Here is a 71,179-nt window from a genome sequence, read left to right on the forward strand (position 1 = left end):
TACAAATCTAATTAAATATTGACACAAATAAAATATTTAAATAATAAAAATAATAATTTTTATTTTTGTAGAATTAATATTTTTTTAAAAATGATATGTTCATCTTCTTCCCCATTACCACAAAGGGTGAGGTCGGTTTTTGTCAAAACTGAAACGAAACCAAAGTTTCGATTCAGTTTGGTTTGGTTCAATTTTCTTTCGATTTTTTCAGTTTAGTTTTTTTTTTTTTTTGGTTTTATTCGGTTCGATTTTGGTACGGTTTCAATTTTTTTTTATTTTATAAAACTTGATCATTTTTTTAATATAGAATTTAGAAAAGAGGTTTATATTGGTAGACTAATAATATGAAAATGGGGAAAGTGGGAAAGTGGGAAGGTAGTTATACATATACAAGATCATATAAATCAATCATATGCTATCAACAACCTCAATTGCAAAGAAAAATAATCACCATATCCATTCAAAAAATAAACAAATAGAAAAGCTATTACAAGTTCCAAAGCCGTCCAAAACTTTCCTCTATAACCAATGAAATATCCTCCCGAATTGAACGAAGTATGCTTCTTGAAAAAGTCATAGGCTTAATTTCAAACTTGGCAACAAAATTTCACAAAAATGGGCATACATTCATAAAGTGTAAAGGGATTTGATTCAATTCGATTTTTTCTTTTTCGGTTCTTTTTTTTTTTTATTTTCAATTTTTTTGTTTCGGTTCGGTGTTCGATCCTATTTTTTTCGATTTTTGTTTTTTTCTACCCACCCCTAATTACCACATACCAATGTAATTTAATTAAAAGAAAATAAGAGTGAAATTTGAATCCACATTGAACGACATACTCTAGTGCAACATAGCAATGTTCCATTAACCCAACAGCTTTACAATATCATCAAAAGGCTAATTACTCTCCCTTCTTGCCGGCCTTCTCTGGTGCTCAGATTTCAAAAGTATCTTTCAATTGCTGCTCAAATTTCAATATCTTAGTCAATAGAATTTGGTATCTTTTATTCACACGTCTCAGTCAAAATTTTCTATTCTTCTAAATTAATATATAATTTTCAAACTCTTCCTCTTTTCTTAATAATAATAAGTTTTAAAATATATATATAACAGCTTTTTTCTCCAACTATGGTGTCATAAAATTCAGCACATTGTTCCCTATGTTGAAAAGTCTCATGGGCAATGAATGCTCACAGTTTCATTTGTGAAAGTCTTCTGCATAGGCAAAGTTTTCATTGCCCATGCAAAGTGAAAGAGATTGTATAGTCAGACGAAGTTTCATAAATTTCAAGATGCATTAACTGCATCAGTTTGGAGTTGCTCTATAAATAGAGCACTCCGCATGTTTTTAAGTTACAAGGAAAGAAAAAGAAAGAGAAGGAGAGGAGAGGAGAGAATACATAAAGTTATCTTTGTACTCCTATTATTCCAAATTATAATGAAATCATCACTGCTGCCCGAGGACGTACTCCAGTCACACTGACTGTAGAGGAACCTCGTAAATTTTGTGTCTTATTTTATTCCACTGCACACACACCGTCGATTTTACAACACGTTATCAGCACAAAAAGCTCTCATGTCAGTGGAAAGCACAACGCCATAAATCCGATAAAGCACTATCCACCTCTCACCTCCGTCATCTAAAATCTCACAGAATAAAAGGTATGTCCATTTTTCATCTCTCCCACTGCGCCAGAAGCGCCCCACCGAATTCCGGTGAAAATTGAAATTTACGACCTGAAGTCGTCACAAGATGAGAAAACTCGTACTTGACAACTGGTTTCCAGAGATCCAAAAGAATCTCATCAGACTTGGAAACCCAGATCACGTTGTTTACGGATCTTGAGAACTCCCATGAATACTTGGTTGTTTGAGATGGTGATGGCAAGAATGAATCCACACAGGCCTCCCTCTCTTGTGCCTCCGTCAACCCCACTGTCATCTATGTCTCTGTAAGGAGGTTCTTGCTTAACGATGTCATGTTCCTTGGGTCATGCAAGAACAACGCCAGTCTCTGAATTGAATTTGGGCAACCTCCATATCTACCCAGCTGGCCTTGTGTTTCGAGACTGGCAGAGACAGAGAAGGAAGAAAAATAATAGAAAATGGGGATTGATGGAATGGCAAGGCACATGTGAAGAAGAAAAGAAAAAAGAGATGTTGACTGCAACCTAAGAAAAAAAAAAAAAATATATATATATAAAGGATTTGAATGGTGCATGACACCATTTAGTCAAAATAATAAATAGGTTTCTGTTGGTGCATGGCACCATGTTGCAGAAATAAGAAAAGTAACAATAATGAAGTTTGAATAAGTGTTGACAAAAGAAAGAAAAATAATAAATAAAAGGAGGTATGATACTTCTTGTTATTTATGTGAATTTGTGTTGGTTTAAAACCCTTTCACAAGTTTTATTTCCTTTAAAGCAATTTATTTATCATGGACGGTTTTACCGCCAACTGCTTTAAGTTTTGATTTATGTGAATGGTGCTGAATTAAAACCCTTGTCACAAGCTTTATTTACTTAAATGCAATTTATTCATTATGGCTGGAATTACCGCCTATTGCTTTAATTTATTGTATTTCTTTTTTTGTTACGATTAGTACATACTGGACCCAAAGTTCCTTGATCAGATCAGAACTTGCAGTTTCTTAATCCTCATCATATAAAAATAATTGGACCTGAAGTTCCATCAAACAAAAAGATCGGGCATGAAGCCCCTTGATCCTCAAGATCAGGACATGAAGTTTCTTGATGAGTACCTTAAGTTTGAAGTGCCGTAGTGCCTCAACTTAATCGCAATAAAAGCCATAAAAGTCTCAGTCTGCAGACTATTAAATAAGGACCAGAAGTTCCTTATGTCCATACTAAAAAAATGATTTAGCAGAAGCATTTATTAAGCGGATGAAATTGATTACCCGCGTTCTGCTGATGAAAATGAAATTGCCAAATTTTCTACATGGGACATGTCATTTTACATGATGAATTATTGATTTGGTTGAGACCTGTTGACAACCATCAATACTTCTCAGTACAACTCGTGTTTGGGAACCAGCCAAATATTATACATTTATGAGTTTTTAGTTGTGTTATCTATGTGCCTATTGCACTGTCACAACAAACTGAAATGAAGCGTCATTGCGGATTAGGCATTGATGTTGAACATCATCTATCATTCAATATTTAAAACCCTTAACTGGGGATATGTTTACCGCGTGGTTTGCGGACTGTCATTTTGATAAGACAATTTTCCCGCCGTTAGGGGAGAAAATAACTTCGTTCCAGAAGAACGATGAGGAAATATCATTCCAGAAGAATGATGAGAAAAAACCGTTCCAGAAGAACGAAGAAAATTTGTCTTATTTTGATTCATGAAGCAATCAATATACAAATGAAGTGGGAATAATTGAATGATGCAACGAAAATGATGAAATCACATATACTTACTGCAAATGTGCCTACAAGAATTAATGTCCCTGTTGGACAAAATAATATGGCAGCAAATGATTTATCTGTTGCACGCCTGAAGCGTGGCAAACCCTCAAACTCAAAAGGTTTAGTCCTTCAAAAGAAGAAGACTATGGCACTACTAAAACTATTGCATTCCCAAAGCATAAATGTCGCATGCCAGACGCATGACAGTTGCCGCAAGGATACTTGTCCTGAAAAGGTCAATCCGCAGACATGGGAATGTTGATGTCTCATGCATGAAGCATGATAGACATATAGGTTTCAATGACTCAACTCCCGAAGTGGAGATTAAAATCCAAGCTCTATAACGCTCAAAAGGAGGTTATGATCCGCATTCTCTAAATTACGACTATCCTGGAAGAGATAGTGTAATCCCCTTGAAGAGGCAATGGATATCCCAAAAGAAATTAAAAGCTTTTATGCATGCGCATCCACATGAGAATATAGGATCAAAGATTGATGATAACCAATGATAATTTTGGTTTTTACAAGTAGCTAGTAAATTCATCAATGAGCTGTGGTGATATTGAGTCCCATTTTTTTCCATCAACAAAATTATGGGCCAAAATGGAGAAAGGCAATTCCATTACAATTTTGTAAGAACGTGGAAAAATAGACTTATATACTTGGATATCGTACAAATAGCCAAAAGATGTTGAATCTAGAAGGTTACATATGGGCATTTGTAATACCATGAAATACACTCACATGATATGACACAAGATTGTAAAGGAGTTTATATGAATGGAGAATTATATACGAAGGGTTATGAGTCGCCCACATCGTATCTCTATAAGTAAATCCCTCAAATATATATGGAAGCGAATTGCTCTGTATAAATTCTAAAGGAAAATGTGTTATGAAGTGTAGAAAATCCCTGAAGGATTTAAATTGCTTGAAGTAAGCCCCGGAAGGGTAAAGTATAAAATATGTACTCAATACCAATGGATGATATAAATTGCCTTAGTGAATATTTTCATTATGGTATTGTTACAACATACTAAAATCTCTTGCAAGAGTTGATGATATTAAATTGGGATTCCTGAAGAGTCAAGAAAGATTATAAAGTGTTGAGAGAAATATTGTCTCGAACTGCAGAATTGAACAATATGCCAACACGAATCTTATCCATGATGTTTATGATATTAAAAAATCATATGGATTGAAGATTTTGAGTTGAATACTCAAATGATTTATAAACTAAGAATGATCATTTATCTTCGCGAGAGGTAAAGATAAATTGATATTTGGTCTAGAAGTACCACATCTTAGTGAAATATATGCTTTATTGTATTTAACACAATACAATGAATGAAATAAAGCTTATATATTAATATCTTCGAGAAATTACAAACACATGAGTTAAACAAACAAAATGGAACCTTCACAAAGGTTGCTCATGTGAAGCCTCAGTACTCGGAAGCACCCCAGAAGGGGAAGACACCAGAAGTTGATTATTTGGAGTCTCAATACTTGGTGGAACTCCAGACAACTAAGACAATGGATGTCTTTGAAATAAAGACTCGAACCCCCGATTGTCATTTTGAGTCCGACCTTCGGATTCCAGTATCTGGTCGAGCTTTCTTTTCATGCTTGTAGAGTAATTATTTGCAAGCATGTGTAACACTCTATTCTCATGATTGAACCCTCTAATCTCTTGTTTAAGACTTGTCACCTCAGCCATTAATGATTCAACTTAATGAGTTCGAGCAAGTAGGCGCTGACCCATATTGGATACAGAGCCCGCACATTGAATACTGAGAGCCAATGAGTCTTGAACGGCTGCCTCATCAGACCGGTTTGAAAGGATTCTGTTATCCTTTGGAGTGAGAAGATTCCTGGCTACCACTGTAGCGGTTATGTTATTCTTCATCACAGAGTCCCCAACCGTAAGAGGACCATTAGAAGATGAGAAGGACGGGCGCCATATGTTATCTTGACGCTGCTCGTCTGTATCAATCTTGAGACTCAAATCTAAGCAAATGTTAGATGGGCAAACCATTTTCAGAAATGATGAAGGAAGTCAGATAAAATCTCAGAAGTGCAAGAAATGGAATTTTCTGCAGGCAACAATTTTCTGAGTGTTTCTGAACAAAATTGATATCTCTATAAAAGGAGGGGCAACAGGACCACTTATTCAAAAATCGAAGAGACACCGATTTTCGAATTTCAAAAGCCGGATTTCCCTGCATGACGTCTGTCAACATTTCTCAGACGCAATCTCAGCTCTTGGATATCACGTGCAACTTTGTCAAAGATCTCTGATAAAGTTGAAAACGTTTGAATCTTACTGTTCTAATTACACCACAGTTGCTGACAAGAGTAAAGGCACAGCACTACTACCTTCTATTGGGAAATCCATATATATGTCAACCTCTGTCCTCCATGGCAAGGTAGAACTGAAAAATATCTAACTCTTCCTCATCTCCGAGAATGCATCTTTCACAAAGTATCTCGAAATACTCAGTTTTCTTCCTCTCTGAGAATACCTCTACAAACAAGTCACACCAGAGTAAGAGTATCTCATATCATCAGGGATGAGAGCAAGAGTATCTCATATCTTGCAATCTCCATGTCCTTTCCTTTTTCTTTGTTTTTACCTGCCAAGACAAGGACAGAGAAAACAATATGTCAGAACACTCAAACTTTCGCTGCCACCAAGAAGTGATGGTCCATTCAAATACAAGGTTTGCATTCCACTCCTGTATCAGATGACAAATACTATAAGAGAAGATGTCAAACCTGCATAAGGAAAATACCACTTCTGCAAGGGGAACAAGTAAGGCAAGTGAAAATGATACATTGAAGCATGTGGAGACAACCACAACAAATACATGTCAGTTCATCCCCGACAAAGCCTGAGATCACTTGTCACATGAAGCTCCTCATGATCCAATTTCATTCAAGATCAAGTCTAGACGGCCTTTGAAGAAATTACAAGTCCGATTCAAGATCAAGTATCTATCATCCTTGAATCAAATTCAGCTCCAGATAAAATAGGTAAATTCAGACCGTTGGAGGAAGTCTAGCAGAAGGCCCTCTAACCCAGTTCAAGAACAAATATGTGGAAAGTTAACAAGTGAAAGACCTCATTCGGCAACTATCACCCCTAAAAGACTAAAGCAGCAGGATGAATGATCAGCCTAAATAATTTGAAATCAGGAGGAGATACTCATCAAGGGGGAGCATCCAAAAATAGATCAAGATCTTAACGAGGCAACTCAAGTTGATATGCGGGCATCCAAGGGGGAGTGTTGAAAAGTCTCATGGGCAATGAATGCCCACAGTTTCATTTGTGAAAGTCTTTTGCATGGGCAAAGTTTTCAATGCCCATGCAAAGTGAAAGAGATTGTATAGTCAGACGAAATTTCATAAATTTCAAGATGCATTAACTGCATCAGTTTGGAGTTGCTCTATAAATAGAGCACTCCGCATGTTTTTAAGTTACAAGGAAAGAAAAAGAAAGAGAGGAAGAGGAGAGGAGAGAATACATAGAGTTATCTTTATACTCCTATTATTCCAAATTATAATGAAAGCATCACTGCTGCCCGAAGACGTACTCCAGTCACACTGACTGTAGAGGAACCTCGTAAATTTTGTGTCTTATTTTATTCCACTGCACACACACCGTCGATTTTACAACACCCTAGCTATATTAATTGTCAAACAATTGTTCCAACGACAATTTTTTTTCAAGTTAACCATATTTGTTAACTTTTTGTGTATATTTTTATGATTTAGTTTTACAAAAATTTTAACTAAAATGTAGGGGTGGAAAAAAAATACCAAAAATATCAAAGCATACAGAAATCAAACCGAAAAAAAATTGAACCGAAAATCCCAAAAATTTTGGCACTAAAACCGAACCAATCCCAAGTTGTTCAGTATGGGATTCGGTCTCATACACACACACACACATATATATATATGTGTGTGTGTGTGTGTGTGTGTGTGTGTTGGAATATGTGTAATGGGCTATTATATTATTAGAATAATTAAAATGTGGAGATAAGCACGTGATCTATGGTGTCTAAGTTCAATCAAGCATTGGGTACTGCCTAAAGTTTGTGTTGGTTTGTGTGCTAGCTAGAACTCTTTCTTTCTCATTCATGCATCTCGAATTAGCTATGTGTCTGCAACCCAGAAACCACCCAAACCTTCCTTCAACTCTACCCCAATCCAAACCCGAACAAACACATCCTTACTCACTTTCTCTCGTTTCATTTCACCTTTCTCACATCTGGCTTCACTTAGAGTCTCAAACTCTCTCTGTCTCTCCTTCTCGAATTTGAAGCTTACCAACCACCCACCCACCCTCTCACAATCTCACTCCAACGAATTCTATCTACTCTGGCCACCACCACACCTCACGACTTTATCCCTACCTCCGATTCTCTCCAGCAATTCTCTTTGTGTGTGGGGTTTCGAATTAAGATTAAGGTTTCAAATTGGGGTTAGAATTTCGAATTGGGGACTCGGGTCAGGAGGAGCACGTTGGTCTTACTATCTCTTCACCCTATTTCGAGCTCAATCCTTACTGATTCACTGTTACTTCGTCTCTGATTTTCAATTTGGGGTTTTAATGAATGTTCGGATGTTCAATTTCAATCTGGATGATTTGGATTTTGATGCAAGTTCGGTTTCAGGAAATCCAGAAATATTGAAAATATTTCATAATCCCTAAATCAGGAATACCGAAATTTTGGTTCGGGATCAATCGTAGGATTTCCGTCCCGAAAATGATCGGTTTAGGATTCGATATGCTGTTTTCGGTTCGATATCCCATACCAAACATGGGAATGAATTTTTCATAAGCATATAATTACTTTAGTGTTCTCTGCAACAAATAAAAAAAACAAGTAATACAATGATACACCAGTGTGATGTGACCCAAAGGTCGTCTGATGTCTAAGTTAGAATTAATTGTGAAAAAAACAAATCATAAGCTAAGTATCTTGGTTGAGGAACCATTACTTTCCTATGTAGATGTCCATGTCTATATTTAGAGGCATTGATTGAACTTTAAGATGATCCATTAGGGCATGCGTAGCGCTCACTAAGTGGTTGGTTTGAACCACAAGTTATCCCAGTCATTTAGCCAACAATAGTTGACTATATGAAGCTTAATGAGGGGCACCAATTGAAATTTTTGTTTAAGAATGATTCATAATAGCATCGTGGATTGTGGTCTATGTTGAATTTGGTGAATCCTATTCAAGTTTTCGTCAACAAAGAGTTGAAGCTATGCATGCACTTGAAAATCCGAAAGTAATAGTGACACGCCTGACCCTGATATCCATCCTCCAAATACCAAGGTAGGCACATGCTGGGCGACACCCGAAGATGACGAAGCCATATTAGAATACATGAGAACAATAAAGAAATAACTAACATAAATACAACTTATAAATTTAAGTATAATGAATCTATAATTGTGGAACGTGTTCAGAGCATACAACTAATCCAAGACACTAAAAAGGAATAATATAAAATTGAATGAACAAAATGATGGGTCCTACACCGAGAGGACTCGAAGATGTCAATGTGGAAGTACCTTCCTGCCGGGATTGTACGCCTCAATTCGATGTCCTGAGGGAGCGCAAAGCAAAACATGAGTGGACCAAGTTTATATATATAAGTAATACTAAGACAGTTATTCAACAACGTACTATCCCCCAAAGTTTATGAAAACTCAATAGCATAGTATGTAATATATTATATATAATGTGCTAAGTAGTATTATCATAATCGACCGAAGCCACTGCATCACCCGACCGAAGCCAAAAATATATTTCTTCCGACCAAAGCCACTACATCTCCTGACCCAAGCCAAATATAAATATCTTCCGACCGAAGCCATCTACCAACGCCTGGCCGAAGCCATAAATAAATACCTTCCGGCCGAAGCCAATATAAGTATCTTCCGTCCGTAGGCACTACATCTCCCCACCATAGCCATGTAAGTATCATTCGCCCGTAGGCAATCTTATTTGAATAACCACTAAGTAAGCATATAAAGACATTAACATAATATTTCTAATATATATATATATATATATATATATATATATATATATATAACTATCTCAATTCGGAGCTCAGTAACTAAAACATCATATCATAAAACCACGTTCATAAGTAAGTATATAGTCATCAATCATATATACCATAAAGAACGTAAAGTCGAATAAGCATGATAATTCATAAAGCGTGAAACCAATTTACTCATAAACGTTTCATAAAACATAGACATAAAATTATGTTTTTCATGTATGCATTTCTAATAGTAAAATCATGCATTTTAGAAGAGGTTCACTCACAGATACTTTGTCGTCGAAGAGTCGTGTAAACAAGAGAGGACGGAAACGCCATACACAATTGCACCAATTTCAAGACGTGTGGTGGCCAGAGTTGGCTGAAAAATGGCCTGAAAGCCACGGGTTCTTGCTGAAAAACTAGGGAAGTCTCCCCGAGATGGTTTCATGGTAGTTTCGACGTCCAAGACACACAAATACAATCAGAAACTAATTATGAGGACCATAGGGAAATGTTTAAAGTGTTTTCGAGGCTCACTTACTTACCATGGCCTCTGCCACGGTCGAGTTCCTAGGTCCTTGTCCAAGGTTCATGGTGACGAGGCCCAAGTTATGGTGAGTGAAGGGCCTCGTCGAGACTAATGGTTTTCAGATAGGGCTTTCCCTTGGCACTACCTCAGTGCTTGCCAAGAGAGAAGGTAAAGAAGTGAGAGTGAGTTTTGGGAAAGAGGTGAGAGAAATGACCTTAACGGGGAGAAAAGAGAGAAGAGAAGAGAGTGGACCGGAGGGGGGACAACACCAAAAGCAAGTGGGCCCCACAGACATACACATTAAGACCCAAAAAGTAACCCATTTCAAAAATATCTGGCCCACAAGGTGAAAATACCAAAATGCCCTTACGTTCTAAAATCTGTAAAATTATTTGGGACAGGTTGTTACAAATAGTTCTTTAAATTAGTTGATAAATTTCATTACGCAACAAGAAGATAGAAGTGGTTTTAACCTCTTCAATCACAACCTTGATTTTCATCAAGGTTGATCACCCTAATAGAGAGTCTTCTTTCCTCTTTTGCAAGCCCTATCTCCATAACTAAAAATAGGAGGATTTAGAGACCTAGAAATTCTCTAAGCACCAAAGATTTAGTGCCTCTAAGACCACACCTTTTGTTTAAGATAAGTGATGGAGGATGAGAAGGGGTGAGTGGCTAGTACACTCTTGCTCTTGAAAGTGGTGGTGGTGGTGGTGGTGATGTATCTTTCTCTTGTTTCTTTCTTTTGTGAAGTTACCCTCACATGCAATTGATTTCTCTTGGAAGTTCGCTCATATGACATAATGAAAGAGTGTGGTGTAATGGGAGCACATGCTTTACATTATGATTCTCAGAATTCTTGGAAGTTTGAGTTCCTAAACTCAGTTCCATGATCAGAACAAATCCTATCAAGATTGTTATATTAATACATTTGTTCATTCATCTACATAGTGCAAATATCTTGAACTACTTAAATGTCTCACTTTCTCTTTGAGAAATGAAGTAAAACTGAAACACAAATCATGTGCAAGGCACATGATTTATTTTAGATAAGAAGTTTAGGGGGATTACTATGAGATAACAAATCAATAATTTTGGAAAATTTAGATGACAATTCACTTGAAATTTTAGTTCATATGACAAATTAAACATGTATATAATATAATATGTCAATCATCTTGCTCGTATGAAAATTTGAAAATTGTTTTTCCTTGGTTAGTTAAGCACCGAAAATTTAAAGGGTTTTTTATTAGCACTCCACACTTTGTTGAATCCACCCCACATGTCACATCCCGCCCCGGGGGGGGACCACTTCCCCAGCCCGCTCCACCACCGTAGCACGATATTGTCTGCTTTGGGCCCCGACCACGCCCTCACAGTTTTGTTTCTGGGAACTCACACGAGAACTTCCCAATGGGTCACCCATCCTGGGAGTGCTCTCGCGCGCTACTCGCTTAACTTCGGAGTTCCCATGGAACCCGAAACCAGTGAGCTCCCAAAAGGCCTCGTGCTAGGTAAGGATGAGAATATACATATAATGATCACTCTCTTGGGCAATGTGGGATGTCACAGTCCACCCCCCTTAGGGGCCCGACGTTCTCGTCGGCACACCACGACCAGGGTTAGGCTCTGATACCAAATTGTCACATCCCGGCCCGGGGGGGGGACCACTTCCCGGGCCCGCTCCAATACCGTAGCACGGTATTGTCCGCCTTGGGCCCTGACCACGCCCTCACGGTTTTGTTTCTGGGAACTCACACGAGAACTTCCCAATGGGTCACTCATCCTAGGAGTGCTCTCGCGCGCTACCCGCTTAACTTCTGAATTCCCATGGAACCCGAAGCCAGTGAGCTCCCAAAAGGCCTCGTGCTAGGTAGGGATGAGAATATACATATAAGTATCACTCCTCTAGACGATGTGGGATGTCACACCACATATTGTTTTGTTATTAAATAATGGTTTTTTAGCCAAAATAGTCCTTGAGATTTGAAATCAATAGAATTGGTTTTTGAATTTGTCCATCATTAATCATTTTGGTCATTATGTGAAAAATCTCTATTAAATAAGAATAAAATGACCAAAATACCCTTATTTTTTGTCAAATCATTTTGGCTCATTGTTTTTTAAATCGAGGTTATATTTGTTATTTTGGCCCTTATTTAACATAATTTTGCATAGAATGACTAAAATGATTTTGTTATTTCAGGAATCACTTTTATTGATTTCAAATTTCAGGGACCAAAGTGATGTGTTATGCAAATCTTAAGGATCATTTTAGTTGACAAGCCTTAAATAATTTATACACTCTAATATAAAATAACTATTTAGGCCCCGTAAATTTTATAATAGAAATTATTTTACGAATACACCCCAAATCATATTCAATTTGTATACTCTAGTCAATGGCATTGTTGATTCCATGAAAAAGGCAATAGCCAAATCTACCTTTTTATTTTTGAACACATTTTTCCAGACAACAACATGTAGGTGACGTTGGCATGGTTGATTCATCAGTGATCAATTCAATCCTAAACCCCTAATTGGAACCCCAAAATTGATGGACCTAAACCCTAAAATTGACAGAAATCAAAACGTGTAGAAAAATCTAAGAATTATTATTTAGGCTAGTCATTTGATATTAAAAAAAAAAAAAAAAAGGGAGGAAATTTTTGTTTCTCTTGCGGTAGGCTATTTCACATGTTTTCGATTTTAATTACACGTTTATGATTATTCTTCCATATTTGTTTGTATTTATTTGATGATTGATCACATAAATCTCTCACATTTGTGAAATATCAAATGAAATACCTCATGTGTCATGTTTTCTGCATTTGATATCCGTGGGAGTAAACAACATTCATGTTAGATGTTTAATATTCACGATAGAAACCAGTTGTCGTCCTTTGCTTCTTCTTCTTTGATGTGGGGGTGTACGTAAAGGGTGCAAGGTATATGTAGAAAGTGTGAGGTACAAGGGCAATATGAGAATGTAAGTAAGTCGGGTGTATTAAGTTCAATTTTAATTGGAAATGTATAAGTGAAGTGTATTCAATATGTGGAATATATTCAACAATATGTGATGTGTGTATAAAGCAACCCAATTTAAAAAGCAATACAACAAATTCCTCCATCTTCATAGAAATTGATAAATTTGTTAAAATGATAGGTTTCCAAATCCTAACTCCCAATCGGTTCTCAGTATGTTGTCAATATTTAATTTTTATGTTGTTAATATAAATTAATCTGTAGTCAACACTTAATTTTGATCAGTTATACAATTATAATTTAATTTCTAATTATTTTAATCAATTTTCGTAAAAAAATAAAATCTATGGAAAACGGTAATTCCTGATTTTGTTGACAAATTCATTGGAGGGTTTTTTGTCACATCCCGGCCCGAGGTCCACCACATCTCAGGCCCGCTCCACCACCGTAGCACGATATTGTCCGCTTTAGGCCCCGACCATACCTTCACGGTTTTGTTTTTGGAAACTCACACGAGAACTTCCCGATGGGTCACTCATCCTGGGAATGCTCTCGCGCGCTACTCGCTTAACTTTGGAGTTCCTACGGAACTCGAAGCCAGTGAACTCCCAAAAGGCCTCGATTGTGCTCATTCACTACTTTCTTTGGCAACATCATCCATAACATAAAATTTCTACATCACAATCAATTAAAACCCTAGCAAATAGACCAAGAATGTTTAATGTGCCCATGATCCGAAAGATTCTGAGCATCTTGCAGCTCAATGTCTCATCTGTCCACATGTAAAACTTCCACTGCTTTCCCGCCTACACTTAAGGAGGGCAGGGTGTGACATTTTAATCCAAAATAGTCTTTAAGATTGACATAACTCTTTATTTTGATCTTTGAAATTTACTATTAGATTGTCCGCCGTGAATTATTTTTAGTCTTTATGTGAGAAATCTTAGTTAAATTAAGATTAAAACTTTTTACAAAAAAAAATTAAAATGATTGATGGTAGATAATATCAAAACTTTCGATATCAAGAACTAAAATAAGAGTTAAGAAATATCAGTACCCCTCGGCTGATGGCCGTCGTTGCTGACTCCACTCCGCATAAACAGATAAACTCATCTTTCACATTTAAAACGCACAACCACCACCACCACATTCGATTCGATTGTCAAATTGTCAATTTGTCACAGTGACAGTATTGTCCTGTCGCTCCACTCTGAATTTGCTGCAGCTGTTATTATTAAGCACGCACGCGCGTCTTCAAATCTTCTGCGATTATCTTCATATGATAAGATAGTAGAGCAGAAACTTGAAGCTTGAGGGGAGAGGCGGCGATTTTCCAATGGAGTCCACATTGTCCGCAGCGACGCCGACAACGGCAGCTCTCCTCGCCGTCTCCAAATCCCTCAACCGCCGACCGGAAAGGTGGACCTTTCTCAGTCAACGCCTCCCGAGTCGTCTTCTTGCTCGCAGGCACCTCACTTCGGTTCACACCAACTACTACGGCTTTCAGGCCCCTAAACATGATCCTTTCTCTTCCTCGTCTCTGAGGAGTCTCTGCGTCGTTGGCCCGCTCTTACGGCGCCGTTTAGAGTGCGTTGGTAGCGGCGCTGCTTCTTTTGCCTCCGGTGGTGGAAATGGTGGCTTTGGTGGAGAGAGTGGCGGCAGCGGCGGTGACGGCGAGGGAGGCTCCGGCGGCGGCGACGCCAAGTCCAAGGTTGCTGCTGCTGGAGGCGATGAGGTTTCGGCGCTCTCCACTGATATCATTGTTCTCGATGTTGGAGTATGAATACACCATTACTAAAACCCCTCTCTCTTACTCCCTCCCTCTCTCCCTCTTTCTCGCTCCTAGTCAATCTGATTGATTGGTGATTTGCTTGGACAGGGAATGACATGTGGAGGATGTGCAGCCAGTGTGAAGCGAATTCTAGAAAATCAAGTAAGTTTAATTTCATTTTCTACCTCAAATTTACATGTATTTCGTTTGCTATCAAAGTTTCAAGTAAGTTTAATACCACCTATATATATGTGTGTATGTATATATGGCAGCCACAGGTATCGTCTGCGACTGTAAATCTCACAACAGAGACGGCAATTGTGTGTCCTGTGTCCGAAGCGAAGGCTACACCAAACTGGCAAAAGCAGTTAGGAGAGACACTTGCTAACCAATTGACCAGTTGCGGTTTCAAGTCTAACCTTCGTGGTAAGAATTTCACAATTGTTTCGAATTCAGCCTGTTACTTTTATTTATCGGTCTTATTAAACTGTGAATTCCATGGTTCTCAGTTAATGGAAAGTTGTATGTTTGGTTAATCCTTGTAATGGCTGGTCTTTTTTACTTTTCAAGGGCATTGCTTGTTCTTTGCTGTTTTTTCGGGATAACATTTGAAACTTGGCAATCAATGTTCATATTGATTTGGGACCTAAAGTTTGTGGATCATTTTCTTCAAGTGTGTTTTCGGTGTTACTTATACACGTATTAGGAAAAGTGTAATAGAACTGTGTTGCTTTAGAGTCCGTTTAGATTAACATTGCAAGAATCGGTGACAACTTAAACTTTTTTAGTTATTGAAAAACACCGAAGTGCTAATTTTCAATGCGAGACGTTCTTGAAATTCTTGATATATCAACATGATGTTGATTAAGATTAACTTATATTGGCAGACATTCAGTGGTGATTGTTCTGATGTTGGCTTTCTGAATTTTTTTTAGCACATTAGTTGATTGCGTTGTGTATGAGGATATAGGCTGACATCATTAGATTGTTGAGTTGCAAAATTAGGCCAGACAGGAAGTGGAAACTGGATTCATCAGGGGTCCTCTTTTAAGAAATTTTAAATTTTCTGTCTATCCTGAGTTCCAGTCTGCTTAAGTGATTTGGAAATCAAATGGTCCTACCAAGGTTCATATTTTGGCTTGGATCATAGTTCATGGAAGGGAAAATACTTGTGCTTTGGTACAAAGAAAATCACCAATTTGCCCATCTCCTCGTTGGTGTATTTTGTGCAATAAGGAGGAAGTATTTGAAAATCATTTGTTTCCACATTGTCCATATGCATTGAGACTGGTGACGGTTAGTTAGGGTGGGGAAGCAAGAGTCCATTGGGTTATTCCTCATTCACCTTCAAATATTTTTTGTGAAAATTCAAAAGAGTATGTTTTGGTGGTGGAAAAAAGGCAAGCATTTTATGGAGTTGCACTGTGTTGGCTGTCTTTTGGGTAATTTGGTTGGCAAGAAATAGAAAAATCTTTGAGAACTATAGTGGGGATGTAAGGTTCTGAGCATCATTTTTGGCTTCTGTTTCTCCAGCTTTTAGTGATCTATCATTTTCTATAGTTTTATTAGATTGGGTAGCTGCTGTAGGGTAGCTTTTCAAGTTGTAATGCAATGTGAGAGGGTACTTTTCTTTTGTTTTGAGGATTGAATCAGTTTGTTGGTGGACCTGTGGTCCACTATGTTCTTTTATTATGCTTTAGTTCTTTAATGAAATCTTGGTTCTCAAAGAGAGAAGGTTGCAAAAAGAAAAAAACAAAGTCAGACATAAGAACATGAGAAGCATCGATCTTGCTTGAAAGGGTTTCTTTTCTATCGCCGTTTGATTTCAAAGCCACAACACTCTCTCTTTTCTTGGTACTCAAGCATGCTCCTTTTACATCTAAAAATTGTGATGCCATGGAATTTACTATATCCTCTTGAGAAGTTGAGGATCAAAGTTCTTCGCAAACTTTGGGTTATTATTATAATTGCTTTTGAAGGTTGAAATCGTTTCAGCTGCCATCCATCCACAAAACAAGTTGGACAAAAACTAAGTGGGGTAGGTTTTGTGATGCTTGAGAAATGATAATAGCACTCAGCAGTTTACTGGTTCAGCTGAATACAACAGACAATTATCTATTTTCTCCTTCGAGCGTTGTTTCTTTACTTCTGGTTGTCCAATTAGAACCCCATAACTTTAAAATAAGAGCATGTATATATATATTCGCCTGCTTGGGGTTTCCAAATGATTTATGTGAAGCTTTCTGGGTTCAGTGGCAGGTCAGGGAGCTACGGAAGGAGATATATCACCATAGAAGTGCGAAAGATTTCTTGTCAGGCTGAACCATAATAGTTTATGGTAACTGTTGGATTTAATTTCAGTGGCGTGTATAAGCGCATAATGTCTTACATCTCTCCGTTTTATCAGATGTAACAAAAGAGGATTGAAAATCATTACTGATTCACAACTACTTGCTCCCTTAGTCTCAACCAGCAGCTCATTGTGGTGGATAAGTTTGCGGAGCATTTCTGTTGTGGAGCACTCATTTGTTTTTGAGATTTTTATATATGCTTTGATGTAAGCATTCTTCCAAACCAAGAAATAAATTACTCCCTATTTGATTTGGCCTTGTATTTCTTATGCCTTGTTTCCGTGTTTTGTTTTACTAGGTCGGAGTGAATTCAGATCTTATTTTCTTATCTATTCTAATTGTCCTACTAAAACTATTAACGGTTATATGACAATTAAATTTCACGGGTAATACCCATAACTATAAACACCCGTTTAAATTTTACGGGCGGTTAAATACCCATAACCGTTTATTTTGTCTAAACGGTTACCTGTATTTTAAATGGACGGATAATTGCGGTTACTCATACCCGGCACACTTTGACATCGTAATTACGGCACACTTTCCAGATGCATAACCGCAAATAAGTAACAAAACTTCGGCCATCTCAAACGAGCGGTGGACCAAAATGGCCAGCAATCGAATTCCAGAAGCTCGTGGCCACGAACTGCAGCAACGAACAAGTCTTCGAACTGCAGCAACGAACAAGTCCTAAGCCGCATGAAGAACCACTCATAACACCAGCTGCCGGTCTCACCTCCAGTGTAAAGGTTAAAATTGGCCTTATTTTGGTAGCAAAATCGGCCTTCATACCATGTATGTCATCCCAACCTGCATTAGATGCGAATGGGGCACACTCAAATTCGCAGTGCCCCTCCTGCAGTTCTTCCTCAAGAAAGCATAAAAATAATTGATGATTAACTTCTTGATAAACCATGAATCTTTCCTGGCCCTAATATCCCCATGACCAAGAAGATAAACAACCCCTGATTCTTTGGCCTTTCGTATAAATGATAGTTCCCTATCCATACTCTGCTCAGAATCAAAAACCGTTGGATCTTCTGGAAGCACTGGCTTCACCTCTGATGTGCTTGCTTCTGATACAGGCTGCCTGCTCGTCTCCTTGTACTCAGCAAGAAAAGGAACACCAAGTGAGTAAACACTTCCATTGGGGGCTATAAGAACCCTCGAGACAGAGCTCTCATCTTCTGAGTCTGTATCACCATCATCCCCATCACTCTCCAGTGACCGCTGCTGAGCTTCCCTACGTATGAATTTCTCAAGGCTCTCAATTAGTAGCTGTTCAAATGTTTGGTGATTTTCTTTACGAACATCCTTATAGCCATACCTGTTGAAGTCATAACGGCAGATACAGAAGGTAACTAGACATGAAGGAATGTAAAAGAAAACAAAGGAAAAAACACATCAACTGCGAACATGAGTGATTTCCGCTTCATTTGTTGTCAGGCCTACGGCAAAATAATACATCTTACTAAGCATAAATATATCCTATGACGGGTTTCACCATTTGGCATCCATGAAATACATTATGGATCTAAACTTTGCACTAGATTATACAAAGAAATCACTCTACTCTACCAAATCAGAAGTGTTAAGCATGTTACCTGGCAATACAACGAAATATGTGGTAGTTTTTTGGACAGACGCGCCGAAAAAGGAACCTTTCACTTTGAGGCACTACAGGAACTGGAACATACTTTATACAAACAAATATGATCATTGAATGGATTGCAGGAAGTGTGGTCAGAAAATGGCCAAAGATTGCTGGTATTCCCTTCACCAGCTCATTGTAAAGCAAGCCAATGCCTGGAGCTCTGATTGTCCCAAGATTGCAACCCAATTCTCGCATCAGATCCATTGAAAGTTTTTGCTTGACTTCGGTTTCATACTTAAGCTTGCTTCCATAGTTCCAGATAAACATTATAAAAAACATAATTATGGCAAAGACCACAATAATCCAACTTCCATCTCCCACACTACACAAAACCGATGAGAAAAAGGTCAACTCCAACCCCAGGAAAATGATTAAGAAACTCAGCACAATGATTATGTTTATCTGCCATATAAGAAGCATAACAATTGTTACTAAAATGGTCGTCATCATCATCACTCCTAGCTCAGCAATGCCTGTAGTAAAAGAGGATAGTTATAAAAAAAAATAAAAAAACCGCATATAAATTGATTTATGTAAAACTAAAGTTCATCCACGGAGATACAAGAAGATGTAACTGATGGTAACTGTTGAAATAATTCATGACAGTGCCTGCATGTTATTTTTCAAGTGGGTAATGCCAGATCAGTGGTTGATTTTGAGTTCGAACCAAAGAGATATTTGGAATGTCCTGTCAGGTAGATCTAACCTAAGAAAAATAAGCATTGTAATGAACTCAAGAACCTATTCACCACATACAAGCATGTTTGAGAATTGCTTTTAAATGACTGTAACCGCTTTTAGAGAATATGTTTTTGGGTTCCAAAGGCACTTGAAGTGCTTCCTGCAAGAAGCACCAGACCAGCTATGTGCTACAAAGAGAAATCATTCAACAACAAAGACTCCAAATATCTATTATGATCCTTAATCTTAGAGAACTTTAACCACAAAATTTTTATTACAATGCCAATTTGTATATCTTTATATTTTTTTATTTGTTATAAATTATAATTTTATTAATAAAAAGTGTGAACTAAGGAACTTGATAGATTTTGGAATACCTGTCTATGTTCTTGAACTTTAAAAATAAAGAAATTGTAACTGGAAAGAGGTTAGCTTTGGTGGCGATGGCTATAACAAAAACACATAGCAGAAAAAATAGGATAACTATCTTATAAAAATACAACAACAAAGTCCTTTCCCACTAAGTGGGGTCGGCTATATGAATCCTAGAACACCATTGCACTCGGTTCCGTGTCACATCTTCTGTTAGATCCAAGTACTCTAGGTCTTTTTTTAGAGTCTCTTCCAAAGTCTTCCTAGATCTTCCTGTACCCCTTCGGCCTTGAACCTTTGTCCCATAATCACATCTTCTAACCGGAGCGTCAGTAGGCCTTCGTTTCACATGTCCAAACCACCGTAATCGATTTTCTCTCATCTTTCCTTCAATTTCGGCTACTCCTACTTTACCTCGAATATCCTCATTCCTAATCTTATCCTTTCTCGTGTGCCCACACATCCAACAAGCATTCTCATCTTCCTTACACCCATTTTATGTATGTCTTGATGCATTCTGTGCCATAAAGCGTTGTCGGCCTTATTGCCAGCCTATAAAATTTTCCCTTGAGCTTCAGCGGTATACAACGGTCACACAACAAACCGGATGCACTCTTCCACTTCATCCATCCAACTTGTATTCTGTGGTTGAGGTCTCCAGCCAACTCTTCGTTCTTTTGCAAAATAGATCCTAGGTAGCGAAAAAGCGGTTGCTGTTTGGTACTTTATGATCTCCAATCCTCACCCCTAACTCATTTGAGTCTCCGTTTGCAATGAACTTGCACTCCATATACTTTGTCTTTGACCGACTTATTCGAAAACCTTTAGATTCCAACACTTCTCTCCAATTGTTAAGTTTCGCATTTACTCACCCTTAACTCATTTGAGTCTTTGTTTGCAATGAACTTGCACTCCATATACTTTGTCTTTGACTGACTTAGGCGAAAACCTTTAAATTCCAACACTTCTCTCCAAAGGTTAAGTTTCGCATTTACTCCTTCCTGAGTTTCATCTATCAACACTATATCATCTGCGAAAAGCATAATATGTCTCGTTACCTCATCCATTACCAATGCAAAAAAGTAAGGACTTAAAGATGAGCCTTGATGTAACCCTACAGTTATGGGGAAGCTTTCGGTTTGTCCTTCATGAGTTCTTACGGCAGTCCTTGCTCCATCATACATATCCTTTATAGCTTGGATATATGCTACTCATACTCCTTTCTTCTCTAAAATCCTCTAAAGAATGTCTCTTGGGACCCTATTATACGCTTTTTCCAACCATGTGCAAATCCTTTTTCAGATCTCTATATCTTTCATAACTATCTTATAAAAATAAAAAAAGATAAAAAAAAAGAGAGAGGAAACTATATAGTGTTGACATAAAATGAATAAAAAGGGAGAAAAATTAAATTCTTTAAAATAACATAATTCCAACAAGGCATTTTGGTGCAACAGATGTTTTACAGAAACCAAAAGACAATTGATTGATGAAGTTGTCTGGTAAACTGAACATTTGGTGAGTACTATTAGGGGAGGGGATCCCAAATTTTTTTACAGAGTTTGGTGAAAAGAAACCTGAACAGTTGTTTTTACGGAAAAGCTTACTCAGTATAGCTACAGGAAACCCAACTATAAAACCTAGAGTTTGTTAACAAACAAATAATAAAAACTGAACAGATAACGAGACCATATACTTTGAAACATGATGAGAATTACCATATGCATTTCCAATCTCATCAATGTTTGAAATAGTGCAGATAGCCACTAGGGAAAACACCAGCAGAAACCAATTTACGACAGGGATATAAATTTGCCCCATGAACTTCCGGGAGGTATGTATGATTTTAAGGCGAGGGAAACAACCAAGTGCCATTGATTGTTTTATGCATGAAAAAGTGGCCGTTGTCATTGCACGACTAGCAATCAATGCAGCAACATTAGCAATGAACAACACAGGCCAGAAAACACCACCTGCAGACAATGAGAGTGATTTCTCCGTAATTAAATTTCCACCTATAACATATGCTTGCAAATTGCAAAGGGACTTAAAACGAATTAACAATATATCATATATCTAAGAATTAGTGAAATAAGTATGACTATTGACACATTCGTAGAAAATCCTAACTGAATAATTTGCTTGAAAATCAATAAATGCACCAGTGAAGCTTACTTGGGATTGAAGAAAAGAAAGCTTGCTCAGCCCCATCTTGGTTCTCCATAAGGTAGGCGGCTTGACCCAAATAACCCAACATAAGGCAGGGCAAAACAAGAAAAACGAATGTAAGCTGAAAAGAACAAATACCCAGTAAATTACAGTTCCAGTAATCAGAAGGTAAACACCACACATTCTGACACTTCGATGTATCATATAAACAAAATGAATATTGTATAAAGACCAATTATTCTTCATTCTTTACCTGGACTGATCGTACAGAAAAATAGCAAAGATCCGCAAACATTGCCTCAGAACCTGATACATACAAGTACATCAGTAAAGAAAAGGAAAATATGTAGGTGATAACCAATAATATAGGTTCCCAGTTCATATAATATCAAACAAAATTGAACCCCATTTACATAAACATTAAACAGTTCTATCAATATTTCACCTCTTGTAAGTGACTGTTAGCATCCCATTTGTAATGGAATAATTCATGATTTAACATTTTCCAATAATACAATACCTAAATTATGCAACCTCAGGTACACTCTAATCATGGTTTTTTTTTTTTTTTTTTTTTTTTTTTTTTTTTTTTTCTGTTTCTTTTTTTTTTTAGAAGAAAACAGAAAATGCAAGCTAGGGATTAGTTAGCAGTTTCTTTCCATTTTAAAATCTTTTGTAAGCACACATTATTTCAATACGAAGGAACAGGACAATACAGAGGACAAGCCTAGCTAGAAGATGCTAGCTAAACAATTGAACAAAGACGGGAAAATACAAATATCCATGGCAGCAGACCAAAAAAAACACTAGTGTCCAGAAGAATTCAAGTCGTACAGTATAGTTCCATAGGAACCATCCCTAGATTCTGAAGATACCTATACCCAAGGATAGCATAACCTCACACAAAAATAGTCTTCTCCACAAGGTCAAAGCAATGGGACAAGGGTGCCCTTATTTCCAAAGTTGGCAGGAACTAAACTGCGGATTTCTTTGACTAAAAATGGCATGTGAAAACCATTGTTTCAGAAGATATACTACCTAATTATCAGCTTTACTAAATAAATCCAAAGACTTTCTAAGTTCTTCAAGCCTAACTCCAATACATGTCTAGCTTCAATTGTGAGGGGAGCAACCTAACCAGCCATATAAACCATGCTGCCACTAATTCCATAAATCCTTTTTTCTATAAACTGAATCCCTTATAGCTGAGCCTTTATACCTAGGCAATAGTTCAACCCCTTGTACATATTTCTGCATAAACTTGTCTTAAAGGACCTTTTTTACCGACTGGATTACATTGCCAGGGAATCAGACATTAAGATATTTTGTATACTTTTTGGAAGAAAAAATTTAATATTATAGAAATTCATTCCAGATGAAATCCAAGCACAAGCTAAAAGATGACAATACAATTCAATAAGAAAATGAAAAGTTAATTACAGAAAAGAGTGGAGCCAATTTAAAAATGGAATCAAGGTTGCAAAAATTTACAAAAAAGTAATGATAGCAACTCCATGCACCCCCAAGGTCTTAAGTTTTTTTCCAGACTGATTACCTGTTGCGCATAAAAGACAACCCCCAAGAGAATACCAAGCCTTAGTTGAGTTTCTCTCGAAGAAATAATAGATGTGAACAGGATTGAATGCCTTTAAGACACTGCTGTCATATTTAACAAGGTTGTAAATCCCAATCCCACCAAGGGAACAAAACCATATGAATAAGGCAGGGCCTACAGCCAGTCCAACTTTACTTGTCCCAAATTTCTGTACACTGAATAAAATAACAAGAAAGGCAACCGAAATCATCACCACTTCATCTGCATACAAATAGAAAAGGGAGGTAAATTAAAGTACGCTTTAATTGAAACAGCATAACCAACTATCTTATTTAGAACAAAGAAATCAAACGCAGATGCAAATGGGTCTTAGTTCACTGTCATGATTTTGGTTAGAGGAGATGGCTTGCAGAGTGTGGTGTTGTAGCATAGAACTTTAAATTTTGCAAATCTTCTAGTTCTTAATAAAATTAAAATTGATGTTAGTAGAATTAACTTTTTAGTATGATGCACTCCAACAGAATCATGACAGCTAAGACCCATTTTTGATATGTGGTCCACAGGATAAACAATACCTTGCTCAATTGCCTCGACTCCAACCTTTAGACCACCAACAGCTGATACTACTGCATTAAGAAAATAAAAAGCAATCACAAAGTAAACAAAACATAAAAAACTTTAGGCACACCCACTCTTCACGATTTAAAACAAGAACACTACATCTAAAACAGCTATGCAGCGTTACCACATTTCATCACATCAATAATGGGTTGATAGTTGCAACTTGCAACAAGATAAAACAGAATAAGAATAGATGATGCAAATACCTGACATTGCTGGTGTAACAACCCCATCAGCTATCACCATAGCAGTACCAGCAAGCACTAACATCAGAAGAAGCTTTTTCAGAGTCAGTGAAGCCTCAAGCCTTTCCTTGATTTTTAAAGATCTTTCAAGTTCAGGAGATGGCACCTTTAGCCTGAAGCTCGACATCCGGGCATCTGACGGAAGCTGATTGGGAAGAAGACTGACCTTAGCATGTCGACAGATCAATGAATACAAAGCAAATGTACCACCTGGAAAAGTTAAATTACCATGAAATAGAAAATATGCATTCAACTAAACATTGATGTTGTACTGCAATAACTGCATACATAATAGCTTTGCTTGTACTGTGTGTGTGTGTGTGTGTGAGAGAGAGAGAGAGAGAGAGAGAGAGAGAGAGAGAGAGAATACGACTTGCTTTACCGAATCCAGCATACCTTCACCATCATCATTAGCCCAAAGAACCACCAGCACATACTTAAGCAACGGGATCAAGATTAACGTGTATAGGACTAGCGACATTGCTCCAATAACATCCTCATTTCCATTAATAGGTGCTTTGCTAAACATGACACTGAACGTATATAATGGACTTGTTCCAACATCACCAAAGACAACCCCAAGGGTCTGAAAAGCAATTATTATTTTCCTTCCAATACTGAAATCCTGCAATAAAATATACATTATTAAGGAAACTTGGTTCAGGTCAATAAATAACTTCATATTTCCCGTAGGTTAATCAAAACAATTTTACTCTTAAATTAAGGTCAATAAAACAATCTTCCTCGCAACCAAGGTCAACACCCGTTCCTCTATATCTCTTTATTGACCTCTCCTTAAAAAACAAAAATATTGATTGGCTCAATCCAAATGTTATAAGTATTTTTTTTTGTCACCTAAAACAAATTACTCCTACATTATTATTAGAAATTCTAATCACAATACGCGTGCACATCAGCATGATTCAACAGTTGAGCAAAAATAAAATTTCTAAATTATAAAAGAAAAAAATAAAGAAACACAGGCAAAGAAGTTTCAAATTTCATTTCGATGAACCGTACCTATGTATAAATTCAAATTAGAAAACCTGGATACTTTCCTTATGAACCATATGGCAGACAATGAACTAAGGCAGACGATATACTTTAAGGAAAACTAATCTATTAATCCATATTAGAGAAAAATGCCACTTTCTCCCGTGGCCAAAGATAAGGCAAGTTAACTACTTTTGTGAAGCAAACTTTGGAGTTACCATGAGTTGCCTAGGTAATAGTTCATTGTGAAAGTTCAACATACTCATTGGGTTATGATTACAACTTAAGTTTCTGAATATTAATACCAAGTTGCTAAAAACCTAAAACTCAATGTTCTTCATATATGCACAAAGTAACAGATGATTTAAAAAGTAAATTAAACATAAGAACATAACTAAGGTTTCTTCTTGAAAATCACAGAGTAAAAATTTCCTCCTGTCTCTAGTTGCTGCTATTGTAGGTCTTTTCCAATTCTAACTACTCTACTCCAAATAAATAATGGTCCAAAGGGATTAGAAACATAAAAAGTGAGAAAGGCAATCTATATTCAGCACTACATAAAAAATCTGCACATTATTTCCCAGAAGAAAAAATGAAGCACACTACCAGCCTTCCAGTATTGAGAATATAAGAAATTGAGACTTTATTAAGTGAAAGCTCAATGAGTTACAGAAAGAATAGCATAAGAAATGCCCAGTGGTGGAAAAGAGGTTCACCACCAAGAAAAACCTATTCCAACAAAAAAAAAAAAAACAAAAAACAAAAAACTTCGAAAACAAATATACAACTCAGCCCCATCTCTGCTTGTGCCACAGTCCAAGAGCTACTGGGCAATAAAGAAATAATATAATCAACATTTTCTAATCCATTGTTGCACATAGAAAACTAATCTGGTCTCTTACACTAGAAATACCAAAATTTAATGACCCCATCCACGTATACATCTGTACTTTCCTAGGTAACTCAGCCATCCAAAGCAATTGAGATGGTTCAATAAAAGGTTCCGTTTTTGGAGAAGAGTGGATTGAGCATGATTATATTGTCATAATTGCTTATCATTTGAAATTTGGAGTTGATGATTTATGACTTGTACTTCCTAATGGTGTATGTGATTCATGAATGAGCGTTCTGTTTTATAAAAAAAAAAAAGTCACCAATCATCACAAATTCCAAACTTAGAAAGGTAAACAAGTATGCAATTTATCACAATGTAACTTATGTTCACTAAAAGCTGCCATTTTACATTAATGAATTTCCATACTCCTCTCTATAGTCTATACCCACCCACAACATCATGTAACTGCTCTGAAGTTCTGCTTAAAGATTCAAAATAATCCAACCTTAATGTTTACCACAATTACAACATCCGCTACTAATTTACCTTTACAAAGCCACTCATACCATGGTCATGAGCTCTTAGATAACATTCAGAATTTTCTTAATGAAACGGAAAGATCACATAATCCTAAAATTTATATGAAGCGGAAAAAAACACATAATCCTAAAATGTATATGGCATAGATGCTTAGGCAGTTTATTTTATTAGCACCATATTCTACCAGAAATCAAGCTAGCCAAAGAGCACAAAGTAAAAATTAAACTCCACGCTCTGAAAAGTGACAATTTCTTAACTTGGGTAGGATGCTAAACATGCCTCCTTAGAGCCTAAGCATCAACATTGCAAGACATTCATTAGAACTAACATAATTATCAAAAACAGGGTTAATAAAAATAGCAAATCCAGCTTCACGTGTACAGTCAATCGCGATTGTAACACGTCTATATACGCACCCGATAATTGTCCAATAAGTGAATCTCCCAAAACGTAAACTAACTACAAAGCTACACAGGATGTATCATGTATGTATAATGAACGTATGCAGCACAACATGATAGGAAAGTAAAGTGGCTACAAGCATTGATCTACATCACACTAAGCAATGCTGAACGAGCGAGGCTACTCGACCGAATCCAGAAATGCAAGTCTTAAGCTCACGACAAAGTAAATAGTAAAAGTGAGAGATTGGGAGTTTGAAGCACCTCATATTCGTTTCTGTGAGCGCCAGGGACCTCGAGCGCTTCGACGTCAAAGGAATCCACGCGAGGGCCAGTGCGAATCAAGCGCTGCTCAACATTATCGTCCTCCTCTTCATCATCCTCCGAATCGAGAACCGTCCGACGCATCGCATCTTCCTCCGTATCCGCATCCTCGTCGTCGTCTTCGGAGTCGTCCTCGTCCTGAAAGACCCACCGCGACTCGATGGAGTCCATGGACGCCAGTCCGCCATTGATCTCGCCCCTGTCGGGACCTTCCTCCTCCTCCATCGATCAATGACAACAACTGTAGAGTGTGCGTAATTGTGAAGAGGGGCTAGGATTGGGGAATGGTGGAGTGGAATTTTGTGGGGGAGGGTGATTGGATGGGAGGAAAGTGATGGAAAATTGTAGGGTTTGGCATATGTGGAAAATTGGGGAAAATTGGAATGAAATTATTTTTTTGGTGAATTTTAAGGAAATTGTTGGGGGAGTTTGGTTCTTTTTGGCTAAATATGGGGTTCAGCTTCAACATCTCAGTTTCTCACGCTACAAGCTTAAACTGGAGAATGTTAAATTGTGTATTAGCTGGCGATAGACCATCTTTCTTTTAACTGCTTGCCAGTTGCTGTATGCATGTCCGGTCCAGATTCCAATGTATCCGGCCGGTTCAAACTGGTTTAGATTTGGGCTGCGTCAGGCCGGTCCAAGGAGCCACGTCCAAACAGGTAACTTTAATCATGAAACTTTTATAAATAACTAATTTCTTTTATAAATGTTCAAATTTTCATATTATTTAGTTCATGTTTCTCGCTTGATAACTAGTGAACTTTTAAAAAACGTAAATTGACTTTTGGCACTTCTTTAAAATCCACCATCATTATAGGCTGGTTTGGTATTATTGTACTTAAAAAAAAAAAAAACTATTTTTGCTGTGCTGTGAAAATAAGCTTATTCTTACTGCTTCACATTTTCAGCTTTTTTTTCATCCAAAATTGTGAAAATAAATTGTTTTTAAGTGTTTACTAAATATCTTTTTAAACTCTAGCGCTTTTTATACTCACTTTTTATAAAAGCACATCAATACCAAACCAGTATTTAATTATTTTATTTTTCCTCCGAGTGATGCAAGTTTGATTCATCGACCGCTCTATAACATTGACTCATCTAAGTGCTCAAAGTGATGTTTTCACCTTCTTGAGTGGATCACATGGCAAGGATGAACAAACTTTGGATGTCTGTATTGAGTATTAGAACAATTAGGAATTAATTGGCTATTTATACATGTTTAGGAGGGTAATTGGCTGAATAACAGTTAAAGGGGTGAAAATTAGCAATGCCCTGTAATGATAAACTTTACAACTTTCGTGAAGAGTTTAACTTTGAAATTCGCTATTATAATCATATAAATCATAGATCAAAATTTAAACGTTGATTGTTGTTTATATTTACGCTTCAATTTTCTCATTAAATTTTGTTTTTTTTTTTTCGGATTTTCTTTTCTGAAAACATGATCTATTAGAGGATGCAGGAAGATGAACGATTTGGATCGTTGATATTATGTTCAGAGTTTTACAGTTAGTGAAAATATTGCTTGATGTTTATAAAGTTTCTACAAACTATATGATATCAACTCATATTTCAGTTAACCGCAAATATCGAAACGTGATATCAAAGATCTAAACTATTCATCTTCTTACATTCGCCAGATGATCATGTTTTCAAAAAATAAAATTTAAAAAATAAAATTCAGTAAGAAGAATAAAGCGTAAATGACAATCGACGGTTAAATATAAATTTAAGGTTTATGGATTAAAGTGTTGGATTTTGAAGCTGACTTCTTCATGAAAGTTGTAAAGTTTGTCACTATGAGTGATTGTATATTCTTTTTTTACATGTTTTACACTTCTACAATAATTATTATTAATTTTGCTCTCAAATAATTATATGAATAAATATATAATATAATATTAATAATATTGGTAGGTACGGTATATCACCGTTACTGGTTTTGGATACCAGTACCATACCGAAACAGTATGGTATGATACAAATACCGTACCATTACCAATTGATACAAATTTTTGGTAATAATTTGATATGGTATGGTTGGTAGGACGGTTGGTATGGTAATTTGGTAAAAATTTCCCCTTCCAGCGGCACCAGTTAGACAGGATTATCACTGTTTCATTTTTAATGGGCCGAGCCATACAGCCCACAGATGTGCTGATCCTAAATCCTCCTAATCTGCTCGTTCTCTCTGTGTCTCTCTGAGTGAGTCGAAATGGTAGCATTAGCAGGTTTCTCAGCCCCTCCGAGGCTGAGCTTTTCATTGGGTTCTTGCCGCCGTAGTAACTCAACATCTCTTCCTTCATTGCCTCTCAGTCTCAGTCTCAGTCTCAGGTACGAACAAATGCAGAGGATTATCTTTCAATTTTTAATTTTTTTTAATTTTTACAGTTTTCATTTTATATGATGATATATTTGTTTGTTGTTTGTTCATGTTTTGTGGTGGTGGTGCAGAAATTCGACGCCAAAGTCCACAGTCTCTGCCTTGCACACTCCGTACGGCGATTCTTTAGCAACTAGTGGTAATTTCTCTTTACTAATTACATTATTTCCATAGAGTAAGAGACCCAATTGTTCAATGTTTGAGCTTAATACGTGATTTCGGTCATTTATTCGATAATTACTTGCATTTGGCTATTTATTTGGAGTTTATATTCAGTTTTGCAGACTAGATTAAATTCTAAACGTATTGCTGTTTCCAGGATTATCAAGTAGAACTTGTGGGTCACCTCTAAAGCTTGACGGCAACGATTTTGGTGATACTAGTACAAGGTCTATAACTCGTGCCCTTTTGCATAATTGATAGAATTTTCTTTTCGATTTTATTTAAAGTGCGTTTTCAGACTATATTTCTATTGATTTTCACATGATATTGTATTCATAACGGGGTAGTTTTATCTTGGGAGATGATTTTTGCCTGCACACACTCTGTGTTTTTGTTCCTTTATGAATCAAAATAGATTGAAATGGCTTTTTGTTTTTACACCCATCAGGTCACAAGTTATGCAAAGTCTCTTGGAAACGAATGCGTATATTTATTCAATGATATTGATAACTGAGGATGAATTGATGAAAATAGGTTACGGCCAAAAATCTTTTTTAACTGGGTCATGATATGTTTTTTAAACTCGTTAGAATTTCAATGGAAAATAATTCTATCAATCTCTGTCCTTCAAGGCTTTTGAATTCTACTCATGCGTGTATGTTGAATGATGTCTTCTATTATCTTTAGATAGGATTAAAAGTTTGTGAATTTTTTTAGTTATGGTGCAATAGAAGCCAAAAAAGGGAATCCACCCATACTCCCAGCTGTGATGACCCCAGGTGGACCATTGGATCTCTCTTCTGTATTATTCAGGAACCGTATAATCTTCATTGGGCAGCCAGTCACTTCAGCGGTGGCTCAACGAGTGATATCCCAGCTTGTGACTTTGGCTACTATTGATGAGAATTCAGATATACTGGTGTGTACTTACACTTTCTCCCCTTCTCCCCTCTGCCCCCCTTTCAATTGATTCAGCATGGCTAAAGTTTTAACATGTCAAAGTCGGTTTCTTTCAGAGATTGTGACTTTATCCTGTATCATTTCAGGTGTATTTGAACTGCCCTGGTGGGAGTACATACTCTGTTTTGGCAATTTATGACTGCATGTCTTGGGTAATGTCATGAAGCTTCGTCATCTTTCTTTTTTTTCCTTCCAAATTTTTATCACATTTCTTTGCACTTTGTTGTGGATAAAGAAAATTGTATTGCAACAGAGACAATAAAACAACATAGAAAAAGGAGTGTTAAAGTACCCCAGTATAAGAAATAAGAGAAATGAAAGAGGGAATCAAACCCCTTCTAAAATGTTTTTGATACAACACTGTGGACTTCCAATGCCAGCTGACAGTAGAGAAAATAAGTCTAAATTAATTAGAAACAGAAGACATGAGAGCGGACCAAAAAAGAACATTTGCTCTCTGCTTTATTGCATTTTCATTCATTCCTATTTGTTACATCATCAATTTGTCATCAAACTCCTATATTGAAATTACGGTTTAGATTGTTGTTGCAGTAGCCCTGAGGAGGTGATTAGGCTCAAGTAGCATTTGAACTAACTTTAACATTCGCCATTCTGATTAAGTTTGCATTGTCTTTAACAAGATAAACCTAACCAAATAATAATCAGGCAAACAAACACACAAAGAAAAACCAAGACAAAATTATAACCAAAGCTCGATTGCACCAAACAAGAAATAGTTTTATTTATCAATTATGTTCTGTTTGCATTAAATGATTTTTTATGTTATCAGATCAAACCTAAGGTAGGAACAGTATGTTTCGGAGTAGCTGCAAGCCAAGGAGCACTTCTTCTTGCTGGGGGAGAAAAAGGAATGCGCTATGCGATGCCAAATGCACGAATCATGATACACCAACCACAGAGTGGTTGTGGGGTATGAATCAACTTTTTTTGGACACCTTGCCTATTTTGTTATTAAGAAGATGCTTATAAGAGGGTAGGAGGATGTGAATTAATGGGCTATATGACAAGAAGTAAAAGTAAATTGTATTTCGATGGTCTATTCTTTTAGGTGTCTTTCCTATCTTGTGCTGTTATCAGTTTTGGGTATGGAGGGAAGACCTAACTTCTTTTTGTACCATGTGTTAATTAATTATGTAGTATCATTTAAAAATCAAAGTTTGGTAATGAATATAATGATATAGAAATCTCAAATCTCATCAAGCAGTTACACGAGAGGGATTTGGAATGCTCATGTGGTATTTTTCTAATCCCTCCTAAACATTTTATGATCCATCCTTACCAGCTTCGTCTCGATCCCTTGGGACTTGGAAATCCCCACCCAAACATAGCCTAAATATTTTTTTCAATCCTTGCATTTGCATCATTCCACTAATATTGCAAGGGCATAGACGCTGGCACTTGGTTATTCTAACCTGGCTAGGCAGGTTGGATTTTAGGATTATAGATTACATGTAAAACATTTTTAACATTTCCACCATTCCATAATGTAGACATTTCATGTAAAACATTTTTCTGTAGGTTGATTCTAGGATTCAAGGATTCTAGGTTACATTTACACTTTTTACATTTTCATGATTCCACAACGCATGCATTTAAGAATAAATTGGAACGGCTATGTTAGGTTGGATCCTAGGATTCTATATTGCATTTCCATCATTCCACTAATTTTTAGCAAGGACATGCCAGAAAATGGAACTTGATTACATTTCTTTTCATTTTATTTGTACTGATCAGGAAAAAGAGTGAATATATATTTGTTTTGACTTTTAAATCGAAGTTCGAGTAAAATGTTTTCATATTGTAAAATCCCTTAGAATTGTATATGCATTGTGGCCTAAGGATTCCATTTTTCTTATTTTCCAATTCTGATTGATATTATTAACCATGAAGCATGTTATTTCTTAGTCCTAGAACTAATACCTTTGAAAATTCTTAAATGTTCTTTTTGATCCTTGCATTTGCTTGAGATGATAGAATATTTGGTGGCTTCAGTAGGCCCTTAGATGATGATGGAAATGCTGAATTTGGTATTCTCTCATTATTGGTTCTACCAAGTGTTTGATTAAGTATGATGGTCTCAATACTAAAGGTGTGTTGTGAGTTTGACCAAAAATTATCGTACTACCTAAACGTCAATGTATTTTTTGGAAGTGTGAAGGTCTACAACAACAACAAAGCCTTTTCCCACTAAGTGGGGTCGGCTATATGAATCCTAGAACGCCATTGCGCTCGGTTCTGTGTCATGTCCACTGTTAGTTTTTGTATTTGATCTTTTTAAATACCTCTGTACTATGTTACATCCTTGAACCGTCGAAGGTCTCAGAGTTGACTTTCTGTTGTAAATGACCTAATAATCTCATAACCGATATGTTACTTAATCTAGTTTTTATAGTCGTTTTTGTTTCTTGCCCTATTTTCTCCTGTGCTCATAACTGCATGAACTTTTATAGTAATGCATTAGTTCATGTCTTTGTGGTCGATTTTTCCATGTATACTGCAACAAATTGATCTTGTCTGAGACATTAACGCTATTAGTTTCAAATTCTCAGATTCTTAGTTAATTATTTTTCGTAAAATTAAAATAATTTCTTATATACGAATTACTATGTGATCCGATTTGTTTTATATCTGTGAATTGATTTGGAATTGTCTTATTGTAGGGCCACGTGGAAGATGTGAGGCGCCAAGTGAACGAAGCAGTTCAAACTCGCCATGTCAGTCTCTTCTCCCTTAGTTGTATTCTTGAAAATCTTTCTGGTGATCATATATTAGTGTTGCAGCCTAATTGATTTAAATCAAACTGAGCAGAATAATCAATTTTGTTATTTAATTTTTCTGATCAAGTCAAAGTTGAAAGCTTATAGACTTTTACAAATTGAAGGCGTGTTGAGACCTGCTGCCGCACAGGGCTACTAGGGAAACTGGAATTAGATTCAACCCTATTTGGGACTGGGTTGTTGTAAATAATTCACTGCATTAGTTGCAACTTCATTTAATGACAGACAAACCTTGGTGTCCAAGGAAGTCTCTTTTTGATGTGGTATTTTGAGTATTACCATTTGAATGCGGGTGTTGAGAGCTGTTGCCTCACAGTACTACCAGGACAACTTAAATTTAGGTTAAGCCCTGTTCGAGGTTGGGTTGTTACATATAAATTCACTGTGCCATTAGTTTAGTCTTCATTTAGTGACAGAGAAACCTTGGTTATCTGGGGCAGTTAGTGGTAGATAATACAGCCGTAACCACCATTTTGAAGTAGCGTGGTTCTATTGTGAGGAGAAGCACATACAATGAAGGAACGTCTCTAACAACAGTTACTGCTCCAAAAACTCAAAAAGCATTCTCTGGACCTTTGAGAAAATACGTACTACTCATACCGTGCATGGGCGGGATCCTCATCCACTGGGCATCTCCTTTTAATGTTTGAAAGACTTTGCATCTGTGATTATTGCTTTTCGAGTTGCAGGAATTCGAGATTTAGGGTTCTGTCAATACTGTGTCTAACATGTACTTAGTTTCCCTTAGAGCTATTTCTTTGTGCTTTATTCATCAAATTTATGAGTGCCATCGGCTCCACATTAAGTCTTTTAATTTGGTCTTGTGTCCTGATGTATTTGATGCAGAAAGTTGACAAAATGTATGTTGCGTTTACTGGGCAATCTCTAGAGAAAGTGCAACAGTACACTGAGAGGGATCGTTTCTTATCTGTTTCCGAGGTAATGTTGTTAATTCTGCGACCCCAGTACAATTACAGAACTACGATAAACTTCTTTTAACCAAATTAATTTTTCAATTTCCAGCAGCTAGTAATACTCCAGCACTACATATCTATCTATCCAGCTAATTAACCTGCCCTTTATTTTATTTTATTTTTTCAAATTGCAGGCTATGGAATTCGGGCTTATTGATGGCGTGCTGGAAACCGAATATTGATTCCAAATTTGTGCCGTTCGTTTTGTCTTAAAATTTCAATATTTTACAAATTATGATCGGTCATCGGTTATCCAGTTTATTTGATTCCAGTGTTGCTGCTTCACTTCACCTTGTGATGAATGCCATATTCGATCATTTTGGCTTTCAAGATTTAACAATGCGCGGTGCAGGTTATGACATTGGAATTTAGATGCCGCGTCATTCTTCAGAGAAGCAGATTGAGCATACACGAGGAGGTTATGGAGGGCAACTCGACTAGACTGGTCGGAGCAGCCCTCGATTTTTTGGTTTTTCCGTTCTATATATTGTTTTCAGGGACGAGAGAATCTGTACAATGGAAGAGGGGTCTAAGCAAGCAGCTGCAGGAGGCATCCATAATGGACTGAATCATCATTTTGTTAGGTGCACATCATGATAGTTATTCTCCCACTATTCTTCTATCTTGATACGTATGAAGCTGAGGTTTTACCATAATATCAATAAACAATATAGATACTACAATGCCTCTTCGCATGTGGCAAATTTTCTACCTTGACACTTGAAAAACAAAAAATTGGGTACTTAGAGCACGTATGACCATTAGGCTTCACAAATAAAATTAATTTGCAATATAAAGAGTATAACAACTCCTTATAAAGCATATATAAAGTCTCTTGGTTTTCATTTTCTAGGCTCAAAGGTTTTAAACTCCCTTTATGTTAACCATATTCATTTAGGCAATCTGATTCCATGATCAAGATTCAGAAGGACCATCTGATGTAACCTGAAGGCTTTTGAACCTAAATAAAAGAGTGGGTATGATAGCGGGATTCATACTCTCTGTTGGACCCAAAAATTGCACGGAAAGGCCCAAACATATTAAACGTCCATTGCCCTTACGGTTTTATTGCCTCATGTGAATCTCGATTGTATCATACAAATTTAGTGGCAAAACTAATAGTTTAGCAAGCATTTAAGTAACTTAAATTCTCATGTCAGGCCGAATAGTAAAATATAAAACACCATGCTGAACACATTCCTTTAAACCCAACACCTATCAAGCTCACATCACCCAAGACATATGGTTTCAAGGGCTTGTTAAAGGGGTTGAGGTGTGGAAGGTTATGGACGTCCATAAGGTCCGTAGAAACTCTTCGATAATGGAGACTTTTGTCTACTTGGGAGCACCAAAGTCCATGACTATTATTTGGAGTGGTCTCACATTGGGAAAGCAAATGAGATAGTTTCCAACACCTTATTTTAGTCAATGCACTATCCATAACAATAACTTAACTCTACAACAACCCATCCACAGAAGACATATATCTTCTCTTTTCCCGGACCAAGACATATGTTTCTCGTGAACCTATTCATGGTGCAACCTATCTCACCCTTCTATCCATATGTTACTAAGAAGGTACCATTCCACCATTTTAGCTGTTGGAAAAAAAGCTACTTTCAGTGCCTCTTGTTATGCATAGGATGCAAGGAGGTTCCAACCCATCCCTTTACCGTATGGAAACAAGTAGTTTCCAGCACATTCTTCTATTCAACAGAAAATAGGGATAACCATCACTCATTGTAAATTGGAAGCCAAGATCAGAGTAAAATGAAGGAGGGGGAAGTGGAAAGCTTACTAGTACCAAACCTTCTCCATCATGCCCTTTCAACCTCATGCTTAAGGAAGAACATCTTCTCCTTGCTGTAGGAAATCTCTCTCCCTGGTGCAGCAAACCCTTCTTGACTGCTACAAGATTTCCAAAAGCTCAACCACTGATCTTCTACCTTAGAAACCTCAACCACCCACCATGACCAAAAGCTCAACCACTATCAATATCTCTTACAAATTCTTCGCCTAAATCTTAACGTAACTGCACCAAAATGAAGCTCATGCACTGTTATTTGCTAAACTTGTGGATCTCTAGCTCCCACACTTCAAGCTCTCATGCCAAACCCTTTTTAATATTAACTCACCACCTCAACAGGCATAGAAAAACTTCGACAACTGCTAGAAGCATTTCAACGTAACACCAAACCAAGCACCCAAGAGCCGCTGGAAGAACAACAAAGCATTTCCCAGGACTTGTTTTTCCTTCAAATGCTTTGGGCCTAATTCTCGCTAACTCAAAAATGGGGGACGTGAAGGTTTTGTTTGCCTCTTTACAACACAAAAAGCCCAACAAAGCCTTCAACACAAAAAATCCCCAAACACTCGCAATCTAACAAATTTTGTATCAAGTAACATGGTTAACTCATAAATGGGGGATGTGAAGATTTTGTTCACTCTTTACAACACAAAAAGCCCAGCAAAGCCTTCGACACAAAAAGCCTCCAAACACTCTCAAATTCAATCTAAAGAAAATTTTTCTTTTTGAACAAACAATATCATCTACCCTAAGACGGTGGGGAAGTAGGATAAGCCTCATAATAAACTAGTAATAATGTGGTTCAAATTTACCCTTGGCGAGAATCAAACTTATGATCTCTCATTTATAAGTGAAAAAAAAAAAATTGAAGTTTATTAGTGTTGTGTAGATTGTTTATGAAATAAAAATTAATTTAAAGATAAGAAGAAAAATAAAACTAAGAGATTGTTTTATACATGTATTTTTTCATAAAAAATAAAGTGACTCCACCGCTTAGCACCACTACCACCAATCGTACGGCTACCACCGTCAAAGTATTATGCAGAAATCATGGATAGGGCATCCTGAGGCTAGTGTTCTGTAGGAGAAAGACAGTTCATCGTAAGAAACAGAGCCACATCCAGGACACATCTACGACTAGGAAAATGTGTGGATAGGGCAGTTCGCAACTTAATTATTTGAATTGAATTAAACAAATATTACAAATGAAAAAGTCATGGCCACCGTGTATAACGTATGTATCCGTATTTCGTGCCGACGAAAAGTCTCTAGACGTGAAAAATATCTGACACAGGATGTACTACCGGGTTGGGGGTACAAGCTTGTCTGACGAAAAGAAAAAGTAGAAGAGAAGGGAGGACACCTGTGAACTCTCTCTGTATGAAGCAAACTTGGCACTCTTTGTAGGCCGCCCTATCTAATCTGATATCCCTAAAAATCCCTAGCTTGCTCTACCGTAGGCCGCCCTTCTCCCTTCTCCCTTCTCCTGGATCAGTAGCAGTCCGTGATGGATGCCACAAACAACTCGAGCAGCCCAAAGAAAACAGCGAGGAAGAAGAAGAAGCGAGGTGGGAGCGGGAGCAAGAAGAAGATGACCGCCGAGCAGACTTTAGCTTTCAAGTCTGTGAGTGAATGGGTTTTCTTGGAACAGCACCAAGCTTCTTCCGCTGCAGCGTCGGATGATTTTGGGGTTTCGTTGGTGCAAAGGAGCATTCCAAACAAGCTACTCTTTGAATTGCATTCCCATTCAAATTGCAGTGATGGGTTTCTTTCGCCTTCCAAGCTGGTCGAGAGGGCTCACGAAAATGGGGTGAGTTAAATTCTGAACGAAAATCTTTCGTTTCGTGGTTGTCGGTTCTTTAACTTGTTATAGTTTGCTTATTTTCTATCATGTAATTTCTTTGTCAATCTTTTTAGATTACATGTTAACTTCTTTAACCGCTTGTGGGTGTCGAATTCAATCTTCTCACACATTCTGGCTTTCTAGTAGTAGGAGTAGGAGACAGACCCTGTATTGGTTAAAATGCAGCATCGTTAACCTGTTTAGGGTCTTTTTTTCTGGCCTGAAATATAAGCAGATTAAGCATACACGCTGTAATGAAGGATGGGACTTGGGTTCAACCTTGTGCGGGCGAAGGATGTTAGTTACAATGAAGACTTAATTGGCTTTCAATAGACTCGGGGACTATGAAGGCATCACAAAAAATTAACCTTCTATTTGCTGTATGCATAGGGTAGGGGAGAACAATTTGTTTTCACCTTAATCGTAGAAAGAAGAGGGTTTATTTGGACTTTAAAAGGCTGCGAACACAGGAAAGGCAATGAGCTCCGCAGTAGTTAATCTAATTGCTTTTGTATCAGTTTGAGTCAGCCATTACTATTTCCCAGTTTGTGGGGGAGTGTTGGCAATATAGCTCTTTACAGCCCGTTCTAGTCTTTGTTATTGTCTTGCTCAATTCTCGTTAAGTTTTTTTCCAAAAGCTGTTGAATTTGTATTGTACTATATTTTCCGAAAGCTGGGGAATGTTGATATCCATGCTCTAGTTTGAGAAGTGTAGTTGATGGAGACGATGAACAGCTTTATGTTTAGGGATGACTGAGCAAATTTAGTGTGCTGGTTTGGGCTAGCTAAAGTAGTGATTCAGTTGAAAGGGTTGAGGTTTATGTATGATTTTTAAGGGTTATTTATACGTATTCCATTCAATTTTATGTATGGAGGTTATTTAAGGCTATGTCATAATCAAATCTGTTGATGCACAAAATCGGGTTGACTTTGAAACAACATAAAGTGTCACAAAGTGACCTTCGAAGATAGTAGATTGAGAGATAAAGGGAAGAGAAATAGACACAAGGTATACGTGGTTCACCCTAAGTTGGGCTACATCCACGAGGGTAGAGGAGTTCTCATTAACAATGTAGTGTTTACATAATACAAGGGATTGCACATAATTGTCGTTAGCAAGATCTAAGTTGGGCTACAGCCTGTTGCTGTCCCCTGTCGATGTGAGACTCTAGATACTTTATACTGGTGTTGACACATGGCGTGTGGTGATTGGTCTCCTAGTTGGAGAGAAACTCATGTGCTTTGGCAAGTGTGCCTCACCATGAACTCTTCAGCAAGTCTCCGAAGGTATATAGTTGCCCGTGCTTGGTAGTTTCGGGCTTGGTGAAATATGGTACAAACAGAATCCATGACTCTTCCAACAATTTCTTGATTTTCTACTCAACATCTTTTCTCATGGGTGTAACTGATGTCGGAAAAGACCCAAAATATCGTATGTACTGACATTAGAAGTTCTTTGGCCAGTTGACTAAGGTTCCTACATTTTAAATACATGAATACATGCTGAGATGTAGTGATCTTTAATTAATATATGTGCTCATAACAGGTGAAAGTTCTTGCTCTGACAGATCATGACACAATGTCTGGCATCCCCGAGGCCCTAGAAGCAGCTCGGAGACATCGCATTAAGATAATTCCAGGTGTTGAAATAAGTACGAAATTCTACTCAAGGTAACTTTGGAAGAAGTATGCCTTCTGGATGCTTTTAAATAAGTACAACATTGGGCTGTTGTAAACTGCATTTATTACATAAGAAACTAGAAAGGATATACTTAAACAAATTTTGAACTTTGCTCCTGCATCATTCACATTTGGTTGCAGAAAACTTGACCTTGAGTTTGTCATGTTGAGGTAGTAAGATCTTAAGCTGGTACCAAGTTCCCATCCTTGCCAAAACCGTAGGATCTTCCACCTTGTAAGAACATAGTGGAGGGACTTACAATCTAATCCAAAATTGACATACGAGAATGGGAAAGACCAAGCCTAGTGAAAAGAAATTTTGGTTTTGGTTATTTGTGTGTTTGGTAAATCTTCTGCATTCGGTCGTGGTCTGCTGAACACATAGACTATTATGGTTTTGTGAAAAAACTAAAAAGTTGGTCGTTACACTTTTTGAGAATTCATAGCATTTTTGGCACTAAAATATGATGAAGTTATTATAAGAAATGATACAAGTTGTATTAAGATTTTTGGTGGGAGGGGATGAGTGATGAATGTTTTGGGTTTATGGGTAGATTGCCATTCAAATTCTTCTTTCCTGATATTTTTCCTTTCTTAAACCAACTATGTTGCTTATTGTCATTTTACTCAAGGGTAATTTGGAAGTTTATTATTCATTAAAAAGGTTATAGTTGAAACTTGAGTTCAAATCGAGGCACCCTTAAACTAAATGAGAAATAAGGTTATTTTAGCAATGGAAAGGAAATATCCCATATCGGTAGTTCTTGAACACCTCTGATGATGTTTCACAATGGTTTCAGAGGAGAGTCTGCACCAGAGGAGCCAGTTCACATCCTTGCATACTACAGCAGCTGTGGACCAACAAGTTTCGAAGATCTGGAAAAGTTCTTGTCAAATATAAGGGATGGTCGTTATCTTCGTGCAAAAAATATGGTCTTGAAATTGAACAAGCTCAAGTTCCCTCTTAAATGGGAGCATGTCGCAAAGATTGCAGGCAAGGGAGTTGCTCCTGGGAGAGTGCATGTGGCCCGTGCGATGGTTGAAGCCGGCTATGTGGAAAATTTGAAACAAGCTTTTGCCCGCTATCTTTACGATGGTGGACCAGCATACTCTACGTAATATTTTGAGCTTACTGTTTTCAGATTACTAATGATGTGTATATATGACTAAGAAACAATTATAAAGAAATATTTTCTTTGTATGAGTTCAGGGGAAGCGAACCTCTGGCAGAAGAAGCAATAAAACTGATATGTGACACGGGAGGTGTAGCTGTGCTAGCTCATCCTTGGTCATTGAAAAATCCAGTTGCCATCGTCAAAAGTTTGAAAGAAGCTGGTCTTCATGGGATCGAAGTTTACAGAAGTGATGGAAAACTAGCTGGTATGCTACACGAGATGCAACTATCTGTTCCTTTCTGTATAATGTGTTTTACACGGTTGATGCAGAAATTTTGCTTGTACATTGTCATCTTAGAAAGAGAATGGATATCAATGTTTTTTCTTCGAATAGATTTACATGTCATGCGTCTCTTTCTAAGAATATAAAACGACTGAGGGGTTGACTTCAACTTTGGGTAAATTCATGCTAAGTGTTACAGGTCATATTCCTGGTAGAAAAGGAAAGTGTCTTATTAAGATGGTGGGAAAGTTGTATGTTTTACCATAAGGAGGAGCAAGCTGGAATTGCTCCCAACTCACCCATGCTATACGTTGGAGTCATAGGATCTAGGTGTCAGTTTACTGTTTGTCGTCTAACAAGCGTGTAGGTCAAATGCAATTCAGTGACTCTCTACTGCACAATTATTTCAGTAAGACACAATGTTTTTCATCATGATAATGCAATATACTCGGTGAACTTCTGGTTGGAACTGTGTCCAACCGGCATGAATAGAAGTGTAGATCACGTGCCTGTTGGGTAATGCCTTTAAATGTCTTAACTTCTTGTGGCATAAGCGTGGAATCCTGGTTTTCATTTGGTAGATGTTGTCCTTGGAAACAATGGAAGTTTTTTCTTATGTCCTTAGTTCTGTACTCATCTCTGTCCGCTGATGTTGTCGACAGTGTACAGTGATCTTGCTGATACTTATGATCTGCTGAAGCTTGGAGGGTCAGATTACCATGGGAGAGGCGGGCATGGCGAGTCCGAGCTGGGTAGTGTGAATCTTCCAGTATTGGTTTTGCGTGACTTTCTTAAAGTAGCTCGACCAATTTGGTGCTGTTCCATTCGGCGCATTTTAGAAAATTATGCCGAGGAGCCTTCGGATTTGAATCTAGCTAGGGTTACGAGGTTTGAGAAAGGAGGTTCCCGCTTAAGCTGCGGCAAGGACCTGATTGATCGTTGCTTCAATTTGTGGTTGACAAGTGAAGAGAGGCAGAATGCAGTTTTTGAGGCCATTAGATTGAAGCTTTCCCATGTTTCAATTAACAAGGGAGGTATCCAGGTTCTTATAGAGAGTGCATAAAATCCTCATGGATTGATATGTTTTCATGTACCAATGAGGTGATATCTAATTTATTGTTCCAACTCTTTTAGTTTTTGTCTTATTTTTTCGGGAACTTTTGCCTTCACTGTCACATTATCAAGTGAGTGGAAGAGATGAATTTTCTTCAATTTTTCTCAACATGTAAAACAGGAATTTTTTTATTCTTATTTTATAGAAATATCTATTATTCAAGTTTTCGTCAAAAGGGGAAAAATATGATTTTTGGACATCTCTTTTCTTTAAATCCACACTTGTTTATTTTTGGGTAGCGTAATTCACGCACTCACACACCCCTCTCAATTTTCGGCTATCATATCGAATGAATTGAAGAAGATCAATGACAAAACTTAGCAAGGGTGCATAGAGATTAAAAAATGAAAACTAAAGAAAATGGTTTTAAAATTTTGAATTTTAATCAAAAGTTATTCAATAATCTTATTTAATGATAAGGACTAAAGAAAGAAAGAAAAAAACCTAGCCAAAAGCGAGTGTAAGGTGCACACCAACCTGCACTCAGATTTAAAAATAGTACTCGTATTCAATTTCAGAAATAATTAGTTTAAGAAATAGTGTAGTACCAGTGTTCAGTTTCAGAAATATTCAATTTTACAAATAGTGTTCAGTTTTAAAAAATATTGATAGTACTAGTGTTAAGTTTATGAAATAATGATAGTACCCGTGTTCATTTCTCAGAAGTAGTTAGTATTTAGTTTTAAGAAATAGAGTAGTACCCGTGTTCATTTTCAGAAATAGTAGTTTAAGAACTAGTCAGTATTCAATTTAAGAACTAGTCAGTTTTGTATTTTTTTTTTTTTTTTTCAGAGATGAAAAATCATATGAAGCAAGTCATATTGTACAACAAAACTTTTAGGATAAATTACACAAAACTACCTCAATTATGGGTCAAATCACAATCTCATACCTCATGTTTTAAAAACTACAATGTCATATCTCATCTTACGATTTTGTTGCAATGTCAAGTCCTCTGTCAAAATTTCTTTTAATTTTTCTGTTAAATGCTGACGTGGCTTGAAGCTGAGCCCATTCCCTAACCCAACTGGATTGAAAACTAATTAAATATTCAAAAATTAAAAATAAAACTATTTAATTTTTTTATAAAAAAATGTGGGCCCCACCCCTTAAAAACCCATCACACCCATCTTCCCCACCCGTCTCCCCCAATCTTCCATCACCACCCCCCCTCTCTCTCTCTCTCTCTCTCTCTCTCTCTCAAAATGATAGAACAAGAAGCTCCTACGACCATTTCTTCCTCATCCCCTTCTCTTTAAAATCCACCTCTGCAACCTGCAATCTGCCATGTCTTCCCGAAACCCTACTCCTTCATTGACGACAACCACTTTGATCGCCTCCCCGACTCCTTCCTCCTTCATATCTTCAACAAGATTGGCGACATCAAGGCTCTTTCCGTTAAGGTCTCATTCGTAGATGACCCAGATTCCTCTGCCGTCGACAGCAACATCCTCGACCAAACTGGCGTAACCCACCACTCGCCGACCCAAGTCTTGAAGAAGTTCAACGAGATTCGATTCTTCCAGATTGAGCTTCCCAACAGCAAGCTAGGCATCAATGATGAAATTATGCTAAGGTGGAGGGCCGACAGATATGGAGTGTTGTACATGAACAAGGACTAGCTCGGGAAGCTGTGGGTGAAGCCATTGTCGGCCATTTTGGCATTGAATAGGGTGATTGGCGGGTGAGGGCAGCGGTGGGGAAGAGGATGATTGGCGAGTGGGGCGACAGCGGGGAAGTAGGTTCTGGTTTCGGTGGTGAAGGAAGGTTGGGGGAGACGGGTGGGGAAGTAGTATGAGGGTGATGTGTTTGTAGGGGTTGGGCCCCACATTTATTTATAAAAATATTTAAATTTTATTATTTAATTATTTTTTAATCTAGTTGAGCTAGATAGTGGCCCCTTCTCAAGCCACGTCAACATTTAACAAAGAAATTAACAGAAAAAGAATTAACAGAAAAACTGACGGAGGTATGACATTGCAACAAATTCGTAAGATGAGGTATGACATTGTGATTTTCAAAACATGAGGTATGAGATTGTAGTTCGACCCATAGTTGAGGTAGTTTTGTGTAATTTACCCAAACTTTTAACTAAATCAAGATGCCAAAAAAATTGGTAAAGAAGCCTAGGTCCTAATCATCCATCATAGTTTTTGGAGTCGATTACTTAGTCAATGACGAAGCTTGAGGCTTCTGAAACTCGTGAAAACTTCTTGTGTTGTGTGTTGAGGAAAGCCACAAACTTTTATTTTTTATTATATTAAACTTTTGTCAATTTTTTTTTTGCTAGAAAAAGAACTTCATTAAAGAGAAGAACCTCTAGTACAACCTGCTCCAGAAGCATCAAACAATAGAGCATTCAAAAATTTGACCAGAATACAAGCATCCCAAACTTGAAGATTAACAGACTTGATACCAATAGAACTAAAGCATCTGCCACAAATTTGGTTTCCTTAAAGATATTACACCACCTAACTTCTTGAAAAGCGATGGCACACCACTTGACATCCTTAACCACCTAACTTCTTGAAAAGCGATGGCACACCACTTGACATCCTCAAGGATGGATCTCAAGTTCCAAGGCATCTCGCACTTCCCTTGAACAACATCAATGATTAGCATTGAGTCATCCTTAATGACAATATGGGAGAAATTCTTCCTTTTTGCCCATCAGATAGCTTCCCAGAATGCTAAAGCCTCAGCCACATTAATGGTATTATGACCTAAGTTTAAAGCTCCAGCAATCTGAGGGTTCCCTATCATAGTCCTAACCACAAAACCTCCAGCTACAACTGAGTTAATGACCGACCCATCAAAAGTAATTTTAACAAAGAGAGGAGACGGCTTACACCACTTATAATGTCACTTAAACTCGTGTTTCCTACTCGAACATTGCAACTGACATTTTCCTTAAAGAACTCATTCTCAACCGACATTGCCCTAATGTAAGTTCGAGTACAGATAGAATTCTCGCTACTGAAAATTATACCATTTCTGTCATTCCAGATTTGCCAGCAGATCATTACAGCTTTACCAAAAGTACTTAGCTCCCTCCCATCCTTATGAGGGAGGGTATTCAACTAGTCCACCACATTGTTACTAGCTGGAGCATATCTCAGTAAATCTACATTAGCCAAGTTCCATACTTGCCTAGCAAAATTGCCCTGTAGAAAGATATGCTTCTCTGTTATTTTTACAAAACGGAAAAATCGTATCAATCTTACTAATAAACCTACTCAGACGTGCTCTAGTTTGGAGCTTACCTTTAATGAGACACCACCCGAAGATTTTAACTTTAAGGGGAAGAGTTCCCTTCCAAAGAACGTTGATAAGATTCTACACATGAGACAAGGCATGGTTATCCATTTGCAACCAAGTAGCCCTCTTAACTGAAAACTTACCATTAGTAGAGGGGTCCCAAATCAACTTATCTTCAGTCTGTTGTAAAGGAAAAGGGATATGCAAATCTTAGTGAGAATATAGTTATCAACAAGTTACACTAACTTCTCTTTATCCCATCTACAATTATCAATAAATTCTTCCACTTTAAGATCCCATTGGACTTGGTTACGATGATTTTCTGGAATGAGATGGTAGAGAGGGCGAGAAAAAGCCCAATTATGGGTCCAGAACAAGATATTCTAACCATCATCCACATACCATCTCAAACCACTCTTAAGCACATCTCTAGGACCCAGAATGCCTTTCCAAGCCATCAAATGGTTTTGTTTGGGATTGGTGCTCAAGAACTCATCATTTCGTAAATGCTTCATTCTGACAATATTCACCCACCAGTTGTTATCATCGCATCGAACTTTCCACCTCAGCTTCGCAAGACAAGCATTATTAAAGTGATCAAGGCTACAAACACCAAACCCACTTGTACTTTTAGGTTTTCAAATGGCTTTCAGGTTTTCAAATGGCTTTCTAGCTCACAGGGTTGCAATTCATCTGCCTACCCCAAAAGAAATCTATGCATTCCTTATTCAACCTGCTTGTGAGCTTATTAGGACATTTAAAACAAGACATGATATGATTAGGCGTACCTATAAAATTTGAGTTAACAAGGGTGAGCCTTTTAGCCTTCGAAAGCGCACTAGCTTTCCAACCTGTTAATTTCTGCTTGACCTTTTTGAGCAGTTCATTACCATTCATAGGGTTTTTCTAGAAAACTACATTATGGATCCCCAAGTATTTTCCTATAATAGTTTTATGCTGAATTTGAATAATATTAACAATCTCATTTCTAGTCTGACTTGTAGAATTATTAGAGAGATACAGAGATGACTTATGAAAGTTGATCTTTTAACCTGAAGCATTTGCAAAGTTGTTTAGTATTTTAAGAGCATTCCTAGCACCCCTAGGGGTAGCTTTAGCAAAAATAAGACAGTCATCAACAAACACTAAGTTGGAAACTTTATATCCAAGTGGACCAACTTAGACTTAGGTTTACAAGCCAGATCATTAAGGCTTCTAATGAGCGGTTCCATACATAAAATGAAAATATATAGAGAAAGAGGGTCCCTATGTCTAATACCCCTACTTGGGAAGAAATAACTGTGGGAATCACCATTAATGTTGATCGAAAATGACGTGGATGAGATACATTCCATGACCAAGTTTGTAACAACCCATTTTAAAACTTACATTTAAATTTACGAAAATACCCCCAATGACAGAACGGTTGATTTTTTTTGTTAACTTTCATGCATTGGTGTGTAGGACCCACCCCTGTGTTGGGTTTATAACCCGGCCCATAATTTTCTTCCCCCACCTGTGGCATTTCTTTCACTTTAGAACACTCTTTTCCTCTTCTTCCCCTAGCTCGACACCTCTCTCAGCATTCCCTTTCTTCTCTTAAACTGATCTCTGGCAATCGAGCCTCAAAAGGTCAACTTCACCGTAGATCATCACTTCAATTTCATCCTTTTCTTCCTTGTCAACCGTGCATGCACAGTGGAATAACCGTGTTCTTTGGTGACTCAACTTGGAATCCGACGAAATCGAGGTGAGTTCGATGTGTTTAAGTTGTTTGGGTGATTTTTGAGTTGAAAATCGAAGGCTTTAACCTTATCCTTGCATGTTCTTCCTTTCCCCAGTTTTCCAGTGAAAACCTGACGACTTGCAAGCCAAATTTCAGCCAACTCCGACCATGGCTGACTCAGAGAAATGTGTAATTCTAATCTACACTTGTTTATCTTCATTTTGGTATGTAGAACGTGGGAAGGAGTTGAGATTTGACCCCAAATCGGAGCTGGGGAAGTTTCTGGGCCCAAAATACCTAGAGTTTCGATTTTCTCTTTCGTTGGGTCCAGTAACCCGCGAGCCCAATCGGGTCGACCCGACTTGTAACCCAAAACCAAGCCCAAATCCAATCTGATATCCTGCCCAAATCCATGACCCAAAATCCAACCCATTAACCTAAGCCCAATCCATTAACCCTAACCCAAGCCTAACTCTATAACTTGGCCCAACCCAGCAACCCAAGCCCAGATTCGACCGGAGTCTGAAACCCAGTTTCCACGGTTAGCGAGTGGGCGCTGCCATGGCCGACGCGTGGAGTACACAAGCCTCCACTGTCGTCCATGATGACGACCACGGCGGTGCCAACAACTTTTTTTAGCGATCTATCTCGGCGCGTGGCGATGCGTAGGGAAACCTGGGGTCTCTTTCTAAGTTTTTCGACATGCTAAATCCAAATCCGCTATCCGTTTTCCTAAATTGTATCATTTTAGTAGCGTTTTATTAAATGGTCTTTATTTGTGTTTAGGTGCATCAGTTGGAAGTGATCCAGTCCTTCCTAATCCGAGCAACTCCCTAGGAGCGAATATTTATGAGTGGACCCCTTCTCAAATTACATGTTTTATAAATCTTAGGATTGCATGCATATCATATTTCATGAACTGAGCATGTTTATAGTATGTTTTACAGATTTCCATATTTTTGGTTTACCAAGAATTTATGATTTTATCTAAATTGCTTTTACGAAATATTTATGATTTATCGAAATTACATTCTACTAAAGGTTTTGAATTATTGGATTGTTACGTATGAAATTCCGTGGATTTACGAATATGAACTATCATGGTTTATGAATTGATGCTTTGAGCCTTTGAGCTCCGGAGATTTGTTATGAGATTTTGAGATATGTTTTTCTGTGTTTATCTAGTGGGTTATCATGCAACACATACGCACAACACAAGTATGTAGACGTCTATGGCCATAGGACACAGTTGATGATATTTATGACATACTCCTAGCTTCATTGGGAAAACCAGTGTTGGACAGCTTCACTAGCCACGACTAGTGTCGGTGTGTTATGTATATATGTATATATTTCTTCTCTAGCGTAACCCAAAGTCGTACAGCTTCACCTTCAGGTGATGGATAGGTTATGCCTTCGGGCAACTATGATACCCCTGGTTGAGTATACCATTGATTTGAGTTATGAGATTATTTGAGTTTTGCAGTCAAGCGTTTCTAATACCACTTTTAGATACAGTTTTATAACCTATGAATGTTTTCAGGGCATGGTAGAGTTTTAGCAAAACCTATATGTAGTATTATATACGTTTTCAACACAAGGGGTTAGTATGTTCAGAAAGAGAATGGTTTTCTTATTATTTAGTATTAATATAAATTATGGTGCACTCATCTTTTGTTTTTGCATCCGCTTTGGACATAGTGACGAGGAATACAACCCGAGCATTGAGGCAGTTCCCTTCCAATGATTTAGCATTCTTCTACTTGCGTATGGCTTTTCTTTATGATAATTGTAACTTGATGTCCTATCTTTCATTCGTACTTATGTTTAGGTTTATGCTTTGGACATATTTGTGCTTCTTTTATTTTGGATTTGTGACCGTTGGAGGTTCTATTGCACTCAGGTTCAATTCAGAATATTATTATTGTCTCCTAGTGTATGTATACTCCGTATCATCGTTGTTCGTTATATGACTTTTGGATTATAGGTTCTTTTATATTCTTGCTTGTTCATATATTTATGGCTTTCGTCACTCTCGAGTGTCAGCCAGCATATGCCATCCAGGTGTCATTTGGATATCTGGGTTAAGGCGTGTCAAAGTTAATCCACCAAACTCTAAAACCAAAATTTGTTAGAACACACCTTATATTATCCCAATTCAGAAAATCGTAAGCTCTTGGTGTCGCTTTAGCACCATAAATCCCGTTCTTCCTTTTTTCCTGAAAATAATTCATAAGCAATTAAGATATTATCTTGGATTGATCTACACGGCACAAAGGCACCTTGATTAGGCGAAATGCAAGCATTAAGAAGTGGCTTTAGCCTTGTAATAATGATTTTCGTAATAATTTTGTAGCTCACATTGCAAAGACTAATGTGTCTATAGTTACTCACTGTCTAAGGATTATCAACTTTAGGAATTTAGGCAATGTTAGTGTGATTAATGAGTCTGAGGCTAGAATTATTAGCAAAGAAATCCTTCACCATATTACAAATTGATGTCCCCACCATCTCCCAACAATTTTGATAAAAGCTAGCATGAACACCATATGGACCTGGAACTTTCAACGCTCCAATATTATTAACATTTCCCCAAATTTTTGCCTCCGAGGGGATAAAGATCAGACTGTTATTTTGGTCATCAGAAATGCATAGCCCAATCATCTTCAAAACCAAGGCCAACTTCTGGGGAAAGGAGCCTCAGAACAAGTAAAACGGAGCCTGAAGTCATTCACAAAAACTTGTTCAAGGCCATCACCCTGACTCCACCAAAAGCCAGTAGCATCCCTTACCTTGTTAATTTCATTCCGCTTCCTTCTCACCATTGCATTTCCCTATAGTTCCAAACTATGCACTTCATTAATCCAGCTTGTTAAGGTAAGAACTCAGTCTCGCTTTTGCAGCATCCTCTTCACAGACCCATTTCCTTGGACTCAACATCCCTATAACTGGTCTAGCACTCACAAAGGCAACCTCAGCAGCATAACAAGCCGCAACCAGGCTCCCAAACTTATCCTTATTATCACCCTCTTCACTTCTTATACTTGACATCACAACATCCTGATGATGAGTAAATTCATGCATAGCATCAAAGAAGTTAATTTGCAATCTACCTCAGAGATAACACTTATTTCATCACAAATCAAAGTGAAGTAAGCATTATCCGCAAAAATATCATCATACAAAATACCCCTAGCAAATTCAACTGAAATAGTATCCAATAAATTCATGTTTGCATTCAAAAACACATTATTAAGAATAATAGGCAAATTAAATTGTGAAGATCTTACCCCCTGATCGTGATCCCCACATTTCTCTACCCTTCTTCAATCCTGAACCGCATCAACCCTAGCCACCCACTTAGTCTTACGGCTAGAAACCACCTCCCTATAAGACCTTTCATCATTTGAACTCTCACCTACCCTTCTTTTCTCAGCTCTCCTTCTCCATTTTGCAGTAATAGTAGTCTAATCATGGTGAAGACCAAAGGCACTGCCAAAACCTGTATAAATAGCCAAACTTTGGGGGAATCCAACCATCAAAACACACTAGCAGAATAAAAATCATCATTACCAAACTATCCAAACAAGGCAGATAAGAGATAATAATTGTAAAACTCACACAATTAATGGCCCTAGATCTAGCCCCTAAAATAAAAGCTAATAAAAAGCTAGCATGCGTGCACAGAAACCGCCTAGATAAAATGACCAACACTAACTCAACCGTCTTCAAACAGAGTAACAAAAGCAATTACCACACCAGAACTAGATCAGCAACGACGTCATGTAATAATTACAAGGCGCGCCGAAACCCTGAACGTCACAAATTTGAGTCCTAAATCTAGGGTAGCTAAATCATCCCAGCAACAGAGAACTATATAATTAAAAGCAAAATCAATCAAGTCCAAATTCACCCAATCAGCAAACCATAAACAAGCAAGCCACAAACTAGCCAATAAACTTCTTTGAAAACCATGAAACGTGTGAAAAACATGAAACCATCTTACACAACGTAGTGAAGAGGATGCAGAAACTTAAGAACTTTCCTAAGAAGCACTAACCACTTATACGAACTCCAACTACTATTTTTCCCCAAAAGATCTAACCCCTTAATTATCTCAACCTTAGTTAACTAAACCCTAATTATCCTTTCAAGACTCAACATAATCCTCTCAATAAGCAAACAGCAATAACCCTAACCGAATCAACCTAAATCTTCTCACAAACCTTGATTGAATCAGTAAATTTTGATTCTCGCATACGTTAATAGCGCAACGCGTAGAGAAACCTTAGAGCCTTCATTTTCCTCTAGTGTGTTTTTTTACTTTTGTAATTTTCCTTAAAACTTAAGTTCTTTTCGTTAAAATTGAAGTCTTTTCTTGACATGCCCGACCCTGATATCCTCCAAATACTAAGGTAGGCACGTGCTGACCGACACCCAAAGATGACAAAGCCATATTAGAATGCATGAGAACTAGAAAGAAATAACTAACATAAATAAAACTTGTAAATTTAACTATAATGAATATGCAATTTTTGAACGTGTTCAGAGCATACAACTAATCCAAGACACTAAAAAGGAATAATATAAAATTGAATGCACAAAGGGGTGGGTCCTACATCGAGAAGACTTGAAGATGCGGATGCGGAAGCGCCTTGACGCCGGGATTGTACGCCTCTATTCTAAGTCCCAAGGGGGTGCAAAACAAAACATGAGTGGACCAAATTGATATATAGTAATACTAAAGCAGTTAATTTTAACGTACTAACCTCTAGGTTTAGAAAACTCGTATAGCATAATATGTAATAGGTTTTCTAAAAACCTAGCATGCCATAAAACTTCATAAAACATATATCATATATAGTGTGCTTAGTAGTAGTAGCACAAAGGTATATATATAAATCTTCATTCGCCCGAATGCACTACATCTTCAGCTCGTAGGCAATATATAAATATCTTTCGGTTGAAGCCACAAACCTACACCTGGCCGAAGCCATATATAAGTATCTTCCAGCCGAAGCCACTAACCTACACCCGGCCGAAGCCATTATAAATATCTTCTGCCCATAGGCACTACATCTCCCGGCCGAAGCCAATATACAAGTATCATTCGTCCGTAGACAGATCGTATGAATAACTACTAAATAAGCACATAAACATAAACATAATATTTCTAACATGTATATATATATATATATATATATATCTATCTCAATCGGAGCCCAATGGCTAAAACGTCATATCGTAAAACCATGTTCATAAGTATGTATATAATCATAAATATTCCAAAGAACGTAAATCTGATAAAGTACAATAGCTAATTCACCCATAAACGTTTCATAAAACGTAGTCATAAAATCATGCTTTTCATGTATGCATTTCTAATAGTAAAACATGCATTTTGGAAGGGGTCCACTCACAGATATTTTACCATCGAAAGCCGTGTAAACAAGAGAAGACTGAAACGCCACAAACAAATGCACCTAAGCACATAAAGGTACCAATTAATAACACTATACTAAAATGATTGAATTTAGGAAAACAGATATTGGAAACGGATTTAGGACGTTAAAAAACCTAAAGGGGAACATCAGATACCTCCACGCGCCGCCGCATGTGCCCTCATGTGCCGCCATAGGGCGGCGGCGTAGACGACTGTGCTATGCCGCACGCGCCGATTGGGGTCGCCATAAAGTTGGCCGAAAAAGTCACTGGTGCTGCCTTCAGTACCTCCGGTGGAAGCGCGTGTGCTTCACGTGCTTGCCAAGACAGGCACCTACGTGCAGGGCCACGCACTGGCCAAGGTCTAGGATGAGCTGATTACTAGGCCAAAGGGTTTCAAGTTTGGGCTGATGGTTCTCGTTTTTAAGGTTATTAGGTTGGGCTTGCCAAATGGGCCGGGTTCCATGGCCCAACGAGTTGGGCTGGTCTAACGTTTCTAGATCGGGTTTGACCCATTTCTAGGCCAGGTTGGCTGTTTTGAGGAAGTAGAAAGTCGTAGCCTTTACAGCTCCGTTCAACCCTAAAACCTACTTAAAACCTATCATGCAATATACCAAAATGAAGCCAAGGAACAAGGAAGAGATTCGTACTAATGAGAGGTCGAGAGGTGGCCGTAGTTGGCCGGAAAACGGTATGAAACCCATGGGTTCTTGCCGAAATCTGGGAAAAGCTCATCTGAAGTGTTTTCTGTCACAAAAGTCCACAAAACCAACCTATAGTCTTTAAAACCTACCAGGACATTGAAACGGAAGAAGAGTAAATGGTTTTTAAAGCCTTACCTAGTCAAAAAAGGTAAGACTCGCCGGAGTTTGCCATTGCACCCTTTTGGTGCTTTCTGTGGAAGAAAAAAGAGAATAAGAGGTACGGAGTGAGGGAGAGGAGGTTATGGTAGTGCTCGTGGCTAGCCAACGTTGATGGTGGTGGTTGTGCTCGCCACTTCGGCGAAGGTGGTGGTAATGTTTGCTAGCTTTGGCTTCTAGAGAATGAGAGACGAGAACGAGAGTGAGAAGAAGAGAGAGGTGAGAGAAGGAGAAAGAGTGGTTCGTGTAAGATCCTACATTGCCCATGAGAGTGATCCTTATATATATATTCTCATCCCTACCTAGCATGAGGCCTTTTGGGAGCTCACTGGCTTTGGGCTCCATGAGAACTCCGAAGTTAAGCAAGTAGAGCATGAGAGCAACCCCATGATAGGTGACCCACTGGAAGTTCTCGTATGATTTCCCAGAAACAAAACTGTGAGGGTGTGGTTAGGGCCCAAAACAGACAATATCGTGCTACGGTGGAGTCGAGCCAAGGGATGTGGTGGAGGCTCGGGTCGGGATGTGACAATTTGGTATCAGAGCCTAACCCTGGCCGTGGTGTGCCGATGAGGACGTCGGGCCCCTAAGGGGGGTGGATTGTGAGATCCCACATCGCCTAGGGGAGTGATCCTTATATGTATATTCTCATCCCTACCTAGCACGAGGCCTTTTGGGAGCTCACTGGCTTCGGGTTCTATGGGAACTACGAAGTTAAGCGAGTAATGCGCGAGAGCAATCCTATGATGGGTGACCCATTGGGAAGTTCTCGTGTGAGTTCCCAGAAACAAAACTGTAAGGGCGTGGTTGGAGCCCAAAGCGGACAATATTGTGCTACAGTGGAGTCGAGCCCGGGATGTGATGGGGGCTCGGGCCTGGATGTGATAGTTTGAGAGTTGTCACGGAGAGTAGGGAAGCGAAAAGATGAACTGCTTGGGCCGGGGGACAAAAACCAAGGGTGGGCCCCACATGGCTCACCAATTAAGACCAAAAGCAACCTATTCAAAATATCTAGCCCAATCCCAGAACAAAACTGTAAGGGCGTGGTTGGAGCCCAACGCAGACAATATTGTGCTACAGTGGAGTCGAGCCCGGGATGTGATGGGGGCTCGGGCCGGGATGTGATAGTTCGAGAGTTGTCACGGAGAGTAGGGAAGCGAAAGGATGAACTGCTTGGGCCGGGGGACAAAAACCAAGGGTGGGCCCCACATGGCTCACCAATTAAGACCAAAAGCAACCTATTCAAAATATCTAGCCCAATCCCAATGAAATTACTAAAATACCCTTTCGTTCCTAAATCCGTAATATTAATCAGGACGAGTTGTTACGTTTTTTTTATGGATCCAGGGTATCCCCAGCACATAGGCGAGGACTAATCCCTCGAGTTGGGTCGGACCCCATTCAAGGGGCAAGCTCTCCCAATGTTGGCTTCTCAATTCACAAGGCTCGAACTCGACACCTTGCTTAAGGGGAACAAGCTCCTTACCAGTTGAACCACCAAGCATTGGTAGTTAAATAAAGTTATAGGATGGTTTTTGGTTAAAATAAATTTAGCTCAAACCCTTTTCATTAAAGCTACAATTAAAAATGGGTGCAAGTTTAAACCACATTATTGCTAGTCCATTGCGAGGCTAAGCCTATATGAATACAATGAATGAATTCGATCTTCAATTTAAAATATTTACACAAGTGGATACCACAAAATCTTATGTTATAATTAATGAAAGTATAAATAAACTCTAAGTGTTAGTCAATCTATCATTTTGTTGGGATACGAATTCTCCAAAACTAATTTCAACGATCCAAACCGTTAAACTTGTTTGTATATGCTTGGAGATCACATCAACAAAAAATCACAAAAACCAAACATTTAGAGATCAAGTAACGGGACAAAGCTTTTCGACGGTTATAAACGAAAAATCACGATTTAACGGTTATTTTAACTCCGATTTTGATGATTTTTTACAGGTACACTCCTTGACCCTATATGAATACAATGAATGAATTCGATCTTCAATTTAAAATATTTACACAAGTGGATACCACAAAATCTTATGTTATACTTAATGAAAGTACAAATAAACTCTAAGTGTTAGTCAATCTATCGTTTTGTTGGGATACGAATTCTCCAAAACTAATTTCAGCGATCCAAACCGTCAAATATGTTTGTATACGAAAAATCACATCAACAAAAAATCACAAAAAACAAACATTCAGAGATCAAGTAATGGAACAAAGCTTTTCGACGGTTATATACGAAAAATCACGATTTAATGGTTATTTTAATATATTTTTATATGGTATAGCATTATTATTTTATTTCTTTTCATAATTATTTTGGTAAACTTCTCATAATTTGAATGATTTTTAATGTTTGGTTTTTCTATACTTAGTTTATTTGGAAGAGAGTTCTGACGTAGAAAACCTTACTGAAAACATCTTCAACATAATTCTTCAAGGCAATAGATCAAGCCAAAGTTTCAATACAATTTCATGATGATCGATGTAAATTGAAGATTTTGTAGATAAAGGTGTAAACTTTTGAGAAAGACTTACAATCTTGAAAACAAATACTCTTTCATTTTGCATGTCCTTGCACATTTAATATTTGGAATAGATTATAGTGTATGTATTATTTTTTTATTAGGCTCTTATTTTCGAATGTAGATATAGTACTTAAACGACAAATGTTTTAATGTTTTGAAGTAATATTTATGTGGCAATGTGTGGTATGTGCAAATTTAAAAAAAAAAAAAAAAAATTCTTAACGGGTCATAACGGGTTGGGTCACTTTACCCGTTGGGTAAAGTGACCCGACCTGTTAAGGACCCGTTAAGATAACGGGTGTGACACGACACGACCCGTTAAGATAACAGGTGTTATACGAAAACAACACGAACACGACAGACACGACCCGTTTGCCAGGCCTAATTTTAACCAACGATCTCAATGGGACACCATCTGGGTTTTGTAGCCCACATCCCCGTGAGTAAAACCTGACTAGCATCACCATCATTGGATCTTCGACCACGACTCGATAAGCCTCGAAAGTTTTGGGAATCGCTACTTTTTCGAAGGTTTTGACTATTATTCGGCCACTTCTAGCTGTCGCATCAGGTACAAAAATTCTTCCCCTTGGGTTTCCATTCTTAAGACCACGGAGTGTAGCGGCACGTGGATCACTCAGGTGATTTGGTTTTGGACAGCAAGACGTTCTCGATACCTTAAGCTCATATCCAAGGTCCGTTTGTCGATATTTGGTCGTTTGATCATAAAACCAAATTGGAGCGCCACTCGATTTTGTAAATGGCAGATATGCGACATATGGATTGTTTTTATTTTGTTATAGGTTGTAGTTGGAGTATTGTGTGGCTCATAGGTACTTGTGGAACGAAAGTCAAAGATTCAGATCTTTTGTATTGGAGAATCTAGGGTTGTGACCTTAGATGGAGCTGCTTTGACCAAGGGTTGACCATTTTTTACATTGAAGTTCCTAAAATCATTGTAGTGTGTCGCCGTGTGTGACTCAAATTTGATACCCATTGGAAGTGAATCCTATGTTTGACCCTTGCTTGGTCATAGGGTCATTTTGGTCCTTTTGCACAAGTAAATTCTCGAAACTCGTGCAATGATCCTTATTATGACTAGAGTTAGGTATCTACGGATTGATGAAGCTTGATTGACTCATCATAGACATGTGACGTCCCAATGACATGTGCGTCGTTTTATGTGCGCCTTAGTTTGCATGATGCTTCAATTGTGTTGATTGTGGAATGCATAGGATTACTAGCGAGTGACTTTAATATTATGTGATAAACTATTTTTCATATGAAAACTCTCACACGTACTTTGTTTTAATTTCACGGGTCAACCATGAAAACTCTCACACGTACTTTGTGTGTTTTAATTTCACAGGTAAACCATTGTTGCATGTACGAACCATTAGTGCCGGGGTAGGGTGTTTATAGGGGTAGTTTAGTTTTAATCCCACAGGTTGACCATTGTTGTCCGCACTAAGTATTGGTGTTGGGGGTAGGCATTTATGGGCCATTATCAATAGAGGGTAGGGTTTAATTTTAATCTCAAGGGTTAGCCATGGTTGGCTGGACGAAGCATTGTCGTCGGGAGTGGGGCATTTGTAAGCCGTTATCAATCCTGATACACTAAACATTCGAGTGCGCCGGGTGTTGAATGAGTCGAACTCATGGTGTTATTTTACGGCCCATTACTATTCACACATACCTAAACACTAAACCTCATGAGCCTCCACAGCTTCTGCTACGCCTTAGGCCTTTTCGAAAGCATGCGTACGAGCTGGGGCTATCACCTGAGCTCGCTTGGCTTGGGCTCGAGCTGCATCTCCTTACGCCTAAACCATCAATTTAATCAATTTTATTTTTTTTTTGTTAAATTTTTCTTTTTTCCCTTACCATAACATCAAACTATTATCTTCATGTTCTGCAGTTAGCATCATACCGGTCCCCACATTTTCAATTTTTTTTTCTTTTTAGCTTTTTTTGTTAATTTTTCTTTTATTTCTATTACCGTAACAATAAACTATCATATTCATGTTCTTCAAAATATATTTTTCTGCTTATAAATTTTTTTTTCTATGCAAAATCTATTATTATTCATATTTGAACACTTGTAATCAACTATATAAGACCTCAATTTAAAGATATTTGAAGTAAATAATTTGGAATAGGGAAAGATCGGCACCACGCTACCAATACTCCCCTAATCGTACTTAAATCATCGTTTAATCTATTTATTTTCACCTTCGTCTCACCATGAAGTTTTGAAAATTAAGGTAAGACTTTCTGTTGAGATTGTTGAAGGTAGAACTCTATTTGACAATGTTTTATGCCTCACTACACTTTGTTTTTTTTTTTTAAGTATTCTACTAAATATACATTTGTTACTTAATAAATCGTAAATCTGTTTCTAAATGCCTTATAAGGTTTTCCTTAGCTCACAGATAATACTTCGCGAAAACAAAAAAAATTGCATTTTTGACAAAAAAGTGGGTTAACACTCACAGTTTTTAATCGGTTTTACAAATTCGTACATCGTTTGATCTATTTATTTCACCTTCGCCTCACCGTGAAGTTTTGAAAATTAATGTAAGACTTTCCGTTGGTATTCTTGAGAGTGGAACACATTTGCGACAATGTTTTGGCCTCACTACTATATTTTTCACTTACTTTTTTAGTTTTCGACTTAAATATTCTACTAAATACACATTTGTTGCTCAATAAATCATAAAACTGCTTCCAAATGCCTTATAATGTTTTCCTTAATATTCACGGAAAATATTTCGCAAAAACATGGGTTAACTCTGATTGTTTTTAGTCGGTTTTACTTAAACCATCATTCAATCTATTATTTCCACCTTTGCCTCATTGTGAAGTTTTGAAAATTAATGTAAGACTTTCCATTGATATTCTTGAGGGTGGAATCTCATTTTGACTTTGTTTTGGGCCTCACTACTATATTGCTTACTTATTTTTTTAGTTTTTAGCTGAAATATTGTATTAAATATACATTTATTGCTAAATAACCGTAAAATCACTTGCAAATGCCTTATAATGTTTTCCTTATATTTCGAGAAAATAAAAAATTTACATTTTTCACAAAAAATGTGGATTAACATGGATTTATATATATATATATATATATATATATATATATATGTTTACAACCTAGTCGTCGATTTGCTTTTATGAAAAGTTCTATCTATGTATATTTGAAATGTTTGCGAACTAAGGTTATGCGCTATTATATTTGCACCTGTAGCAGTGTGGTGTAACTAGTATGGGTTAGCGCACTCAAGAGGAGATTTTGTTACCCTTTATTGCTAATTTGTATTCCGATGATGCTCTGATGTTTTACGTATGAGTTCCAATAGACTCTGTATTTTGTACCGCTACGTCATTTTGCCACATCAATTCGTGGCGTATCTCGTAATCAAGGCGTGACACAAATTACCCTCACACACCACTCCACATACATTTTCATTTTGTTGAAATATAGTACATTACCCATTAATTAATACTTTGGTGCATTTATCTGTTAGGAAGCCTGAACGAGCTTTGTGGTTACATGCATGAAATCACTTTGCATAACCAGTAAGTTCACTTACAAAAAGAAAAACTGAACCAAATGAATTTAACATTACACATTACTATTTAGTTTCACATATTTGCTAATAATCTGTGATCACTACGACACTCGAGAGAGTAGAGAGTAATTCGATGACCATCTACTTGTAATCGATGTCTCCCAGAAAGCGAGGATATTAGAGCAGCATATACCCAACTGCCGGATTCACCCAAATTTTCCAGCTTCCATCTTCCTAATTGCTCTTTGACCGTAATATATAAACGAATCTACAAGTCCTGCAACGGTAAATATACCTAGAAGAAAGTCGAGGTTTTTATCACTCGTTAGAAGTCTTTAAGTAAAATCATAACCACAAAAAAGATAGAACAGTGTGTTCATTCAGAAATGCTTATATTTGAAGTTTGAATCAAATGGTTATAACACTTGCAGAAAGATTTTGAGGACTTATCATATACTGTGTTAGTTTCTTCGACATACATCAATGCATGTAAGAATGGGCTAGATTACCTCCAACTATGGCACAAATATGGGTCACGAAGTGTAAAAACGGAACATGTTCTTCTTTGAATGTGACCTGCAACGACAATAAAACGTAAAGACGGTTTGCTATACAGGGCAGCTCATACTAGTGTTCATCTCAATAACATGATTATGAGCTACTTTATTAACTGAAGTTATAAACCTGACAATTTTTCACATATTGTTCAGACTTACACTAGAAACAAGAAGGCTTCTTTCCCCCGTATTTGGGGAATAGTTCAAATACACTAGAAATGGAGCATACATAAGGTTCCACATCTCTAAAAATCCTACTGGTTTTTGAGTGTGGCATGACAGTCAGTTTTATATTGCATCACTATTCTGAGTCATGCGATGTGCTCTCATGTCAATTTCCAGTCTGAATCTTATCCTTAACAAGAAAAAGAAAAACCAACAGATCTATTTTCAGTTAAGAAAAAAAATTATAATCAGATAAAGGGAAGAGCATTCTGAGGATAAAAGTATATTTTCTGCTGGGGTTCATCAGTCAGCCCATAGTTTTTTACCCCACATTCGTAGATTCTCCATCTAACACGTTAGTCCCAGGTACGAGCTTCAACTCTTCAATTAAGTCACAACCTCTACTAATATTAATAGATGTTGGGCTAATTGTCCCGATTCTTATTAAACGGTTATTAGGAGTTCCGTAAATAAGACACCCCTCAAACAAACTAGAGAACATACAATTTCCTTCTTGTTCTCGCTCTCCACGTCTCCAATACTATCATCAATATTCGTCTCCTATTTTTGTGTTCTATTCTGTGGGTAATCGATCAAGACTTGGGTTCTCATTTGTCATTGATGTGCACAACGAACCAGAAATTCTGTGAGGCTTTGTATTGCATCTCAAAGTTGTATGCACTGCCATAACTTGCACATAAGGAGGCAAATAAATAATACTCCAATATATTTAACACCTTCACATTTATGAACCCATTCAATATTGCCTCTCCCTAAAACAATGAAATTCATCATTTCTCAATAAAACAAGGTGAAAGGACAAAGTTAACTCGCACGTGAGGTGCATGTGCATCCTTTTGGACGAATAATCGATGAAATTTTAAATTTTGGGCTAAATTTCTAACATGCTTCACCGCAAATGTTTAGTGTCAACTGTTTTACCATGAGCCATCTTGAAATTTGACACCACAAGGAAGGTTTATGAGATTTATAAGGCTCACTTGTCTTACTGAAATAATAGTGGTGCGAAGACAAAGTTAACCTCACACATGAGGCTTGTGTGCATCCTTCAGATGAAGAATCCACAAAAATTTCAATTTTGGGCTAAATTGTTATCAGGCTTCATCACAAGGGTTTGAATGCTTTGAGACTAGTCTCTAATAACAGGGATGATTTATGCAATTTGGCCTTTTTGTTTTCATTAGTTTCCCCAACTTGCTTCCACAAACATAGAATGTTTTCACCGTGGAAAGTCTAAACTTTTATCTTTTTTACGTAATTACCAGAGAAGGAAAGCACAAATAAGCAAATTAAGAAAAATGGGCACACCACCATAATTATCAAAGACACTACATCCGATTTAGAATACCACGTTACATGTGGACCAGGAAACACACCTTAATTGGAGAAAGATCATAATAGAAGAAAACTCCTGGTGGCAATTGAGAGTGTCCCAGCTCTGAACTCTTATAATGCTCTGTCACAGAGTACTACACCATACAAATTTGACTACATATCAAGGCAGATGTGATGGCAAACACAAACCAAACAAATTCAACAAGCTTAAAAGTACCTGATTTGAGTGAATTGTACGGCCTCTAATATTGGTGTATAGCGTAGGGACCACCTGCAAAGTATAAATTAAGTGTCAAAATATCCTCACTGATTAATAACTACTCTTAAAGAAACAGTACAAATGCAAATAAGAACTTGCTCGCAATCCTGTGTGGTCATTATTCCGAGAAAGCAATGAAATTCCAGAAATCATTCAACAGAGTTCCTGGAAAGGATAACCATATAGCAAAACCCAAATTAATTTACTGATAATACCAACCTTGATGAAATACTGGTACATACCACCTGGTCTTTCCTGCATCCATTGTACACTGAAAATGCAGTAAAATAACATAAAAGATTCAAATTGCAACCATATGATATTGTATTTGACAACATATCAACAATATCTATTAAACTACCACCTAAAACATCCATATTTTGAAGTTGATGCCACTAACATTTCTTCAATTTATAAATAGCTAGGGATGGGTAGAAAGAAACAATTACCCATCAAGGGGATTTTGCATGCCAGGAAAGTGGTCACCAAAAGCTAATCTGTTTATCTTGTGACTTATCTGTATCACGAAATATGAAACTGAAATCGTTGGCACATGCTTTTTACTAGAAAACAAAAAAAAGAAAATTACAACCAAAAATGATGGCAAAACTTATATTATACTTCATGATTATATTATTTTCTTTGCTACCAAAGAAAATAAAATGTTCCTTACATTGTAACTATCCGTCTGGAAAGCCAGCAAATCATGGACATGAAAGTTAGACTGGTGAAAACTTTTTCCAGGCATAAAATGAAAATTTCCCGCGACTTTGTTAACTGCAAGGGATCCTTCAATATTACATCCTTCACCATCTTCATCTTTTATCTTTTGAATAAAACCTTCCCGTTCACACTGCAAACAAAAAGCACATTGATGATTAATATCAACATAATGCCACACAAACGTCAAAAACTGTCCAAACTTAGGAGTAAAGGTGTTCAACAGATGGCTGTCAAGACCAGACCTATAGTGCGCCATGTCCCACTCGGGCCAGTCTTTAATAATGCCCCGAATAACTTACACCTAAAACCTACCACACCTGCAGCCCGGTTCACTCCAGGTCATACTGGCCCTTAAACGAGCAGGCCTGTTTACCTGTTTACTTAAAATATTGATTATGAAAAAATATTTATTCTTCTTAATGAGAGATGGTCTCTCTTATTGCTTATTCAAATTAAATTTATTAAGTAATTTTTTGGTGGATGTCACTACAGATATTGAAGTGAATTCAATGAGTAAGTGAAGTGCAGGTCTAATAATCGTTGTAAAATTCGGTAACTGATGTAGTCAAAAGTCAACATGCCACCTCTAGAGAGAAACTAACTTCCAACTTTGTAACCTTTTCTCAAACTTTTGTGCCCTGGATCCAACCCCCCACCCAAAAAAAAAAAATGAAAAAAAAAAAAAAAAAACCAACAAAGGGAGTGGCAACTGTTTAATCACATTCACACCCCAGGAAGTAACCCACCTCTCCACCTTACTCTGATCGACAACGAGCACTCTTTATTCACCTTTAAGCTGGAGTTCCCTCCCGCAAAAGCAGTCTACAACCACAACCGATAAAAGATTCTCCCAGACGATACCCTTGCTGTAGGATTTCAATAGTATAAATATGTACTTTCTAATTGTATTTAGACAGACATAATGATTGTTTAATCATATTTTCTCCATGCGTATCTTCTTTTCTCTGAATCTTTCTTCTATCTCGGTCTTCCTCTATATTTCTGTTCTACTCCTCTGTCTTATCTTGGATTCTACTCGGCCTTTCTACTTCTTTCTATCCTCTAGTTCTAAATTCTAAATTCAAGTTACTTGTTCTACATCAATGGCATTTACATTATGGAACACGATGATAGAGTGAGAGGTCTCAGTGCTTTGTCTGCTCAAGTTCTCTTGGAGTATATGTACTATATTCCGATGGGTACTCGGGTCCATTGGGATGGAAAGAAGCCTTTGAATTGAGCAGCATGAAGGAATTATCCAAATGTTGTTGAACATGTCTCAAGGCTTGTGATGGGTCTTTGTCATCTTTTTGGAACATTATCATCTTTATGTACCTAACTCTTGCCAGGAATTCCGCAGAGATTGTAACGCACAAACTCATTATATAAAAAATATTATGCACACTTTTCTTGTTCATTTAATTTTTAACTCAAAAGCAATGCGAACGTAGGACCTTATGAAAAGGTAAAGTAAAATAATAGGAAAGTGTTTATTTGTGTGTCAATTTGATACTAATGCAAGCATTATCACCAAGCATATGGCTTGCATCTACAGTTGTCCTTGAGGCTATGGCTTAGAACCCAACATCAGCCCCAAATACTTCACAGCCCATCTGCCCACTTCACCACCACCAGACCATAGCTGGCTTCTCCACTTTTCTTTATGGGGTGTCAATACCTGAATCGAAGATTTTCCTCTATTCATCTTCAGTCCCGAAGTAGTACAGAAAACTTCCAGTACAATCAATAATTTTCTCAAATTTTGATCATTCTTGGAAAGTAAAAGAATTGTATCATCCACAAACTGCAAATAAGAAATCTCCACTTCTTTCCTACCACCTATCAAACCCTTTACCAGATCTCCTTGGCTCTTTTCACCAATGTACTCAACCCATCCACCACGACATTAAATAAAAAAGTGGATGGGAGATCTGCTTGCCTTAACCCTCTAGATGCTCCAAACCTACTCCTCAGTCTCCCATTGATTAAAACTGAAAATTAGCTGTAAACAAAAATCCCCTTATCCTCAGTCTCCTTGCCTTAACACTTCTTTTCAATTTTTCGGAGAGATGTCCAAAACTTCTTAGGTATAAAATTTCAGATACAGATCTCGAAGAAAGAAACTGTGCCCCAGCCAATTATTAACTTTCTCAGTCAATTTGGTATGTCATCAGACTCACAAGAAGAAATATTTGTAATATGAAAACTTATTGGTGTAATATGCCCATGTTTATACCAGTCAACCAGATCGCACAAAGAAAAATCCTAAGTTTCTATGACCTAACCTGGTCTATCAAATCTGCATTTGTCAGTGCCCAGCCTTTTTTCCTATATGCCTCTTGAACTTCATCACACGAGTTGCAGCATTCATCATCAGACTGCATAAGAAAGAAAAAGGAAGAGATTAAGGGACAATGGAAGAACATCTCGTTGATGCACGCTTCAAGATTACTAATTCTCTAATCAGTTTAACTAAAACAGAATTGCCAAAATATGAAATAACAAAACAAGAATATTTGATCAAATGTTAATGAATCAAGCATGCAGGACATTTACGAATAAGGCAATTTGCATTCGTGTACATATGTTAAGGAAGCAAGTTGAGCAAAACCAACTTGTTTAAAAGATTTGGTAAGCTGTGCCACCTTCTTAATCTACATCCTCTGCACTAAAAAATAAATTTACGGGTCATGCTAAGGACTCATACACATACGCATTCTTCAAACATGGCGCTATCGAAATGTATTTTTCAGTTTGTGATAGGGAATCCTTATAACTTAGTGGAGATTTTACAGGAATTGAGCTTTTGAACGGTTTCTTAGTAATAACATTTCCCCTTGACAGCTTTTGCAGTATCCCAAGGTTAATGGAATTTTCTGGAAAAAAATGTTTACAAGGAGAGAACAAGGATCACTAGGCGTTCTATGAAACCACTAATCACACACACACACACACACACACACACACACACACAAAAAGCCTGTCAGGCACTCAAAGAGTTCTCTATGGTTTTGTTTTGGGCTTCTTTCTGGGAATCTGTACCTGCGGCTGCGGAGTCTAGAGAGCTCCAAAATTGGAGGCAGATCATCTGGGACCAAACATGGTGTCCCTAGCATTATTGTTCCAAATAAAAAAGAACTATTATTAACACAAGGAATGGAAGAAAATCATTTATACCGTTTCTGCTCCAAAGCACGATCCACAATATTTTTCATTATGCTCAAGCCTTCCACCATGCCTTTGCAAGGGGCTCTCAATCTGCATTAGAGAATTAAAATGAAAGTGAATAAATAAATAAAAGGATCAGGGTACCAATCAAACAAGGAATAAGAAACAAAATATTCTGTTTCGTATTCCTTGTTCGCTTCCCTCCCAAAAAAATGAACAAGGATTGCAACAAAAAAACCTCTGTATTATCTACTTTCATTTCTTCCATTTACGAAGGGGTGATCAGGTTCTTTCCCCTTCTTTCATTTTCACTGATGGGTTCTTGTTTCAATGGGTCTGCTTTTAGATCTTTTTTATTAGGTGTTTTCTTGTGCACTACTCATGCAACAAAGGTGAACAAACTTGCAAAAGCAGTACCTTTTAAATGAAGTTTACCAAAAAATGGTGCATAAGGCACCGCCGCTAGAATATTTTTCTTTAACAACATTTTCCATGTCAGTAAATAAGGCCAAATGCATTACTAATTCAAATCTGTAGTTCATATGCCTTGTCAAACTCTACCCATCATAAAAAAGAACCTAAATATTCAAGCGATGGTGCACTAGCACATGCTATGATGAAGGGATGTATGGAATATTCACAAAGACAGTCAAGCATCTGCTACAAAGCCGTATGAAAGTATCAGAATCACATGATTAATTACAATTATGGCAGATAGTGAATGCTGGTAATTTTAATCTAGCTGCACCCACAAAGAACCATGCAGCCACAGACAGAATAGTCAGATTATGAGGAATAAGGATGAAAATTTTGTTTGATATGCATCTGTGTGCACGTTATGAAGGGTTTTCTGTAATTCTACATGTTTTTTCCAAAAGCACAAAAACTGAACAGAGAGTAAAATACAAGTCATAATATTATGTTTACCAAATAATATAAACAGGTATTCAAACATGTACGATATGTAACCACTGCTTTCTGAAGAAAATGGCACAACATGTGTTCCCACAAACCTTTGGTGCACCAATTCCATCCTTCTTAGCTTCTATTACATTACCATGCGCATCAATTCGTTTCTTGACTATATCGTGTCGCTGAAAGTAGATGTGTCATAAATTGTCAGTTAACAAAATAAGTGAGCATGACATTCAAGCAAGTTGGTCACTAGCGGTATGATTGTGATAAAAGTCAACAATAGGCATGTTCCTAACACAATTGGAAGTATTAAGGAAAATAATTATCAAGAAGCAGCTGCCTGCGGTACATACTATGTCAAAATGCCGCTCTCCACTAATATCCATTGTGTCAAGACTGAGTAATGAGCATCGGATAGCTGGAAAAGTTACATCAAACTGCAGTTTCAAACAAGATACAAAGAATTAATAAATCTACAACCATTAACAATTATGAAGGACAAAAATTTTTACATGCAAAAGAACTACTCCATGTAAAAACCGAGATCAAATCTTCTGCACCCAAAATGGGTGTGGCCTCTTTGTGGCCCCAATCATTGACTGACACATATTTATAAACTGAACTTTTCTTAATTTTGTTTTCATAAACTTAATATGTGTCAAGCAATGATGGAGGCCACAAGAGGCCACAACCATTTTGGGTACAGAAGATTTGATCTTGTAAAAACCTATGACAGAGGTAAACCTATGAACGTAACATGTAAGATGGTGTTCTACAAAACTGATATCTGCAAAAGAAGTTTAATTTAATCCCCGAAGTTATTGGAAATGAAGATTTTGATATTTATCACCCCAGAAGGGAGTGGGGAGGAAGAAGGGGAGGATTACATTGATATGTAGGGTTTCTCCTCTTGAAACATCTACAAGAAGCTTCGACTCTGTAACAGTGTGGAGGTATAGTCCTGCAAGCACAAACAAGTAAAAGAATTTATATAGTTAACAAAGATTGAAGAGAGCAGAAGGCGTGGTCATAATAAGCACTCGAGCATTCTTCTCAACGCATTACACTATAGCAGTAAGAAGGGAAAAAATTTCAGCTTTACAAACAGATTTAAACACGATTACTATTGTGCTGTTTTCTTATACACTTTTGATCCCCTGATGGATCACTGGCATTGGGTAGTGCTTACTATCAAAGAAAAATCACAGGAGGGAGTATGAAAGGTTAATTAAGGCGGGCTTCCAGCAGCTTAACGGTGGCGACATGAAGGAATAATAACATTAGCCTGTAAGTTATCCCCTCTAAAAATCGTAAATATCAAGTCAACAGACTAAATTATATTTCTTCTGCTAACTTAATTGAATTATCCTAAAGAAACCCAAAACAATATCATTCAAGCCAACAGATAAAACCCACAACAATACAGCTCAATTTCTAAACTTGTAAAATACAGGAGGGAAAAAAAGCAAACTTAAGCAAAGGGTTGGAATTGGAATTGGAATTGCATATGATTACACACCGAGCTCGGAGACGAAGAGGAAGAACATGAGGAGGGAAGATGCGAGGGTAATGATGCCACCAGAGAGCGTACGGCTGAAGAAATCGTCATTGATTTTAGGGTAGGCGTCCAAACTCCTCAGCTTCTCAAGGATACCACCGTCCCTGCCCATTCGCCTCTCTCTGTCTGCGTGCCTGCCCTCTCTATCTCACCAGTCCACAACAAGGAAGGAAGGAAGGAAGGAAGGATGCTGCGATTCGGGAATTTCAATTCAGCAGAGACGACCCGACCAGACAGACAGAGACGGAGACGGCCGGTTGACAAATTTTAATTTGAAATGTCACCGGCTATACTTATGTTTGTTGAACAAAAAATTAATTGCAATTGTTTAAGGTTGTACCATTGAGACACCTATTTTTACATTTTACACCCTCTTGATATTTACATCTTACACCTTAGGAGATGTAGTCAAACTTAGATTTGAGATGATTTTAAAAGATTTTAAAATCGTAGTGTAGTCAATTAAAAGATTTTAAACGATTTTAAAATCCATTCAAATCTAGGTGTAGTCAATTAAAGGATTTTAGAATCCTTTAAAATCTAGGTGTAGTTAATTAAAAATTTTTAAAAGATTTTAAAATCCATCCAAATCTAAGCGTATTCAAAAAATTAAGATTTTGGAGGATTTCAATAAGTTGTGAATTTTGTGGAATTTGAGAGCCAAAAGTATATATAACCAATATTAAAAAGAATCCAACCTTACCCTGTAAGATTTCAAATCCTTCCACTACAATCCACCACAATCCATTCAAATTCTTTTAAAATCCATATAAATTTTGTAGGAGTCTTTAATACTCTTAAATCTCATCAAATCTATCACTTTTAAAATCCTTTAAAATCTTAGTTTGACTACACCCCTTAATTTTTTTCTATTATTTTTTTCAGGTTATCAACTGTAAAAATTTGAGAAGATTGTTTAAGAAGTAAAAATAAATATATGAATATTACCACTTTTATTCAAAATCTAAAGTTTTAATTTTATCATGTAAATCGATTTAATAGATAATTAAAAATGGTAAAAGATGTAAATCGATTTAATTTTAAATCTCATGATGTAAAATGCTATTAGCACAAAAAAAAAAAAAAAAAATAAAGATACCATCCTAGTTTTTCTATATAACTGAAACCCTAATCTCAGGGTTTTGCTCAAGGCATTTCCGTCACGTTCTCAGCAGCCAAACAGACCCACTGCAAAGATGGTGAAGAAGACGGAGAGAAAAGTGAACATCTCTGAAAATCCGAAGCACTCTCTGGACGCAAACCGTTCCGATGGCAAGGCCAAGAACAAGGACGCGCGTACCGGCGCCACCGTCCGCCGCCTCAAGATGTACAACACTAGGCCCAAACGTAACCGCAAGGGAACGGTCTTGAGGAACAAGTTCCAGTCCAAGGAGTTGCCTAACACTCGTATCCAGCCCGATCGCGGCCTGTTTGGGGTTACTCGGGCTGCGTCTCAGCAGCAGATCGACATTTTCCGTGAGGAGCACGGTAGGACGGTTTCAAGTAACGACAATATTATTTTGAAGCAGAAGCAATTACCATGGTCCCTCTTGAATGACCAACAGAAGCAAACCAGATTCCATCTTTTAGAGAGAGAGAGACATTTTCTAATGTCTTTGGACCTAAGACAAAGAGGAAACGTCCAAAGCTCCTCGCAGCAGATTATGAATCCTTAGCTAAGAAGGCTGATGTGTTTCAGGAGAACCATGCTGCTGACAATGTTATAGAAGGTAGTGAAGCGGATGGATTTCAGGACCTGGTTCGGCATACAATGTTTGAGAAGGGCCAAAGTAAACGTATTTGGGGTGAGCTCTACAAAGTCGTAGACTCTTCTGATGTGGTTGTCCAGGTTTTGGATGCAAGGGATCCACAAGGTACAAGATGCCACCACTTAGAGAAATATTTGAAAGAGCACTGCATGCATAAACACTTAATTCTTTTGTTGAACAAGTGTGATTTGATTCCTTCATGGGTGCTTAGACGTTGGTTGAACGTACTAAAGGCTGAATTTCCAACTATTGCATTCCATGCTAGCATCAATAAATCGTTTGGCAAGGGAACTCTTCTATCAGTTTTGGGACAATTCACCCGTTTGAAAAGCAACAAGCAAGCAATTTCTGTTGGATTTGTTGGGTATCCTAATGTTGCAAAGTCATCTGTTAACAACACATTGCGAACTAAAAATGTTTGCAAAGTTGCTCCTATCCCGGGGAAGACTAAAGTGTGGCAGTATATAACACTCACAAAGAGGATTGTCTTGATTGATTGCCCTGGAGTTGTCTATCAAAGCGGTGACTCTGAAACAGATATTGTACTGAAGGGCGTGATACGTGTCACAGTATGCTTCAGAACACATAGGAGAAGTTTTGAAACGAGTTCAAAAGATCCACCTGAAAAGAGCATATAAGATAGAGAA

The 71,179-nt window shown here is 37.5% G+C and overlaps 5 protein-coding genes, 1 long non-coding RNA gene and 1 pseudogene across 10 annotated transcripts; 4 read left to right on the forward strand and 3 right to left on the reverse strand.

Annotated features, from left to right (window-relative positions):
- The first annotated feature begins 14,051 nt into the window (after positions 1-14,051).
- LOC137727636 (copper-transporting ATPase PAA1, chloroplastic) lies at positions 14,052-17,405 on the forward strand. 4 transcript variants are annotated; one of them, XM_068466458.2, is made up of 5 exons: positions 14,052-14,798; positions 14,901-14,954; positions 15,065-15,218; positions 17,046-17,130; positions 17,200-17,405. In XM_068466458.2, exons 1-4 carry the CDS (start codon positions 14,358-14,360, stop codon positions 17,084-17,086), a joined length of 690 nt encoding a protein of 229 aa, XP_068322559.2. In that variant the 5' UTR covers positions 14,052-14,357; the 3' UTR covers positions 17,087-17,130; positions 17,200-17,405. The 4 variants fall into 4 exon arrangements, with proteins under 4 accessions (XP_068322559.2, XP_068322560.2, XP_068322561.2 ...); XM_068466459.2 differs by having other exon boundaries at positions 14,168-14,798; positions 17,256-17,405; XM_068466460.2 differs by having other exon boundaries at positions 14,168-14,798; positions 17,052-17,130.
- Positions 17,406-17,658: 253 nt separating this feature from the next.
- Positions 17,659-28,053, reverse strand: LOC137727637 (potassium transporter 7). Its single transcript, XM_068466462.2, has 10 exons — positions 27,474-28,053; positions 24,837-25,065; positions 24,402-24,650; positions 24,150-24,200; positions 23,575-23,835; positions 22,273-22,325; positions 22,026-22,140; positions 21,569-21,823; positions 18,748-19,270; positions 17,659-18,470 (listed from the first exon to the last, which is right to left on the reverse strand). The coding sequence occupies exons 1-10, from the start codon at positions 27,756-27,758 to the stop codon at positions 17,930-17,932; spliced, it is 2,562 nt and encodes an 853-aa protein (XP_068322563.2). The 5' UTR covers positions 27,759-28,053; the 3' UTR covers positions 17,659-17,929.
- A 1,629-nt stretch (positions 28,054-29,682) lies between these two features.
- LOC137729034 (ATP-dependent Clp protease proteolytic subunit 6, chloroplastic) lies at positions 29,683-35,098 on the forward strand. 2 transcript variants are annotated; one of them, XM_068467854.2, is made up of 9 exons: positions 29,683-29,870; positions 29,991-30,058; positions 30,239-30,308; positions 30,799-31,000; positions 31,128-31,193; positions 31,832-31,972; positions 33,723-33,776; positions 34,686-34,778; positions 34,948-35,098. In XM_068467854.2, exons 1-9 carry the CDS (start codon positions 29,752-29,754, stop codon positions 34,993-34,995), a joined length of 861 nt encoding a protein of 286 aa, XP_068323955.2. In that variant the 5' UTR covers positions 29,683-29,751; the 3' UTR covers positions 34,996-35,098. The 2 variants fall into 2 exon arrangements, with proteins under 2 accessions (XP_068323955.2, XP_088534622.1); XM_088678496.1 differs by having other exon boundaries at positions 29,695-29,861; positions 29,988-30,058.
- A 2,687-nt stretch (positions 35,099-37,785) lies between these two features.
- LOC137729303 (Polymerase/histidinol phosphatase-like protein) lies at positions 37,786-42,830 on the forward strand. Its single transcript, XM_068468204.2, has 5 exons — positions 37,786-38,430; positions 40,010-40,134; positions 40,944-41,258; positions 41,354-41,523; positions 42,204-42,830. Exons 1-5 carry the CDS (start codon positions 38,128-38,130, stop codon positions 42,602-42,604), a joined length of 1,314 nt encoding a protein of 437 aa, XP_068324305.2. The 5' UTR covers positions 37,786-38,127; the 3' UTR covers positions 42,605-42,830.
- A 7,531-nt stretch (positions 42,831-50,361) lies between these two features.
- LOC148693396 (uncharacterized) lies at positions 50,362-51,938 on the reverse strand. Its single transcript, XR_015952777.1, has 2 exons — positions 50,930-51,938; positions 50,362-50,699 (listed from the first exon to the last, which is right to left on the reverse strand). It is a non-coding gene; the product is annotated as an uncharacterized LOC148693396 (long non-coding RNA).
- Positions 51,939-59,958: 8,020 nt separating this feature from the next.
- On the reverse strand, positions 59,959-69,071 carry LOC137729329 (uncharacterized). The gene is made up of 13 exons (XM_068468248.2): positions 68,725-69,071; positions 68,093-68,166; positions 67,559-67,642; positions 67,304-67,384; positions 66,300-66,380; positions 65,408-65,500; positions 63,073-63,252; positions 62,849-62,916; positions 62,619-62,670; positions 62,358-62,411; positions 62,182-62,274; positions 60,572-60,638; positions 59,959-60,357 (listed from the first exon to the last, which is right to left on the reverse strand). The coding sequence occupies exons 1-13, from the start codon at positions 68,873-68,875 to the stop codon at positions 60,269-60,271; spliced, it is 1,167 nt and encodes a 388-aa protein (XP_068324349.2). The 5' UTR covers positions 68,876-69,071; the 3' UTR covers positions 59,959-60,268.
- An 888-nt stretch (positions 69,072-69,959) lies between these two features.
- The window catches only part of LOC137727415 (nuclear/nucleolar GTPase 2 pseudogene), a 1,674-nt pseudogene continuing 454 nt past the window's right edge, over positions 69,960-71,179 (forward strand).

The sequence above is a fragment of the Pyrus communis genome, chromosome 10 (assembly GCF_041283825.1).
Source record: "Pyrus communis isolate YQ-2024b chromosome 10, ASM4128382v1, whole genome shotgun sequence".
Lineage (NCBI taxonomy): Eukaryota > Viridiplantae > Streptophyta > Magnoliopsida > Rosales > Rosaceae > Pyrus > Pyrus communis.

Coding starts and splice junctions, on each gene's coding strand:
- LOC137727637 (XM_068466462.2), bottom strand. CDS start 27,758: ATGGAGGAGGAGGAAGGTCCCGACAGGGGCGAGATCAATGGCGGACTG. Junction 21,824..22,025: donor TTTCTTTTCTTCAATCCCAA/GTAAGCTTCACT, acceptor CATTGTCTGCAG/GTGGTGTTTTCTGGCCTGTG. Junction 18,471..18,747: donor ATATTTCGTTGTATTGCCAG/GTAACATGCTTA, acceptor TGACTTCAACAG/GTATGGCTATAAGGATGTTC.
- LOC137727636 (XM_068466458.2), top strand. CDS start 14,358: ATGGAGTCCACATTGTCCGCAGCGACGCCGACAACGGCAGCTCTCCTC. Junction 14,799..14,900: donor TCATTGTTCTCGATGTTGGA/GTATGAATACAC, acceptor TTGCTTGGACAG/GGAATGACATGTGGAGGATG. Junction 14,955..15,064: donor AGCGAATTCTAGAAAATCAA/GTAAGTTTAATT, acceptor TATATATGGCAG/CCACAGGTATCGTCTGCGAC.
- LOC137729303 (XM_068468204.2), top strand. CDS start 38,128: ATGGATGCCACAAACAACTCGAGCAGCCCAAAGAAAACAGCGAGGAAG. Junction 40,135..40,943: donor AGTACGAAATTCTACTCAAG/GTAACTTTGGAA, acceptor CAATGGTTTCAG/AGGAGAGTCTGCACCAGAGG. Junction 41,524..42,203: donor AAGTGATGGAAAACTAGCTG/GTATGCTACACG, acceptor TGTTGTCGACAG/TGTACAGTGATCTTGCTGAT.
- LOC137729034 (XM_068467854.2), top strand. CDS start 29,752: ATGGTAGCATTAGCAGGTTTCTCAGCCCCTCCGAGGCTGAGCTTTTCA. Junction 29,871..29,990: donor AGTCTCAGTCTCAGTCTCAG/GTACGAACAAAT, acceptor GTGGTGGTGCAG/AAATTCGACGCCAAAGTCCA. Junction 30,309..30,798: donor TTTGGTGATACTAGTACAAG/GTCTATAACTCG, acceptor GAATTTTTTTAG/TTATGGTGCAATAGAAGCCA.
- LOC137729329 (XM_068468248.2), bottom strand. CDS start 68,875: ATGGGCAGGGACGGTGGTATCCTTGAGAAGCTGAGGAGTTTGGACGCC. Junction 68,167..68,724: donor CCTCTTCGTCTCCGAGCTCG/GTGTGTAATCAT, acceptor TTGTGCTTGCAG/GACTATACCTCCACACTGTT. Junction 62,412..62,618: donor TGTACCAGTATTTCATCAAG/GTTGGTATTATC, acceptor TATACTTTGCAG/GTGGTCCCTACGCTATACAC.